Genomic DNA, 54429 nt, shown 5'->3' with positions numbered 1-54429 from the left:
AAAAGTGATATTTTGACTTCCTCCTTTCCAATTTGTATCCCCTTGATCTCCTTTTGTTGTCGAATTGCTCTGGCTAATACTTCAAGTACTATGTTGAAAAGGTAGGGAGAAAGTGGGCAGCCTTGTCTAGTCCCTGATTTTAGTGGGATTGCTTCCAGCTTCTCTCCATTTACTTTGATGTTGGCTACTGGTTTGCTGTAGATTGCTTTTATCATGTTTAGGTATGGGCCTTGAATTCCTGATCTTTCCAGAACTTTTATCATGAATGGGTGTTGGATCTTGTCAAATGCTTTTTCTGCATCCAACGAGATGATCATGTGGTTTTTGTCTTTGAGTTTGTTTATATAGTGGATTACATTGATGGATTTTCGTATATTAAACCATCCCTGCATCCCTGGAATAAAACCTACTTGGTCAGGATGGATGATTGCTTTAATGTGTTCTTGGATTCGGTTAGCGAGAATTTTATTGAGGATTTTTGCATCGATATTCATAAGAGAAATTGGTCTGAAGTTCTCTATCTTTGTTGGATCTTTCTGTGGTTTAGGTATCAGAGTAATAGTGGCTTCATAAAATGAGTTGGGTAGAGTACTTTCTACTTCTATCTTGTGAAAAAGTTTGTGCAGAACTGGAATTAGATCTTCTTTGAAGGTCTGATAGAACTCTGCACTAAACCCGTCTGGTCCTGGGCTTTTTTTGGCTGGGAGACTATTTATAACTGCTTCTATTTCTTTAGGGGATATGGGACTGTTTAGAAGGTCAACTTGATCCTGATTCAACTTTGGTACCTGGTATCTGTCCAGAAATTTGTCCATTTCGTCCAGGTTTTCCAGTTTTGTTGAGTATAGCCTTTTGTAGAAGGATCTGATGGTGTTTTGGATTTCTTCAGGATCTGTTGTTATGTCTCCCTTTTCAGTTCTGATTTTGTTAATTAGGATTTTGTCTCTGTGCCCTCTAGTGAGTCTAGCTAAGGGTTTATCTATCTTGTTGATTTTCTCAAAGAACCAACTCCTCGTTTGGTTAATTCTTTGAATAGTTCTTCTTGTTTCCACTTGGTTGATTTCACCCCTGAGTTTGATTATTTCCTGCCGTCTACTCCTCTTGGGTGAATTTGCTTCCTTTTTTTCTAGAGCTTTTAGATGTGTTGTCAAGCTGCTAGTATGTGCTCTCTCCCGTTTCTTCATGGAGGCACTCAGAGCTATGAGTTTCCCTCTTAGAAATGCTTTCATTGTGTCCCAAAGGTTTGGGTACGTTGTGGCTTCATTTTCATTAAACTCTAAAAAGTCTTTAATTTCTTTCTTTATTCCTTCCTTGACCAAGGTATCATTGAGAAGAGTGTTGTTCAGTTTCCACGTGAGTGTTGGCTTTCTGTTATTTTTTTTGTTATTGAAGATCAGCCTTAGTGCATGGTGATCTGATAGGATACATGGGACAATTTCAATATTTTTGAATCTGTTGAGGCCTGTTTTGTGACCTATTATGTGGTCAATTTTGGAGAAGGTACCATGAGGTGCTGAGAAGAAGGTATATCCTTTTGTTTTAGGATAAAATGTTCTGTAGATATCTGTCAGATCCATTTGTTTCATCACTTCTGTTAGTTTCAGTGTGTCCCTGTTTAGTTTCTGTTTCCATGATCTGTCCATTGGTGAAAGTGGTGTGTTGAAGTCTCCCACTATTATTGTGTGAGGTGCAATGTGTGCTTTGAGCTTTATTAAAGTTTCTTTAATGAATGTGGCTGCCCTTGTATTTGGCGCATAGATATTCAGAATTGAGAGTTCCTCTTGGAGGATTTTACCTTTGATGAGAACAAAGTGCCCCTCCTTGTCTTTTTTGATGACTTTGGGTTGGAAGTCAATCTTATCAGATATTAGGATGGCTACTCCAGCTTGTTTCTTCAGTCCATTTGCTTGGAAAATTGTTTTCCAGCCTTTTATTCTGAGGTAGTGTCTATCTTTTTCTCTGAGATGTGTCTCCTGTAAACAGCAAAATGTTGGGTCTTGTTTGTGTAGCCAGTTTGTTAGTCTATGTCTTTTTATTGGGGAGTTGAGACCATTGATGTTAAGAGATATTAAGGAAAAGTAATTGTTGCTTCCTGTTATTTTTGTTGTTAAAGTTGGCATTCTGTTCTTGTGGCTGTCTTCTTTTAGGTTTGTTGAGGGATTACCTTCTTGTTTTTTCTAGGGCATTGTTCCCGTTCTTGTATTGGTTTTTTTCTGTTATTACCCTTTGAAGGGCTGGATTCGTGGAGAGATAATGTGAGAATTTGGTTTTGTCGTGGAATACTTTGGTTTCTCCATCTATGGTAATTGAGAGTTTGGCTGGGTATAGTAGCCTGGGCTGGAATTTGTGTTCTTTTAGTGTCTGTATAACATCTGTCCAGGCTCTTCTGGCTTTCATAGTCTCTGGTGAAAAATCTGGTGTAATTCTGATAGGCTTGCCTTTGTATGTTACTTGACCTTTTTCCCTTACCGCTTTTAGTATTCTATCTTTATTTAGTGCATTTGTTGTTCTGATTATTATGTGTCGGGAGGATTTTCTTTTCTGGTCCAGTCTATTTGGAGTTCTGTAGGCTTCTTGTATGTTCATAGGTATCTCTTTCTTTATATTTGGGAAGTTTTCTTCAATAATTTTGTTGAAGATGTTTGCTGGTCCTTTGAGTTGAAAATCTTCATTCTCATCCACTCCTATTATCCGTAGGTTTGGTCTTCTCATTGTGTCCTGGATTTCCTGGATATTTTGAGTTAGGATCTTTTTGCATTTTCCATTTTCTTTGATTGTTGTGCCGATGTTCTCTATGGAATCTTCTGCACCTGAGATTCTCTCTTCCATCTCTTGTATTCTGTTGCTGATGCTCAAATCTATGGTTCCAGATTTCTTTCCTAGGGTTTCTATCTCCAGTGTTGCCTCACTTTGAGTTTTCTTTATTGTTTCTACTTCCCTTTTTAGGTCTAGTATGGTTTTGTTCATTTCCATCACCTGTTTGTATGTTTTTTCCTCTTTTTCTGTAAGGACTTCTACCTGTTTGATTGTGTTTTCCTGTTTTTCTTTAAGGACTTGTAACTCTTTGGCAGTGTTCTCCTGTATTTCTTTAAGTGATTTATTAAAGTCCTTCTTGATGTCCTCTACCATCATCATGAGATATGCTTTTAAATCTAGGTCTAGGTTTTCGGGTGTGTTGGGGTGCCCTGGACTGGGCGAAGTGGGAGTACTGGGTTCTGATGATGGTGAGTGGTCTTGGTTCCTGTTAGTAGGATTCCTACGTTTACCTTTCGCCATCTGGTAATCTCTGGAGTTAGTAGTTATAGTTGACTCTGTTTAGAGATTGTTCTTCTGGTGATTCTGTTACCGTCTCTCAGCAGACCTGGGAGACAGATTCTCTCCTCTGAGTTTCAGTGCTCAGAGCACTCTCTGCTGGCAAGCTCTCTTACAGGGAAGGTGCGCAGATATCTTGTTTTTGGACCTCCTCCTGGTCGAAGAAAAAGGCCCAAAACAGGGCCTCTCTCAGAAGCTGTGTTGCTTTGGCAGTTCCCAGAAGCTGTCAGCTTCTGTGGTGCAGACTCTCACCTGTGCAGACTAAAATCCTAAGTTCCAGGGAGTCCTGGAACCAAGATGGTGACCGCTGCTCCTGAGGCCAAGGCCGTCTCCCGAGCCAGGCGGACACCTGTCCTCTGGTCCGGATGGTGGCCGGTTATCTGCGGCCCGCCCAGGCTGCTGCCTCAGCGGCTCTGTGCTTCTGCCCGTCCCAGAAGCTGTCCGGTTCTCTGGCGCACCCTCTAACCTGTTCAGACTAATTTCCTAGGTCCCGCGGAGTCCCGGAACCCAGATGGCGACCGCTGCTGCTGAGGCTGAGGTCGCCTCCCAAGCCAGGCGGACACCTGTCCTCTGGTCCGGATGGTGGCCGGTTATCTGCGGCCCGCCCAGGCTGCTGCCTCAGCGGCTCTGTGCTTCCGCCCGTCCCAGAAGCTGTCCGGTTCTCTGGCGCACCCTCTCACCTGTTCAGACTAATTTCCTAAGTTCTGCTGAGTCCCCACTCCCCCTTTTTGGCCCTGGCGTTCCCCTGTACTGGGGCATATAAAGTTTGCGTGTCCAATGGGCCTCTCTTTCCAGTGATGGCCGACTAGGCCATCTTTTGATACATATGCAGCTAGAGACAAGAGCTCCGGGGTACTGGTTAGTTCATATTGTTGTTCCACCTATAGGGTTGCAGATCCCTTTAGCTCCTTGGGTACTTTCTCTAGCTCCTCCATTGGGAGCCCTGTGATCCATCCATTAGCTGACTGTGAGCATCCACTTCTGTGTTTGCTAGGCCCCGGCATAGTCTCACAAGAGACAGCTACATCTGGGTCCTTTCGATAAAATCTTGCTAGTGTATGCAATGGTGTCAGCGTTTGGATGCTGATTATGGGGTGGATCCCTGGATATGGCAGTCTCTACATGGTCCATCCTTTCATCTCAGCTCCAAACTTTGTCTCTGTAACTCCTTCCATGGGTGTTTTGTTCCCACTTCTAAGGAGGGGCATAGTGTCCACACTTCAGTCTTCATTTTTCTTGAGTTTCATGTGTTTAGCAAATTGTATCTTATATCTTGGGTATCCTAGGTTTTGGGCTAATATCCACTTACTAGTGAGTACATATTGTGTGAGTTCCTTTGTGAATGTGTTACCTCACTCAGGATGATGCCCTCCAGGTCCATCCATTTGGCTAGGAATTTCATAAATTCATTCTTTTTAATAGCTGAGTAGTACTCCATTGTGTAGATGTACCACATTTTCTGTATCCATTCCTCTGTTGAGGGGCATCTGGGTTCTTTCCAGCTTCTGGCTATTATAAATAAGGCTGCTATGAACATAGTGGAACATGTGTCCTTCTTACCAGTTGGGGCATCTTCTAGATATATGCCCAGGAGAGGTATTGCTGGATCCTCCGGTAGTACTATGCCCAGTTTTCTGAGGAACCGCCAGACTGATTTCCAGAGTGGTTGTACAAGCCTGCAATCCCACTAACAATGGAGGAGTGTTCCTCTTTCTCCACATCCTTGCCAGCATCTGCTGTCACTTGAATTTTTGATCTTAGCCATTCTGACTGGTGTGAGGTGGAATCTCAGGGTTGTTTTGATTTGCATTTCCCTGATGATTAAGGATGTTGAACATTTTTTCAGTTGCTTCTCTGCCATTCGATATTCCTCAGGTGAGAATTCTTTGTTCAGTTCTGAGCCCCATTTTTTAATGGGGTTATTTGATTTTCTGAAGTCCACCTTCTTGAGTTCTTTATATATGTTGGATATTAGTCCCCTATCTGATTTAGGATAGGTAAAGATCCTTTCCCACTCTGTTGGTGGTCTTTTTGTCTTATTGACGGTGTCTTTTGCCTTGCAGAAGCTTTGGAATTTCATTAGGTCCCATTTGTCAATTCTCGATCTTACAGCACAAGCCATTGCTGTTCTGTTCAGGAATTTTTCCCCTGTGCCCATATCTTCAAGGCTTTTCCCCACTTTCTCCTCTATAAGTTTCAGTGTCTCTGGTTTTATGTGAAGTTCCTTGATCCACTTAGATTTGACCTCAGTACAAGGAGATAAGTATGGATCGATTCACATTCTTCTACATGATAACAACCAGTTGTGCCAGCACCAATTGTTCAAAATGCTGTCTTTCTTCCACTGGATGGTTTTAGCTCCCTTGTCGAAGATCAAGTGACCATAGGTGTGTGGGTTCATTTCTGGGTCTTCAATTCTATTCCATTGGTATACAAGTGTCTGTCTCTATACCAGTACCATGCAGTTTTGATCACAATTGCTCTGTAGTAAAGCTTTAGGTCAGGCATGGTGATTCCACCAGAGGTTCTTTTATCCTTGAGAAGAGTTTTTGCTATCCTAGGTTTTTTGTTATTCCAGATGAATGTGCAAATTGCTCCTTCTAATTCGTTGAAGAATTGAGTTGGAATTTTGATAGGGATTGCATTGAATCTGTAGATTGCTTTTGGCCAGATAGCCATTTTTACAATGTTGATCCTGCCAATCCATGAGCATGGGAGATCTTTCCATCTTCTTAGATCTTCTTTAATTTCTTTCTTCAGAGACTTGAAGTTTTTATCATACAGATCTTTCACTTCCTTAGTTAGAGTCACGCCGAGATATTTTATATTATTTGTGACTATTGAGAAGGGTGTTGTTTCCCTAATTTCATTCTCAGCCTGTTTATTCTTTGTGTAGAGAAAGGCCATTGACTTGTTTGAGTTTATTTTATATCCAGCTACTTCAACCAAGCTGTTTATCAGGTTTAGGAGTTCTCTGGTGGAATTTTTAGGGTCACTTATATATACTATCATATCATCTGCAAAAAGTGATATTTTGACTTCCTCTTTTCCAATTTGTATCCCCTTGATCTTCTTTTGTTGTCGAATTGCTCTGGATAATACTTCAAGTACTATGTTGAAAAGGTAGGGAGAAAGTGGGCAGCCTTGTCTAGTCCCTGATTTTAGAGGGATTGCTTCCAGCTTCTCTCCATTTACTTTGATGTTGGCTACTGGTTTGCTGTAGATTGCTTTTATCATGTTTAGGTATGGGCCTTGAATTCCTGATCTTTCCAAGACTTTTATCATGAATGGGTGTTGGATCTTGTCAAATGCTTTTTCTGCATCCAACGAGATGATCATGTGGTTTTTGTCTTTGAGTTTGTTTATATAATGAATTACATTGATGGATTTTCGTATATTAAACCATCCCTGCATCCCTGGAATAAAACCTACTTGGTCAGGATGGATGATTGCTTTAATGTGTTCTTGGATTCAGTTAGCGAGAATTTTATTGAGGATTTTTGCATCGATATTCATAAGAGAATTTGGTCTGAAGTTCTCTATCTTTGTTGGATCTTTCTGTGGTTTAGGTATCAGAGTAATAGTGGCTTCATAAAATGAGTTGGGTAGAGTACCTTCTACTTCTATTTTGTGAAATAGTTTGTGCAGAACTGGAATTAGATCTTCTTTGAAGGTGTGATAGAACTTTCCACTAAACCCGTCTGGTCCTGGGCTTTTTTTGGCTGGGAGACTATTAATAACTGCTTCTATTTCTTTAGGGGATATGGGACTGTTTAGATGGTCAACTTGATCCTGATTCAACTTTGGTACCTGGTATCTGTCCAGAAATTTGTCCATTTCGTCCAGGTTTTCCAGTTTTGTTGAGTATAGCCTTTTGTAGAAGGATCTGATGGTGTTTTGGATTTCTTCAGGATCTGTTGTTATGTCTCCCTTTTCATTTCTGATTTTGTTAATTAGGATTTTTGTCTTTGTGCCCTCTAGTGAGTCTAGCTAAGGGTTTATCTATCTTGTTGACTTTCTCAAAGAACCAACTCCTCGTTTGGTTAATTCTTTGGATAGTTCTTCTTGTTTCCACTTGGTTGATTTCACCACTGAGTTTGATTATTTCCTGCCATCTACTCCTCTTGGGTGAATTTGCTTCCTTTTTTTCTAGAGCTTTTAGATATGTTGTCAAGCTGCTAGTATGTGCTCTCTCCCGTTTCTTCTTGGAGGCACTCAGAGCTATGAGTTTCCCTCTTAGAAATGCTTTCATTGTGTCCCATAGGTTTGGGTACGTTGTGGCTTCATTTTCATTAAACTCTAAAAGGTCTTTAATTTCTTTCTTTATTCCTTCCATGACCAAGGTATCATTGAGAAGAGTGTTGTTCAGTTTTCACGTGAATGTTGGCTTTCCAGTATTTATGTTCTTATTGAAGATCAGTCTTAGGCCATGGTGGTCTGATAGGATACATGGGACAATTTCAATATTTTTGTATCTGTTGAGGCCTGTTTTGTGACCAATTATATGGCCAATTTTGGAGAAGGTCCCGTGAGGTGCTGAGAAGAAGGTATATCCTTTTGTTTTAGGATAAAATGTTCTGTAGATATCTGTCAGGTCCATTTGTTTCATAACTTCTGTTAGTTTCACTGTGTCCCTGTTTAGTTTCTGTTTCCAAGATCTGTCCATTGATGAAAGTGGTGTGTTGAAGTCTCTCACTATTATTGTGTGAGGTGCAATGTGTGCTTTGAGCTTTACTAAAGTGTCTTTAATGAATGTGGCTGCCCTTGCATTTGGAGCGTAGATATTCAGAATTGAGAGTTCCTCTTGGAGGATTTTACCTTTGATGAGTATGAAGTGTCCCTCCTTGTCTTTTTTGATAACTTTGGGTTGGAAGTCGATTTTATCCGATATTAGAATGGCTACTCCAGCTTGTTTCTTCAGACCATTTGCTTGGAAAATTGTTTTCCAGCCTTTCACTTTGAGGTAGTGTCTGTCTTTTTCCCTGAGATGGGTTTCCTGTAAGCAGCAGAATGTTGGGTCCTGTTTGTGTAGCCAGTCTGTTAGTCTATGTCTTTTTATTGGGGAATTGAGTCCATTGATATTAAGCAATATTAAGGAAAAGTAATTGTTTCTTCCTTTTATTTTTGTTTTTAGAGTTGGCATTCTGTTCTTGTGGCTGTCTTCTTTTTGGTTTGTTGAGGGATTACTTTCTTGCTTGTTCTAGGGCGTGATTTCCGTCCTTGTATTGCTTCTTTTCTGTTATTATCCTTTGAAGGGCTGGATTCGTGGAAAGATAATGTGTGAATTTGGTTTTGTCGTGGAATACTTTGGTTTCTCCATCTATGGTAATTGAGAGTTTGGCTGGGTATAGTAGCCTGGGCTGGCATTTGTGTTCTCTTAGTGTCTGTATAACATCTGTCCAGGCTCTTCTGGCTTTCATAGTCTCTGGTGAAAAGTCTGGTGTAATTCTGATAGGTCTTCCTTTATATGTTACTTGACCTTTCTCCCTTACTGCTTTTAATATCCTATCTTTATTTAGTGCCTTTGTTGTTCTGATTATTATGTGTCGGGAGGAATTTCTTTTCTGGTCCAGTCTATTTGGAGTTCTGTAGGCTTCTTGTATGATCATGGGCATCTCTTTCTTTATGTTTGGGAAGTTTTCTTCTATTATTTTGTTGAAGATATTTGCTGGTCCTTTAAGTTGAAAATCTTCATTCTCATCAACTCCTATTATCCGTAGGTTTGGTCTTCTCATTGTGTCCTGGATTTCCTGGATGTTTTGAGTTAGGATCCTTTTGCATTTTGTATTTTCTTTGACTGTTGTGTCGATGTTCTCTATGGAATCTTCTGCACCTGAGATTCTCTCTTCCACTTCTTGTATTCTGTTGCTGATGCTCGCATCTATGGTTCCAGATCTCTTTCCTAGGGTTTCTATCTCCAGCGTTGCCTTGCTTTGGGTTTTCTTTATTGTGTCTACTTCCCTTTTTAGTTCTAGTATGGTTTTGTTCATTTCCATCACCTGTTTGGTTGTGTTTTCCTGTTTTTCTTTAAGGACTTCTATCTGTTTGGTTGTGTTTTCCTGCTTTTCTTTAAGGGCCTGTAACTCTTTAGCAGTGTTCTCCTGTAATTCTTTAAGTGACTTATGAAAGTCCTTCTTGATGTCCTCTATCATCATCATGAGAAATGTTTTTAAATCTGGGTCTAGGTTTTCGGTTGTGTTGGGGTGCCCAGGACTAGGTGGGGTGGGAGTGCTGCGTTCTGATGATGGTGAGTGGTCTTGATTTCTGTTAGTAGGATTCTTATGTTTGCCTTTTGTCATCTGGTAATCTCTGAAGCTAGCTGTTATAGTTGTCTCTGGTAAGAACTTGTTCTTCAGGTGACTCTGTTAGCCTCTATAAGCAGACCTGGGAGGCTAGCTCTCTCCTTAGTTTCAGTGGGCAGAGTATTCTCTGCAGGCAAGCTCTCTTCTTGCAGGGAAGGTACCCAGATATCTGGTGTTCGAACCGGACTCCTGGCAGAAGTTGTGTTCCACTCACCAGAGGTCTTAGGATCCCGTGGTGAATCCTGTGTGGGCCCTTGCGGGTGTCAGGCGACTCCGCTGGTAAGGCACCTCAGTGCTTGAGTGGAGTGGAAGGAACTTGTGCCCCAGGTCAGGCCCAGGTAGTCTGCTTCCCTATTTACCGCAGTCTCAGGTTCTGCGCGATTGGATTGGGGCAGACGCTGTGTTCCACTCACCAGAGGTCTTCGGATCCCGTGGGAATCCTGTGTGGGCCCTTGCGGGTGTCAGGTGACTCCACTGGCACGGCACCCCGGTGCTCGAGTCCTATTATTTTTTAAATTTATGTTTGCCTGTACATGTACATACAGAATCCAGAAGAGGACATTGGGGCTCCTGAAATGAGTTAAAAACAGCTGTGAGCCTTCATGTAGTAGGAGAAGCCAAACCCAGGTCCTCTGCAAGAGCAGTAAGTGCTCTTAATCACTGAACCTCCTCTCCAACCCCCAAATTTCTGTTCTTAATATTATTTTCTGCCTATGCTTACTTCAATTAATTTTTAACATAGCACTCCTAATAAATATAAAGTTTGTTTTCCATTTTTTCCCTGGCTTCTTGGGCCTGGGAACGTGGATTACTGACCTGGGACCTTTTCTTTTCTAATGTAGGTTTGCAGTGCTGCAAGAGTTCTCTTAGAACTGCTTTTAGCTATGACTCCACACATTGTTCTGTGCTGTTCTCAGTCTTTGCATGTATACACAGGGATGGATAGCTGGGTCACATAGTTGATTACTTTCAGATGATGTGCATAGTGTATACCAGTTTATAATCTCACCAGCAAGAAACAGGAATGCATTCTCCATTCCTCCATATCCTCACCAGTGCGTGCTGGTGTTTATTTTTCTGAGTGTCACCACTCTGACTGGGGTGAGGTGATCTCAAAATAGTTTTAAGTTGGTCATTTGTATTTCTCCGTTTGAGAACTGGCCATTCAGTTAATTAGCACATTTATTGATTGGATGCTTTGGTTCTTCAGTGTTTACTTCTTGCAGGTTCATTTATTTTTTAAGACAGGGTTTTTCTGTGTAGTCCTGGCTGTCCTGGAACTCACTTCTGTAGACCAGACTGGTCTCGAACTTAGAGATCTGTGTGCCTCTGCCTTCCAAGGTGTGCGCCCCTACCCTGCACCCCTTCCCCCCGTACCCCTCCCCCCTGCCAAATGCAGGGGTTTTTTTTTGTTTGTTTTTGTTTTTTCTTTTTGAGACATGTTCTCATGTAACCCAGGCTAGTCTTGATCTTCAAACTCATATTGTAACCAAGTATACTGGGTCATACAGTAATTTGATGTTTTGAGGAACTGGTATGCTGATTGCAGAGCAGTCATGCCAGTTGGGATTGTCAATTACAAAGCATAGTCTCTAACACTCTGGCCAGAACTTGTTATTTTCTGTTCTTTTAATCTTAACTTAAATTTTTAATGGTAACTCTCCTAATGAGTACACAGTGGTATCTCCCTGTAGTTTTGATTTGCATTTGCCTGATAATGATCATGAACTTGTACATGTTGCTTTTAATGGTGCAAGAATTTTAATCAGATTTTCCTTAGTGTTGTCCTTTTTCTTTGCGATTACCTCGAGGTATTGGCCCTCCAGGGTTACTGCATAATTAGTTGGGGACTGAGTTTATGACTGAGTCTGAATACTTTATATATTCAGTTTCAGGATATTAAAATTTTCCCTTGATGAACTATTTAGTTCATTCTCAGCCTCTATTTATTTCATCTGAAAAATGGATATGATAATAGTGCCTTTGATCATTGGATTATTTTGAATATCAAATGATACAATTTGTGCTAAAAACTCAAAATAGTGACAGGGATATGGTAAACAGTTCTCACATCTGAATGTTAGTATCTTATTTTGTTGCTAGGATGTCCAGTACTGCTCTTATGTTGTGTCTTTTTTATTTCCTGGTGTTACTAATCATCCATAGAGTTACTGTTCCTGGAGGCACCAGTGAAAAGGCTTTCCTTTCCCCTGAGGTTTGCTGGACTCATGCTCTGTGATCCCAAAGGTGGCACTGATAGCTGCCTCTAGGAGAAGAGTGCCCATGGCCTCTCAGTATCTAGCTATAAAGGTCTTGCACAGACTTGGAGCAGTGATACCCACATAAACCAACGTGATCAGCATGCAGACTTTTTTCTTATTGTTTCTCTCTTCTCAGAATGAGTGGTTCTTTCACTTTTTTCAGTCCCTCAGCTGATACTGTGATGTAATAGGTGAGTGTAAGAATGCTGGCAGCAGAAGGAGGAACAGGAGGAGATGTGTGTGTCTACAAAGGGCAAAGACTGAGGTGGAGAGGATGTGCATGTGGGAGAAAGTAAGGGAATTAAGTAGACAAAGTGTGTGAGAGAGGGACCACACCACATCAGAATAGACGGGGAGACATCACTGGAACTTACATCGGACAATGCGGGAAGTAGAAATGAGAGTCCAAAGAGGGGATGGAAAGTCCCAGGAGGCTGTGGTGGAGAGTCAGCTCTTGGTAAAGATTTGAAGGCAGCTGAGATCAGACTATAGGAGGAAAGGAGTGTCAGAGGACTCCTCATAGAAATAACTTACATTTTGACCATTGTCTCCTTTTGGTGGAATAAAATACTAGATAAATATTAATATACCAGTTTCATAGGTTATTTATTCAAATATTTCCTAAGTGCCAGCATGACAGACTCTTTCTTAGTGCCACGAACTCCTAAAGTGAGAATTCCTTAATTGTTTGTTTTATTTATCTTTGTTATTTTTATGTGTGTGTAACGTATGTGTCATGGATGCTGCATGTGTGGAGATCAGAGGAGGACTTTTGGCAGATAGTTCTCTCTTGTGGGTTCTGCAGATCTAAATCAGGTCCTGAGGCTTGTGTGCCAGGGCTTTTACCCACTGAGCCATGGCATTAGCTCAGGTGAGAACTGTTCAGGACATTTATTCCTTGGTAATTTGGGAGTCTGATTTACTCAGCTTCTAAACTCATTCTGTCCACTCTCTTGCATTTTGGAGAGCATCAATAGAACATGTAAATTTTTGTTAGGCAGAGAAAATAAATTCAAGGGATCTATTTTTCACCATAGTGGCTGTGGTTAATAAGAGCATATTATCTATTTAAAATTGCTTTGAAAGTAGATTTTAAATGTCTGATGTGAAATAATATGCATAATACTTCACTTTATTAGATATGTTATAGTAATTTATATGTATATAAATATATAATATGTGTGTATGTATAATGTTGTATACTCTACATGAACTTTTATTTGTTAAAAATGACTTACCAATTCTCTAAAGATGTGGTAGTGAGTCAGGGACTCTTGGTGCCTCTGCAGTCTAGCTAATGCTGACTTTAGATTGTGACCCTGGGGCATGCTGTCTGAGTGCCTGTGGGCAGGAGTGAGGACTAAATCTGAATTTGTATCAATACATTGAAAGGTAAACATTTTACAAATTGCAAACTTCGCCCCATTAATGTGTACAATTAATGCATGTTAGTGAGGACAGTTAAAGAAAAATGAAGTTCTGTGATACAACTCACAGTAAACCTGCTATAACGTACGCTGTTATGTCTGACAGATGCACGACTTCAGTGTGCAGGTAGAGAGTCTGAATGGTGGAAAACTCTTGAAATACGAAAGGCATTTACAAGGAAGATGGCAAAGTGAAATTAATACATGTATTAATAAGTATCCAGGTGATTCAGCTAGGCAAAAAGCAGCTCATGTAGTCACCTAGCAGTTCCATAGGATGGGATGTATGAGTTCATCCTGTCATATTATTATGATATAAAGTCTTCCAAATTCAGGCTGTAGAGATACAAAAGGTCTTTGTGTAACTCCAGATGGAAGGAAGGGACAATAACAGAGTCTGTAGAAAGGTAGGACTCCACATGGAGAAGGGAAAGAACAGCCTTGGACAGGAGCCACGGTACGACTTGGTTCCAAGCTTGGATGGTTTCCCTGTGGCTCCCAGTCCAGCTTCCTTGACACTGTAGCCACCCTTGTCATCCCACCATGTCCTAGGAACTTCTGTGAATTACAGGGACAATGTCTCTTTGTTGCTGCTGAGACATATGGTTATTTTTCAAAGCACTTGTTCGAAGTCTGCTGAGTTGTTTGGAGCCAGGCTGAGCCTGTGGAAACCCTGAGTCTGGGTCTAGGCTTGGGTTCTGAGACATCAGGGCCACCTGAGAGACCTGCTTGCCAGTGACTCTCTTCTCTCTGGAGCTTCTTCTGTTCAGTTTCCTCCCCTTTTCTCCTGGGAAAGGTGATTCATTCTGTCCTCTCTGGGTGAAGAATAGGGCCTCAGCGCGGTGTTCACTCGAGCATGGTGCTCAGGTGTTTTGCTTCCAGGATAAGTGCAGGAGGGTGATGTCCAAACAAACAACAATGATACCAGCAACAGCCCCAACATCTCAGCAAGCTGTCCATGGAACTCCCTAACCATCACAGTTACCCCTCATAGCTGATTACTGTTCTCTCATTGCTGAGGAGAAAATAGAGGCATGGAGGAGGAGGGTGACCCTGTAAGTAATGTTCCCACCCAGCACTGTTTCCGTCATTCTCACGGCTCCTGGTTGCTTCTCTACCATTATGGCTCTCCTCTTTTGTAAAATTGCTCTAATTTTCCTCTAGAGCCTTGGGGAGTGCTTTCTGTGAGACCACACGTGCCTCTTCATGACTCTCACTCCCATGTTCAACAGTGTGAGCCTAGAGCCTGTCAGCGTGGTTTGGCAGAGAAACAGCAAGGCTGAGGTCCCTTCTCCTCACACAGTGAAGGACAGTCCTTTCCAGTCAGTAGCGGGCTTTCAGGAACTCCATCAACAGCTTCCCAGGCCTTTGGCATCTCAGTCTTGTGGTTATACCATATAGTTGCAAGAGGAGAGCAGGGGGTAATTAGGGGCTTGTATCTAGCACATACTGCTTTATTTTTAAAAAGGAATAAATTAGTAAGTGGCAGAGTTGGAAGAAGTTGTAAAGATTTAAATACCAGTGTCTTTTCTTCAGAGAAAAGTGGGTTAGTTTTCTAGTGTGGCTTTTATTTCTATAGACTTGAGGGAGATCCTTCAGACCAGAGGCAGTACTGTTCCAGCACACCTGCCCCTCAGTGCTTATCCCAGCAGAGCTCAGTGTCTCCTTTGAGTGCATACTGAGCACTCGTTTAAGGGATCTGGCTTGAGAGGTATTACATGACCAGTCTGCCTGTTACCTGTCAGGATCTGGTTCTGCTCTCTCCCTGGTATTCACTTGTAGTTCCATTGTTCCTTCCTCAAAGCCGGTTGTGGTTCGACCCAGTACATTTCCACAGGTGGGAGGATGGACTCTTGAACTGAGAATTTTATTCCTTTGCATGGCTTCTTCCATAGGGCTCCTGGAACATGTTTATCAGGATGTCTGTGTAGTTTTTATGTCTTGATTCTTTATTGTTTTGATTATTTTCTTATGGCATTTTGTTTGCTTGCTTATTTATTTATTTATTTATTTATTTATTTATTTGAGATAAGAACCTATTCCCTAGCTCTGGTCTGCCTGGAGCTCACTGTGTAGCCCAAGTTAGCCTCAGGTTTGTGCCCATCCTCCTGCCCCAGCTTCTGGAGTGCTGGGATGACAGGCAAATGGCATCATGCCTAACCCATGGAGTCTTCATCAAGGTCCTGTCTGTATTATCAATAGTGACCCTTTCTGTAGTCCAAATAACAGACAGATAATTAGCTTCAGAGACTAGCATTCTATGAGAGTTAGATAGATGAGGATTTAGAACACCTTTTAGTAACAGGGAGATTTGGTTACTTTTGGAGTGAAGGAACAAGTAGGGAGAAAGCTATGTTGGAGCTAGTAGAGGGCAGGGAGACAGGATTGATGACTCTCTCTTGTTAAGACAGTTTGTCCAGAAGAGGGCTCCATGAGCTTCAGGGTTATGTGGATAAGGAGATGTAGAACTGATCTGAGGTGTTTGTGTGGAACGTTCTGAAGCACAGGTTCATGAGGAGAGTGATGAAAATCGCTCCTTCAGTTTCATTGGCTGACCCCTATTTACTGCCTTCAGGGAGGCTGTGAATCTGGGCCAGGGTGGACAGATCCATTCTTTAGTTGCCTTCCAGTGTCCACCTGCCTCCCCATGTCCATCACAGGGAGTCATGAGGACAACTGTTCTGAGAAATGCTCAAGGTAATAAGCGGATAAACAATACAATTACATATAATTGAGTTTCAAGACATTTAGTTAATATGTCTTCAGGAAGGAGATATATTAAGAATACATTACAGAGTGATGTGTTTTGAGGAGCTATTTTAAGGCTAAGATTGAGGCAAACAAGAGGAAGGGGAGAGAAATTTAGGTAAACACAGAACAAAATGTTGTGGATGGAACAAGTACAAGCTAGGTGGCAGACATTTGTGCTTCTGTGAAAATGGTAGAATTAATGTTAAAAGATGGGGGTGGGTCAGATCACTGGGGACAGGATAAACAGAGGCAGATATAACTTTTATTGGTTCTTAAAGCACATTGCCACAGAAACTGTACAAATGAAACACTCAGGGCCAGAAACTATTCCAACACCCTAGCCACTAGCCTCTAGGTGAACTTTCTCTTGGGAGCTCAGCAGTTCACAAGTTCACATCTATCTTTGTGCCTCTGCATTGCACTCAAGAGTTTTTTTCTGTTCCTTCAGCAATATAGTGAGCATCATGATTCATAGCAACATCACCCCCATCCACCCTGCATTTTTTGTGCTAGTTGGCATCCCTGGGTTGGAGGCTTATCATACCTGGTTGTCTATACCCCTGTGCCTCATGTATGTCACTGCAGTCCTTGGAAACAGCATCCTGATAATGGTGATCATCACAGAACGGAACCTTCATGAACCCATGTATTTTTTCCTCTCCATGTTGGCCATCACGGACATCTTACTGTCCACCACAACTGTGCCCAAGGCCCTCACCATCTTTTGGCTCCATGCCCACAACATTGCCTTTGATGCCTGTGTCACCCAAGTCTTCTTTGTCCACACAATGTTCGTGGGGGAGTCGGCCATCTTGTTAGCCATGGCCTTTGACCGCTTTATAGCCATCTGTGCCCCACTGAGATATGCAACAGTGCTAACATGGTCCACAGTTGGGAGGATTGCTCTAGCCATTGTCATCAGAAGCATCTGTATTATCTTTCCTGTGATTTTCTTGCTGAAGCGGCTGCCGTTCTGCCGAACCAACATCGTCCCCCATTCCTACTGTGAGCACATTGGGGTGGCCCGCTTAGCTTGTGCAGATATAACTGTTAACATCTGGTACGGCTTCTCCGTGCCCATCGTCATGGTCATTGTGGATGTGATTCTCATTGCTGTGTCGTACTCGCTCATTCTCCGAGCAGTGTTTCGCTTGCCCTCCCAGGATGCTCGGCACAAAGCTCTCAGCACCTGTGGCTCGCACCTCTGTGTCATCCTCATGTTTTACGTTCCATCCTTCTTTACTTTACTGACCCATCGCTTTGGGAGAAACATTCCCCGACACGTGCATATCCTGCTGGCCAATCTTTATGTGGTGGTACCACCAATGCTGAACCCCATTGTCTACGGAGTGAAGACTAAACAGATCCGGGAGGGTGTGGTCCACTGGTTCTTGGACATCAAGACTCTGTGTTGTTCTTCACCTTTGGGATGACTGGTCCCTGTCAATCTTTATATTCAGCTTCACCAAGGAGCACAGATCTCCTGGACAGAGAAGATTGTCTTTTGCTTCCTTCTCCCTGGCTCTGCACATCTCCATTTTCTAATTTTCCTCCTTTCTCTTTCTCATGTTTAATGTTTGTTACCCACCTCATACATTTATCCTTAAAAACAAGAGATGGTTAACTGTACATTTCTCTGATATGAGCATTTCACTTTCTCAGTAACTGATATATCACAGGAAGTAAGGCTATAAATAAATGAATATAATAAACATTTAATATATGAAGAGAATCTGCTATTTTAAAATTCTTTAAGATTTTTTTGGGGGGGGTTTAGAATCAAGTAAGCATGACTTGGTGGCTCATGGCTATAATACCAGCACTGAGGAAGCTAAGGCAGCAGGGTTGTTCTTGGTTTGAGAATAGCTTGGCTTACTTGTCAGTACAAGAATTATCTGGGTTATAAGCAAAAGTGTGTCACAAACACCAAAAAAAAAAAAAAAAAAAAAAAACAATACAAGTTTTTTACTAACTTTCATGGTATTTTTGAAAAAAAAAAAAGGGCACATATGTCTTTCTCCCTTCTGGGAAATTGTCTCATTCTTTAAATTTCAACCTGAGAACTACTTTGTCAGCAGAGTGGTGGTAGCGCACACCTTTAGTCTCAGCACTTGGGAGGCAGAGATAGGCAGGGGCAGGAGTTGGGTATTGGGGTCTGAGGAAACTACCTTCTCTGTCAAGTCTTTCCTATTTTCTCCAGGCAAGCCACAGCTCCTACTTTTGCCTGCCTAGTTCATCTCATAAGAATCTCTACATGTGCAGAATTAGTAGTAGTAAGTTGCTCATTTCTTTGTAACCAGAAATGACTGTGTGGTGGTTTGAATATGCTTGGCCCAGAGAGTGGCACTATTAGGTGTGTTGTTGTTGGAGTAGAAGTGGCCTTGTTGGAGAAAGTGTATCACTGTGGGGGTGGGCTTTGAGAGACCTTCCTCCTGACTGCCTGGAAGCCAGTCTTTTTCCTAGTGGCCTTTAGATGCATGACTCTCAACTATTCCTGCGCCATGCCTGCCTGGATACTGCTTGCTCCCAACTTGATGATGATGGACTGAACCTACGAACCTGTAAACCAGCCCCAATTAAATGTTTTCCTTTATAAGAGTTGCCCTGGTCATGGTGTCTCTTAACAGCAATGGAAACCATAACTAAGACAGACTGTAAACGTTTTGAAACCAGAAGAGTATGTGTCTTTCATATTTATTCCATTACATGTTAAAAATATCTAGCACTTGACAAATGGGAAGTAAGTGAAAGTACAATGACTTCCTGAACTCAGAACACAAATCTCTAGGATGCCCTGAAGTGGCCAACAGCATCAGTCCACAAAAACAGTGACACTTTAGCATCACCAAGGTAAGTCAGTTGCTGCATGCAGCTGTTACTTCTCATACCTTGGCTCTAACTCAGCACTGGGCAGGGAGACATATGGCATGCTTGGCTCTTATGCTTGGATCCCAACAGCCCCTCTGTTGTGTTATATGGAATGTTTTTTTTTTTTTAAATAATTTGCTCAGATTAGCAGAATCGTAGTACTCCTTAGGACTCATGTTTTTTGTTCCCCTGCTCTTTCATACTTATCAAGAAACCTCATCTCCATTTCTTCAGCTCCCACCTACACTGTCACTCTCTTCAGACATACCAGAAGACGGCATTGAATCCCATCAGATGGTTTTGAGCCACCATGTAATTGTTGGGAACTGAACACAGGACTTCTGGAACAGTGGTCAGTGCTCTTAACCACTGAGCCATCTCTCCAGCCCAAGAACTCTTGTTTTTAATTAGATGAGTTCATGTTTCTTCAATTTAAAAAAAAAGACTCATTATGTGTATTGCTGTTTTGCCTGCAGGCATGTATGTGTATCATATGCATGCCTGGTGTTAACAGAGGCCAGCATCCATCGTCAGATCTATAGGAACTGGAGTTATAGATAGTTGTGGGCTACCATGTGGTTGCTGGGAGTCAAACCCATGCCCTCTGCTAGAGCAATCCAGTCTCTTAACTACTGAGACAGCCATCTCTCCGGGTCCCTTAGTGAGAGTTTTGAGATGTGATTGAATTACAATGGCTCTGATTTTATCAGTGAATTCATCCACTGATGGATTTATAATTTGATGGAATTATTGGGAGGTGGCAGAGACCATGTCTTATTTATCACTATAGGTTCAGCATATTAGTATAAAGCTAAATTTCTCTCTCTCTTACTCTTTCACGTATATGCTCTTGCATACATGTTCTTAGTTCTTTCTGATCTATTGTTTCCTCTTTATTCTACAAATATCTATGCATATTGAAGCTTTGTGGGTATAGGTGGTATTTTAGTAATCTCCACATTGAGCAGGAGCATCTCAAACTCACTGATGCCTGTGTGCTGGTGATCTGGAGTCATGAGCAGGTGCAAGTGCAGAAACGGTAGGAAAGATTCCACTGGTTTCTGAGCTGGTGATCTCTGGAGACTGGCTCTGCTGGGGTTTACTTCTGTCTAACCAAACCAGATACTCTCTACAGAACACTGGGGGAGAAGCTGTCTCTTGACCCAAAGGACTCTGAGATGAGATACAAATATCACCCTACTCCACTTCAGAGCCCATACCACATGTGGAGGAAGAACTTTCTCTTCAGCTTGGGTAAATTTCTGGGCTGTTTGGTTTTGGAGTTTTTAGCTTTTCCCTGCATGATGTTGACTTCAATAGGATCTTTTATGCCATCTGGGGAGTGAGCTATATTAAATGTATTCATTTTGACATCTTTCTGTGTTGTGCAGGAATGGGAAGAGATTTATTTCCCCTCGAATATTAAAGTAGCTTAAATTGTTGAAATATTGAAAGCAAGCAATTAAAGATTACAACTTTGGTTGCTTAAAACATTTTCACTGCTACAGAATTAGGATTCATTATAATTCTACTGGCTTTAATGGAAGAAACTCACCAAAATAATTGAAAAATAAAGAATTAGAACCAATTTAGTCATTATACTTCATAAATGTATGAATATGGGTTTCTCTTTTCTTCTCTTCTCATGCTTCAGATACGGCTCTGTATTGTGTTGTCACACACTTATCTGTACTTCAAATTTTGATTCTTTTTTTCCTGTGGAGCTTTACTTAAGTTTTTGCTAAAATATCATTTCTCTTGTTTGATGGATTATTTTTTTTAACAGAAGATAAGTTCCTTACTCACTTTATCTTAGGCAACTTTGCACCTGGAAGCCCAACCTGTAAAATGACCCTTATGATGTCTTGAATCCTTATGCAAACTTGAGACAGAAACATGTGTGTGTGTGTGTGTGTGTGTGTGTGTGTGATGTGTACATGTGTGAGCATGTCCTTGTACATGTGCAGAGATCAGTGGACATTCCATACCCTGTCCTGTCACTGTCTGCCTTATTCCCTTGAGGCTGTCTTTCCCTGAACCTAGAAGCTAGGCTAGTGGCAAGCAAGCTCCAGTTATGCTCTTGTATCCAACCTCTGTAGTGCTGGGATTGTAGACTTAGAAGGACCATGCCTGGCTTTTTAAATGCATAACAAGCAATTTTGCAACTGAGCTATCTCCCCAGTCCTTAGATTTCTATTTAGAAACAGAATTAAAGACAGTTCTTGTGTGCTCAAGCCAAAGTGGATTTGGGTTTTCTGTTGCTTATAATGAAGTATAGTGTGCCTCACAGACAGAAATCAGGTTTTGCATCTGGATCTACAACTAGTTTTTGTTTAATTAATTATATGCTCTGATGGACACTTCTTTGTGTATATGTGTGTGTGTGTGTGTGTGTGTGTGTGTGTGTATTTTCACATCTGTAGAGGTACACATGTGTGCATGTGTGTACATTAATGTAGAGATCCGATGTCAACTTCAGTTGTTTTTCTTCAGGAGTCATTTATCTTTTCTGGTGAGACAGAGACTTTTACTGAGACCTGGGGCTGCTGAGTAGTGTGACTGGCCTCCAGCAAACCCTAGTGATTCTCCTGTCTTCACCTTTAAGCAACAGTATTGAAGTCCATGTCAGAACACACAGCTTCTTATGTGGGTGCTGGAGCTCAATTCAGAACCTCAAGTGCTTTACAGACAGTTCTCTCTCCAGGTAGTAGACATAACAAACAAACAAACAAACAAACAAACAAACAAAAGTTTAGAAACAAAATATTTCATTGCAATATACTGCCCTAGGGTGGTTATGAAGTTATACAGCCAAGAATGTAGATGTCTGTAGATTCTCTTGCTGTTGCTGTGATTTCAGAAAGGAGATGGCAGAAGTTACTGAACAGAAACATTTGCAGAATTAAAACTTTTAAAAGTGCTGGACCATAGTAGAGCATGTCTTTAATCCCAGCACTATGGATGCAGAGACAGATAAACCTCTGAGTTTGAGGCCAGCTTGGTCTACAGAGTGAGTTGTTCCAGGACAGCCAGGGACTGAAAGTCTGTCTCAAAAAATCAAATCAAATCAAAGCAAAGCAAAGCAAAGCAAAGCAAAGCAAAGCAAAGCAAAGCAAAGCAAAGCAAAGCAAAGCAAAGCAAAGCAAAGCAAAGCAAAGCAAAGAAGCAAAGCAAAGCAAAGCAAAGCAAAGCAAAGCAAAGCAAAAAGCACCATCACCAACCTCCCCATACCTAAAAAAACAAAACAAAACAACAACAAAAAAAACTAAACCAAGAACCCCAAATAAACAAAACAAACAAAAAACCAAGACAACAAAACCCAAAACCAAAACAAAAGCAAGCAAGCAAGCAAACAACAACAAAATAAAATATTAAGTGTTTAAAAGCTGTTGTCAAGTTACTGTCCAAAGTGGCCACAGAAAGTTACCTATCTCCACAGGGAGCTGTTTTCCTTACATTTTTAAGAGGACAGATTTCATTTCTTTAAATTTTATGTGAATTTTCATTTCTTTAAATATTATGTGATTGAACATCTGTTCATATGTATGGTCTGATTTTATATAGTATATATTGTCCATTTTGATTCTTTGCATGTTTAAAAATACTTCTTTATTTTCACCAACCTTTATTATTTCAGGACGCTAATCTACTTTTCTATTGCAAGCCTTGTGTATATCTTTCTTCTAGAATTACTTTTTTTATAACCTCCATTCTGTTTTTACAAAACTGTCAGTCACTTGTTACTTTCTATGAAATTTGGTTCTCTTATTTTATTCAGATGTTTCTAATGCCAAAAATGTTTTATCTTAAAACACTCATTTTAATTTTACATATCCTTGTAGTTTTGCTGTTTAGACATCTGGAATTTCTATTTGTTTACCTAACAAATTGGGAACTAATCTTATTCTTTCACAAAAATAACCTAGTCAAATATCCCAGTGTCATTAATTGAATAGATTGTTTTTCTCCATTGGATTGAAATTGTAAGTTCCAAATATATTTCTATTAGTTGCTTAGATTTCTGTTAAGTTGTACTGATTCCTTCACTAACAGTTATTAGTATTGATTTTGTGTTTCTCTGCTAGGCACTATGTTTGGCAGTCTATATAGCATATTTGATTTAATTCTGACGAGAAAAGTATGAATAATTCAACAGTAATCATTCCAAATTTTTAAGATGTAAAAAACTCGTCTTAAAAGAAAATCAGTAACAAATTGTGAGAGTCCTAGGATGTGAGCTGAAGAGGGCTTCCATGTATAGGCTATAAGCTAGGACATTTTCAAAGTAGAAAGATTTGTTGTAGGTGAGGAAAGTGTTTGCCAAAAGTGATGAAAACTGGAAAATTCAGGTTCTGAGAGGAGAGCAGGTAACACGTAAATTAGCCTTAACAATGTGTCTAAAGCTGGGAAAAAAAAAAGAGAGTAATGTAGGATTGTGGAGGGTTTTCTATGTTTAAAAAGCTTTGGCTTTATCCTATACATTGATAGGGTTCTTAAAAAAAACCATAGGGACTAGAGAGATGGCTCAGTGGGCAGGAGTGGCTGTGAAAGCAGGCAGACCTGGCTTCAGATTTCCAGGACTCATGCAAATAATTGGGCATTTCTGTAAGCACCTGTAACTCCAACATTGGAAGGTAGAACAGGAGGCTCCTGAGAGTTTGGTGTCACATACAACACACACACACACACACACACACACACACACACACACACACACACACACACACACGCACACAAATAGCACCCACCCCCATACCTCACATACACCAAAACAAAACAAATCACAGTAAGCATTTTGTCACCAAGGCTATATCAGATCTGCTGCATGGAAAGGGGTGAGAATGTGAAGCCTTGCCTACCATAGGAGGAACAGGTGAGTTATCAAAGCCAGGGAAAGACCTATGTGGAACATGCATGTGTGTATGGGTCCCAGACACTGGAAAGGTGTGGTCAGGGACACTTGTTTGTATCTGCAGTGCTAACGTGGGAAATGGAGGAGTGACATCATTCACTTGTAAGTCACTGTGATGTTTGCTTGCCTTTGACCAGACCTCACAGCTGGCTCTTCCTACTGTCTCTCCATTAGTTTTAGTCGTCACGGGAAGAATTCAAAAGCAAGCATGCTTGGAACTAACTTCACTATCATCCATCCAACTGTGTTCATCCTGCTTGGAATCCCAGGGCTGGAGCAGTACCACACCTGGCTTTCTATTCCTTTTTGTCTTATGTACATTGCTGCAGTCTTGGGGAACGGAGCCCTCATCCTTGTTGTCCTGAGTGAACGCACCCTCCATGAGCCCATGTATGTCTTTCTGTCCATGCTGGCTGGCACTGATATTCTCCTGTCAACCACCACTGTGCCTAAGACCTTGGCTATCTTTTGGTTCCATGCTGGGGAGATCCCCTTTGATGCCTGCATTGCTCAGATGTTTTTCATCCACGTTGCTTTTGTGGCTGAGTCGGGAATCCTTCTGGCCATGGCATTTGACCGATATGTGGCTATTTGTACTCCTCTGAGATACTCAGCCGTCTTAACACCTATGGCAATTGGAAAAATGACCCTGGCCATCTGGGGACGGAGCATTGGGACAATTTTCCCTATCATATTTCTGCTGAAGAGGCTGTCATACTGCAGGACCAATGTCATCCCACACTCATATTGTGAGCATATTGGTGTAGCCAGATTGGCTTGTGCTGACATCACTGTCAATATCTGGTATGGCTTCTCGGTGCCAATGGCTTCAGTTTTGGTAGATGTTGCACTCATTGGTATTTCTTATACGTTGATCCTCCAGGCTGTGTTTAGACTTCCTTCCCAGGATGCTAGGCACAAGGCCCTCAATACCTGTGGTTCTCACATTGGGGTCATTCTCCTCTTTTTCATACCATCATTTTTTACTTTCCTTACTCATCGCTTTGGCAAGAACATCCCCCACCATGTGCACATTCTTCTGGCAAATCTCTATGTGTTGGTTCCCCCCATGCTTAACCCTATCATCTATGGTGCTAAGACCAAGCAAATTAGGGACAGCATGACTCGCATGTTGTCTGTTGTGTGGAAGTCTTGAGAGCAGTCACAGTTCACAAAGCTGTCTTAGTTTCTCTTACAAACAGGAGAGAGAGAGAGAGAGAGAGAGAGAGAGAGAGAGAGAGAGAGAGAGAGAGAGAGAGAGAGAACTTGCCAGTGAGTTCCTTTGTTCAAGAACCATGTTGTCTGTTGCAGAAAGCAAATGAGTACTAGAATGAAATATACATGGATTCAAATCCTGGGTCTATTACATTTTGATTGTGAGCCATGGGGAGTTCATATCTTTTAGAAATTTAATCTTAACCTATAAAATAAAATCTCTTTACCTATGTTCTAAGCTTATTGTGAGGATTAATTTGAGCATATGAACCACTGGGTACAATAGGTTCTCCATAGCTGTAATTCTAACTTGAAACATGCTGAATGAAAAAGATATTTTTGATTTTATTTATGTGAGATTTCTAGCATGTCCAGAGGCCTCTCTTCTCTCTCATGCCTGCCTGTTCAGACTACACCATGACCATCATCTTATCCAGCATCATGGCTGCCGTCACCACATAGCTCCAGCAAATATGAAAATAGGTGAATATGTTGGAGTGCCTTGAAATACACCAAAGTGTTTAAATGTTAAGGAAAGGGTTTAATTGTATTTTTATGTAAGGGAATTTGATCATTTTTACATATAAAATATCCACTTCTTCATCTAGCAAGTGGGTCAGTATCTGAGCTGAATGCATGAACAGAGAATAAGTACAATTGGATCATACTGGTAATATAAAGATAAATGCTATCTAACTAAACATTCTGATTCTAAGTCCTTTAGAGTTTCCCCCTCCTCATCAATTGTCCGGCTTTAAATCTGACAAACTCAGTTATCTAGCTCTAAATCCCATTAACTATGATGATTTCCAAACTAATAATTCTAGCTTAGCCTTTTCCTTTGATATCCACATTCACATATTCAGCAACTTCTTTTTCATAACTAAATCCCATCCTTGGCAATTTCATGTATTATATATAATACATTTGATTACTTTCACCCCCATTTTTGTTTTAAGTTTAAAAATTAAAAATAAACCACATGTATGGGTGTTTTTTGCCTACATGTGTGTCTGTGCACCATGTACATGCCTCGTGCCCACAGAGGTCAAAAGAGGGTGTCAGATCCCCTAGAATTGGAGTTACAGATTGTGTGGGCTGGGAACTGAACTCAAGGCTTCTGTAAGAGTGGCTAGTATTCTTAACTGCTGAGCCATCTCTTCAGCATCTCACCCCTGATTATATCCTGCCACTTCTCACATTCCAGTCCTTTCCCCATACCCAGGGCTACTTGTGTTCATCAGTTCAGAACTACCATGGAGTATGGTGGGCTCAGAAGTGTAGATGGCTGAGATTCTAGGGAGAGGGCCATCACTGTCTTCAGTTAGAGTAAACCTTCTCTTAGCATTTCCCTTTTTGTGTCTTGCAGGCATTTCAGAATAAACATGTCTATATTAGAAAGGCTAGCTTAGGTTACACTATGTAGCAAACCATAAAATTTCAGAAGAATCAGCAAAAGAAATGCCACTGCTATTTCATTTAAAATGTTGCTTGTGGCAATAGGAGCTTTCTTTGTGTAGTGGCTGCTGTAGTTAAAATATTTCACCTTTAGTCGCATATTCTCACCTATAGTTTCATGTTCTTGAACATGCAGCCTTCTTCCTGGTGCTAATATGATAGACTAAGAGTTATAGCAGTTCTTTTTCCCCCATTTTGAGTCAGTGTCTTGCTATGTAACCCAAGTACTTGAACTCACCATGGAGGCTGGGCTGGCCTCAAATCTGCAACCTTAAGTGTTGGGATTACAGCTACTATGCCTAACTTTATGTTAACTTTAATTTAAAAAAAATTTTTTTTTCTGTGACCAAGATCCCTTAATAGTGACACTCCACTGTCCATTCGGTGCTTAGGCCTCGCACTGTACCCAAGAGGATGCTGAGCTGTAGGAAAGGCACAGTAAGAAAGGCACCTGGACCCATCGGTCTCCAAGCCACCAACAGCAGTTCACAAGCCTGGGATAGCAGGGCCCTCAGGGAAGCAGGCCCACTCGAACCTGGAAAACCAGGCCAGCCCCTCGGGTGGCTTGCTTGTTGATCTGTGACATTCTTTGGTTACAATTTCCTCTAAAACCTCACCATCTCCGTTGATGAGCCTAGTGTGTCCTGTCTTTGGGTCAGTCACGTTCGAATTACACTCTGACGAGCATCCACCACAGCCTTCTCCTTGCCTCTTCAGCTTCTTCCGTTTATTTTTCTTTTTCCTCCTCTTCTTATCTTTGTGCTTCCCTCGCTTCTTCTTGCCATCACTGGAGGATGAGGGTGAGGCGGAGCTAGAAGAACTGGAAGGAGAGGAGGAGGAGGAGGGAGAGCTGGATCTCCATGTCTTCCTAGGCCTTGTGCTTGCTTCTCTCCTCAACACTGGAGGTGCTGCTGGCCTTGTGACTTTGAGATTTGGAGGCTGAACAATTTCTCGAGGCGTTCTTACTACTCTTTTTACTTTGCTTTTCTGATCCACGCTGACCTCTGACCGACTGCGACTTCTCAAGTGCTTGGGAGAGCCAACGCGAGCCAAAGTGAGGCAGGCTAGAAACCGAAAGAAAAGCACTTAACCTGCAACTCTTCTTGAGCAGGTCCACAGAGGCGAATCCAAACTCAGCGCCGAGGAAGCCTGATTCTTAGGGCATCTAGTATCCATTCATTTGCATGAGGGAACGGAGGCAGCGAGTCTGGTTCTTCTGGTCTATGTTAACTTTTAATAGTTCAAATGTTTTCTTAGTTGAGCAGATTGTTTCATTGGCAAGATATGTTTATCAGGAAACCTCTCATGGCTTGATTCTATTGTATGCCAATCAGCACCCTGCCAATGTCTTCTATAGACATAATTCTTAACTTTTCTCTATTCTCCCCTTGATAGCCTCGGTGTTTACCTCTGTAACTTACTGGGAGATAATTTAGAGTAATAATGACTTATTGAGACCTTTGCCTCATATGAAGTATTTATTGGGCACCACACTCTTAACACAAACTTCTCCCTAAGGTATTTATTTAACTAAGACGTTTGGTTGGGATAGTTTTGCTTGAAGCTTCAGGAAAAAATAAACCAATTAATTGTGAATGGGAAAGGTACAACTGGCCTTTGCCATTGGAGATGAATCAGTACGACAAGCCAAGATCTGTGTGAAGAGTCAGATTCTCCTAGGGCTTGTGGAGTTATTTCCAGAAAGACACACAGCCTTGTCCATGCCCCTGTTTTAGCTTCAAGAAATGTGTTTCAGATTTCTGACCTGCAGAGCTGGAAGAACGTAAAGACATATTGTTCCAAGCCACTGTCTTGAATCCACCTTGTTTCCTTTTGAGAAAGTGACCAATTCTTTTTATATGTTTTCTGCCCAGTTCTTCTTATTTAGCTACTTCAGAAATGTAGCCAACACACATTGTCAACCTTTTCTTTCCCAACATATCTTCTGCTAGTTCTGTGAGTCCAGGAGACAGGTGGTCTGATCTCAAAGGACACCCCTGAACCAACTGTCTCCCTACTGCCATTAAGCTCTCTTCAGTTTCTGTCATAACTTGGCAACTATTAAAATTTCACACCCATCGATTGATTATTCATTCACTTACTTCTAGCCATGAACAGGGTGAGAAATTACATTGCACACAATCCTGATAACCTCCAGCCATGTAGGATAAAAGTTCCTGAGAAGTTATAAGAGACTTTGTAATCTAGCCTCTAGATGGGGCCACATGACTGGCTATCATCAAGAAGTACAGGTGGAGGAAATTAATATGTGTCTCTTTCACCTTTATGGGGTATCCTGCAGATTCTCTGTGATATCTGGAGGAAGACAGGAGTACTTAACGTGAAAGGGTTTTAGAACTCCATTAGAGGCTCTCAAACTCATCTATTCTTGTATAAGGGCTGACTACTTATGGCTGTGTTATAGTTTTTTGGAGTGCCAAGAAGTGTTATTTCACTAACAGGAATTTCCAAGGACAGGGTAGCTGTATTGTGAGCACCTTAACACTGCCCACAGACATAACTGTTATTGTGTGCTTCACCAAGTGCACTGCTGGGCTAGTCAGAATGGTTTCAGTATTCATCTTTTACTCCCTAGCACTTATGTTTTAGAGGCTGAAATTGCAGATCATGGATGTTGCACCTATCTCACTGGGAGAGAATGCAGCTTTACCCTATGGATACCTGAACATGGCTCTCAAATTCACCCATCCTCATTTACAGTCCAGTTTCCTGTGGCTGTGCTCCAGTTTTAATTTCCTTGTGTCATTTTGTACTAAACCATGTAGTTCTGATTTCCTCATTCTTCGTATCATTTTTCCACATCCAGAGCCTGTTTTACAGGCAGCTTATTGTTAAGCCTGGATTCACCTATGCATGTCTTTGAAGGATGCTCTTGTTCACAGAGGTGTGTGTGTGTGTGTGTGTGTGTGTGTGTGTGTGTGTGTGTATGTTCAGATAAGTTTCTATATAGTTCAGGCTATCCTCAAACATATGATTTTCCTTCCTCTGCATCCCAGGTGTTGGGATTTCAAGTCTGTGCCAGTCCAGTCACTTACATTATTTTTTACCTACTGGGAAATACACCACCTTTAATTTCTTTGGCTACTTTGAACCATCCATAGTGAATTTGTTGGGCAGATTCAGGAATAGGCACTCTATGCAAGACACCCTGTTTAGTTTGTAGTTTCATTAGAGCTAAAAATATTCAAAAATTATTTCTTTTTTTATTAGATATTTTCTTTATTTACATTTCAAATGCTATCCCGAAAGTTCCCTATACCCTCCCCCCACCCTGCTCCCCCACTCTCCCACTCCCACTTCTTGGCCCTGGCATTCCCCTGTACTGGGGCATATAAAGTTTGCAATTCCAAGGGGCCTCTCTTCTCAGTGATGGCTGACTAGGCCATCTTCTGCTACATATGCAGCTAGAGACCCAAGCTCTGGGGGTACTGGTTAGTTCATATTGTTGTTCCACCTATAGGGTTGCAGACCCCTTCAGCTCCTTGGGTCCTTTCTCTAGCTTCTCCATTGCGGGCCCTGTGTTCTATCTTATAGATGACTGTGAGCATCCACTTCTGTATTTGCCAGGCACTGGCATAGCCTCATATGAGACAGCTATACCAGGGTCCCTTCAGTAAAATCTTGCTGGCATATGCAATAGTGTCTGGGTTTGTTGGCTGATTATGGGATGGATCCCTGGGTGGGGTAGTCTCTGGATAGTCCATCCTTTCATCTTAGCTCCAAACTTTGTCTCTGTAAATCCTTCCATGGGTATTTTGTTCCCTATTCTAAGGAGGGATGAAGTATCCACACATTGGTGTTCCCTCTTCTTGATTTTCTTGTGTTTTGCAAATTGTATCTTGGATATTCTAAGTTTCTGGGCTAATATCCACTTATCAGTGAGTGCATATCTAATGACTTCTTTTGTGATTGGGTTACCTCACTAAGGAAGATATCCTCCAGATACATCCATTTGTCTAAGAATTTCATAAATTCATTGTTTCAAAAATTATTTCAGTGCTATAAAAGGGCATATGGAATGATTTTTAGCATGCTTTGAATTTTATTGCAAATAAATTACTATTCTATGGAATTCATATTTAGACATAGCCTTTTCTATTTCCTCTTTCTCCCTCCTCATCTCCATCCCTACCCTTAATTCTCATTTTGCTCTGGTGTTAAGGATCCTATCTAGGGCTCCAGGCATACTAGGCACACTTAACACCGAGCTAACCCTCATCTGTCTCTTGGTTTTCTGAACATTGTAGTCACATAGAGAAATATCAACTCTGTCCTTGTGCAGATGAGGAAAGAAATTTGAGAGGTTGGTAAATTGAAAATAACATAATTCCTTCTTGGCCTTGGGATTTTTGTTGTCAAGTAGAACAAGTTCTTCAAGCAGAATTAGAATTTATTTGTTTATAGGACAGAAAGGCTTAGAAACTAGATATTTGGCATGCATGAAGGATATCAAGTCTTCATTCTGATTCAGATAATCATATAACATTTCCATGTTGTTTTAGCAGAAGGGGAACATGACCAATATATGTTGTGTGACTTAGAAAGTCTTCTTCTATTCAGATGGCATGTATGTGCAGATTTCTTTCTAGGGTGTGGAAATATAGATGTATCCTGATAGGATGGAATATGTAAGTGATGAATCCTTTCTTCTATCCTCTCTCACTCCTTACTGTTTTATATTATATTAAATTATATTATGTTACTTATATTACATATGATATATTCTTACAAATAAACTCTGCTTCATATGAAAAATGGTATCCTGATTTTGTGCATCCAGTTGATTGACAGCATCACTTCTTACCATTAAGGGAACTCCTCACCTAAGTTGTAAATTGGGGTGCATCATATACAACATCAAACACTTAGGGTGTATGGAGAGCTCTTAGTGTTGCTTCAAGGATATCAGCAAGAATATTTGACATTGGTCTAGGACAAGAAAGTAGGCTCAAGATAAATACAGCTGAGGAATGTGTTCCTTGTATCTTGATCATCTTGATAAGGCCATGGATACAGTGATCACAGGACTTTTGTTTATGCCTTGTTTGTTCTTGACCAAGAACTGACCCTATTTGTTGCATATACTTAGAATGGTATTTAAACAGCTGGGGAAAAAATAAACTTACTTCAGCACTCGCTGGAGTCATATTACAGTATTGTCTAATTGCCTTTTCTTTCTTTAATCCTCACTCCCCACCTCTACCTCCCTTGAGTCCCTGTTGACTGACTGAGTGAGCTTGGTCAAGGGAGTAAAGTATAAGAAATAGGACACCTAGGGCATTGCCATTGCCATTTGGTAAGGCTCAGGAGCAAGGGAGTAAAAAAGACAAGTGCAAATGGAAGATGCTTTCCTATTCCCCTCTCTGCTCCCCCCAGCTTCTTCACAGCAGAGTCAACTTCATGAACTGTCTCAACTTTTGGTTAGATCTAAACAGTTTTCCACATGCCCTGGGAAATATCCCATTTTTGGGGTAAATGAAATATTTGTCAGTATTAAGGTAAATATTTTCTGCTGTTTTCTAGTTGCAATCAGTATCTGGTTATGAATGTTAGAATGGGTTAGAATAGAAAAGGCTTATATGTGGTCTGGAACAACATATAACTTTGTAGGCTCCCTGGGATCATACAAACAATCACAAGGAATGATGTGACAGTTTACTAAACATATATCCCCTCTGAAAGGCAAAGTCACAGTTCTGCAGCTTGCTGGGGCTGGAACATTCCCCCTTTGTTTTATTACATCCTTCACTCCCTAAGCTTGGCTGTCTGAAATTTGCTCTATAGACCAGGCTGACCCTGAACTTAGAGATCTGCTTACCTCTGTCTCCTAGGATTAAATGCACATACCACCATGCCTGAGTCTAAGCTTTTCATAGCCATCATGCCTCAAGATCTGGATCACAAGTCTGTGTCCTCCATTTCTGGATTGTAGTTCATTCCAGATTAAAAGTCCAAATGAAAAAAATTACCAAGTAATAATAACATATAACATGATATAATTATTCCTTGTTTAATGGCAAATTCATAAACAATAAGATTAGCTGGGTGGGATCTTGCCCCAAAGTCAGCACTACTTTAAGCTGTTTATTTCTTGAACACAGGATTTAGGTCCATTACATTTCCTGGTAACCTTTTATTACTTGAAGTATACATTTTCTATTTTTTCTTTCAAAGCTTGTTATGTTTGGTCAAAACACTCTTCATTGGAATAAACCAGAGGACAGTGTCTGTGCCGGGCATTTCTGAGACTTGCTTTGTCAATACAATTAATTGAAATACCTCACCTTAGCCTTAAGTAGGTTCCTCAGACAAGGGCATAAAGCAGCAATATTTTTCACCAAAACATCAGAAGAACAGTCTCCAGAGTTCAAATCACCCTCAGCATCACTGTGTTCCATATTCTGAAGTGGAAATTTATGGTTTCATTAGAGACTCAGTTGTGTTATGTGATTTTTTTGGAAGCTGTCTGGTGAAAGAGCAAGGGATGTTTTCCTGGAGTGGACACTTGAGAAAACACATGATGATTGGAAAGAGTATAAGTATAACCCAAAAGACAGTAGACAATGAGATTGCGTTGGTTCACCTTGCAATTCTTCCCTGGTCATTGGTCTTTGAGGATAATGGTCCTTGCTGATGATTCCCTGGCACTGGTTTGCCTTGCCCTGCAGCACTGATCTTTGGTTGTTTTGAGTTCATTGACAGAAATGTACCAGTGAACTTACCTTGCTGCTTTCATGGACTTGTGCTGATTCACCAATCCATTGAGCCTCTCTGTTTTTTTTTTTTTTTTTCTGGATTTAGCCACTGCTAAATTTGGGGACTGGACTGACATTGTGATTCGTGTTTTATGACACTGTTGACTGTCTGCTGATATTCTGACAACAAAGATTAGAATCACCCCAAAGAACTACTTCTAAACAGGTCCATGTCCCCATTGTCTTATGATCCGTTTTTCCTAGCTTTAGTTGGTGGTCTATAAGGGAGGTTAAGTATTTAAGAGCCCTTATTAAAGTCGTTTTTGAAAAACCTAAGCCTATAATATTCCTACAGGATGGTCCATTAAGTTCCACTTAAAGAATTCCATGGCTTTCCAAATCCAAAGTCCTCAAATCATATTCCTCCAAACAAAAACAAGGTCAGGCCTATCACAAAAATATCCAAATCCCTGGTACCAACTTCTGTCCTAGTAAGGTTTTCCATTGCTGTGAAGAGACACCATGACCAAGGCAACTCTTATAAAGGACATCATTTAATTGGGGTGAGCTTGCAGTTTTAGAGGTTCAGTCCATTAACATCATGGCAGGAAGCATGGCAGTGTCCAGGCAGACACCATAGAAGGAACTGGAAGTTTTGCATCTTGATCTGATTGCAGCCTGGAAAGACTGTCTCCCAGTAAGTTAAGAGGGGGGTCTTACAGCCCACCCCACAGTGACACACTTCCTCCAACAAGGCCACACCTATTCCAAAAGGACCACTCCCTTGGCCAAGCATATTCAAACCACTACACAAGGTCAGTAAAGATTTGTGTTGGAATTTTAATAGGAATTGTATTGAATCTGTAGATTAATTTGATAGGATGATTAATTTTAATATGTTAACTCTACTAATCAATGTGTATGGGAGATTGGTCCATCTTCTGATAACTTTTTGCATTTCTTTCTTTAAAGACTTGAGGATTTTGTTACATAAGTCCTTTACTTGCTTGGTTAGGGTTACTCCAAACTATTTTATTATTTGTGACTACTATGAAGGATGTTGTTTTCCTGATTTCTTTCTTAGCCGTTTGTATATAGAGGGCTTCTGATTTTTTTTTTTTTGAGTTAATCTTGTATGCAGCCACAGTGCTGAAGATGTTTATCAGCAATAGGAGTCCCATAGTAGAATTTTGGGGTCAGTTATGTATACTATCACATGAAAATCAATATGGCAGTTACTCAGAAAATTGGGAATCAGTGTACCTCAAGGACCAGCTATACCACTCATAGGCATATATGCAAAGGATGCTCCATCTTACCACAATGACATTTACTCAACCATGTTTACTGTGGCTTTATTCATAAGATCCAGAAACTGAAAGCAGCAGAGATAGACATTCTTTAACAGAAGAATGGATAAAGAAAATGTGGTACATTTGCACAATGTATTATTACTCAGCTGTTAAAAAAATGACATAGGAAATGTGTAACCAGATCATCCTCAATGAGGTAACCCAGACCCAGAGAGACAAACATGATGTGTACTCACTTATAAGTGGATATTAGCTGTTAAGTACAGGATAATCACACTCCACTCCATAGACCCAAAGAGGCTAAGTAACAAGGAGGGCTCCAGGGAGGGACATATGGATCTCCCTGGGAAGGGAAATCATATTGATCTTGTGGGTAGACGGGGGTCAGTGGGTATGAGAATAAGAAGGATCAGGTAGGGGATGGAGGGGTGGGGGGTGAGAATACTGCAAAAGATGAATAGAAATAGGGGGCATTTAGGGGATAGTATATAAACCTAGTACAGTGGAGCCTTCCTGTAACCTATAAGGGTGACTGTAAGGAGGACTCCTAGTAAGGGAGGATACAGAGACTGAACCAGCCATCTTCTGTAACCAGGCAAGGCTTCCAGTGGTGGGACTGGGACACCAACCCAGATACAAAATTTTTGGCTTACCACCTGCCCTGATTGGGTTGGGAGGTGCTGGGATAATGATGTATCAGAGCGTGTAGGAATGGCTAACCAATAAATGGTCTAAATTGCAGACCAAGCCAGGAGATGAAGCCCAGGCTGAAAACTGCTTGGATGACTAGAAACCGCAAGGTAGATGGCCCAGAGACCTAGGATAGAATCAAATATGAAAAAATTGAAGTGATTGCTAATGCTATTCTGCTATACTCATAGATCAGTGTCTAGACCAATCATCATCAGAGGCACTTTCTTCTGCAGCTTGGAGCTCTATAAGCTTGGAGCAGATTTAGAGATGCTCAGTCAAACATTAGGCAGAGTCCAGGTAACTCTGTGGAGGAAGAATTTTCAGATTCAGAGAGGTCAAGGACAATGTGAGAACATGGCTCACAGAATCAACTAAACAGGGCTCTTTGGGACTCGCAGGGAAAGAAGCAGCACTCCTGGAGCCTACATGGGTCTGCACTAGGTCCTCTCAGTACATGTTGTGGTTGTTTAGCTTTGGATTCTTATGGTGCTCCTAACAGTGGGAATTGGGGTTATCTTTGGCTCTTTTAGCCATTTTTAGCACTCTTTTTTTCTCTTACTGGGTTGCCATACCCAGCCCTGTTATGAGGGTTTATGCCTCATCTTATTACACCTTGTTATATATTTGGCTGATACCCCTAGGGAACTGCCATTTTCTGAAGGGAAACATTAGAGCAATGAATTGGGGCAGGGGGCAGAGGAAGTATGTGCCAGAGACTTAGTCATTGGCTGTGTGGTTGTTTTCCTTGTTAGTAGACAATCCTGGGATGTCACTGTATACCTTCGACATTTGAGTTAATGGCTTGATTTATGATGCAGCTTTTTCTTCAGACATCATAGGGAATGATGGTTTATAGTTTTCTAAGTTGCTTCCCTGTCTTCCTACTCAATTTCCAATATTTTAGAACCACTTTTACTCTCTATTGATCTAAGAGTTATGAATGGTATCACAGAACTGCCTTGAATTTTCTTTATGTGCTATTTCATTAATTAATAGGCTAAGAGTCTCACTGCTCCTCTTAGCATTAGACCATCAGTTTTGGTTTGTAGACCTGCAGAATCCAAGAATTGGGAAGTCATGGAGGCATCTACCCAAAGATAGACCTGAGAGGATAAGCAGTGTAACAGTTAGAATCTCTATAGGCAGACCTTTAGATGACAGTGCATATAACCATGAAAGCAAGTAAAAGCTATATTCAAGACACCTACAAGACATAGATGCCAAGAACTTTGAAGATATTCTGAGGAAAGAAAGCTCCCCAGTAAGCAGAACTAACCCAAAAGAGATGCCCTGTGGACTATTCCCAGGAAACCCACGGAATGGGGCTCTCTCAGACCTTTAGATTTTATAACAGAACCATGTGCCCTTGATGATGGACATGGAGTTTCAAGTTCATTCCTCTCTTGCTGGTTTTGATCTTTTTAATGTCCCTCCTTTCTGGAATGAGCATGTTTGTTCTCTACCATTGCATTTTGAAGTGTGTAATTTTCTTTCTGGTTATTTTTAGGTTCATAGGAAGAGTCTGCCTTGAGTCTCAAGGGGGATTTGGAGCTTTGAGAAATGTTGAAATATTGAAACCTTAGGAACTCATGAAAGGCTATGCATTTTGCATTAGGAGATGGATATGTATTGATGGACATGGGTCTTTGTGGGTTAGGCATAAAATGGTATAGTTAAGATATAAAGATTCTTCTCGAAAGGCTCATGTATTGAAGGCATGGTCCCTAGCTCATGGCAATATTGAGAGGCAATTGGATTATAAAAGTATGAACATCATCAACAAATTAATCTATTGATAGGTTTATAGGTGCATCAGCTCTTACGAAATGGTGCCTAGTTAAAGCACATAAGTTACTTGGAGCATGGACTCAAAGGGTTTTGTCCATAAACCTTCCCTAGTCTCTCTACTTTCTGAAGACCATGAAATGACCAACTTTCTTATACATGTCTTTTTGCTCTGATACTTCTGCTTTGTCACAGACCTGAAAGCAATGGAGCCAGCTGAGCATCACCTGAAAATATAAGACCAAAGTTTTTCTTCTTGAAGTTGTTCTTTTCAAACACTTTGTAACAATGAAGGAACGTTGACTAACATAGTCTTAGTATGATTGAAGAACTTTAGAGAAATGCACACTGTAAAATTCTGTCTTATCCACAGAGGATGACCACGCCATCTAACTTACTTTCCTGTAGGAAGGATGATTCAACTGCTTAACTGTCAGTGGTCTAAACTTCTCACATTTGGGTTTCCAAATTATTGGCACGGTTGTTCTTTTCCCAGAATCTATCATAATGCCATGGTATTGTGTCAGGAAATCTATGCCTTGTCCTGATCCAATATTTCATCTTTGTTACTCCACTCTTGGATATTTAAATAGGTAACAAAAAGAAATTTAGTCTATTTGTTCTCTGTTCTAGTCAAGCATCACTTTCCTATAGAACTTCTATTGTGCTTTATGTGCCAGCGAATATTGACCTCCACAGAACTTTTATATTTCACTAGAGAAGTTTAAATCAAGTTGAGTGCTTTACTTTTTATTAATACATTGCTTTATTCTTTGTAGAGCTCCAGGGCAAATTAATTCAAGAGTTTGTGAACTGAAGAAAGAAACCTTGTTCAACTTTTACTAGATAGTTATACGGAGTGTGTCCTTTAGAGGACTTGGAAGTACTATAGTTTACAGTGATGGAGAATTGCTTCTGGTTTCTTTGTTTTCCTCAAGAACTGACGAACCCTTATCTGGAACCAGAGACCATGGCTATGCCCAGATTTTCATCATCTAAAAGTTGCTCTTTAAATTTTTGTTCTGTAATGTTACATTTCAGAACAAAAAGGCAATGTAGAATCAAATATTTCATCTTCTCCAAAGAAAGAGAAAAATCAGTTTTTCACAGGAATATTTTTCTATTCTATACATGAACTTCATACAAACTTCTGTTTTTTGGTCTTTTTTGAAGGGGAATGTGGGGCTAGTGGATATGGGGTAGATAGGAGGTAGGAAGGGCTGGAAGAAGTGGAGGGAGGGGAGGATGTGGTCAGGATATATTATTGTATAAGAGAAGAAAAATAAAAGGATAAAAAGGGATAAAACCCCCTTCTGGTTTCTCTTCATTGTAGACATGTATTGGCAATATGTTATTACTTAGTCTTATTTTAGTGTGTGGCAGGGTTTCAGAGTCCAAGTGTTTGTCATGTGGTTAAACACAATTCTTGCACACTGTTCAAATGCTTTTCAGAAAGTATCTACCAGGGCCTGATTGTATCTCAGTCATATCATCTGAATATTCACACTCCTGATAGACTTTCTGTCTCATAGTCAAGTTGTAATCATGAACATCCTCCTTTTGTTTTTAAACATTTTTTGTTTAGATTATTTCATTTTATATTATGTATATGAGTATCTTGCCTGTATGTACTTTTAGGTACCAAGTGCATACTCAAATATCAGATCCCCTGTGACTGTAATTAAGCACAACTGTGCACCACTATGTGGGTGTTGGGAATCAAACTCTGGTCCTCTACAAGGGCAACAAGTACTTTTTACCATTAAGTCTCGGTGGCTCCCATCTTCCTCCTTTTGATGGATGCAGAATTGATTATTCCATTGTTGCCATTCACCTCTACTTCCATGCTCTATATGGCATTTTACTAAAATATGAGAGTATATAATCTTACCTTGTTTTATTATCTTAACTTTTGAAAACTAATAATGAGGTGCATGGAGAGAAAAGGTTAAGAGGAGAGACTGTGGTGATGATTTGGGTTCAAATCTCATGTTTTAACCTCCTCATCAACCTCGTGAAAGTTTCCCAATCCATTTTCCATCTCTGCAGAACTTAAAAAGAATAGTAGCTACATCATACACTATCGTGGGCTGTAAGAAGGAACATTTATGAAAAACTTCCAGCAGCACTTTACACATACAGTGTAAACTTGAGTAGATGCCCCTGGAAGTTGTGGTGGAATTTTAATAAGGTATTTTAGGGTCCAAGTCTATACTTCCTTTTTCCTGCATTCAGTGTTATTTCACTGGTTTACTTCCTGGACACATAATGACTCAAGTCAAAAACCTTCCGGAAGCCCACCTTCAGCTCCTGTGTCCTAAGGGCATATACCATGGGGTTAAGGGATGGAGGGATAACAATATGCATCACATTGAGGAGAACAGGGATGAGGGGAACCCTTCTTCCTGCTAGGTGAGTAACAGATAGAATAACAATAGCTGTGTAGTAAAACATAATGAGGATGAGGTGGGAACTGCAGGTACTGAGGGCCTTAGATACTGCCTCAGTGGAGTTCAGCCTCAGCACTGAGCGAATAATCAAAGCATAGGAAACACAGACCAGAATCATGTCAATTCCAAGTATCAACCAGGCCAATGTCAACTGGCAGTTCCTGTTAACAGTGATATCATCACAGGCCAGACTAATGACCCCCAAGTTAGAGCAAAGGCAGTGGTCTATTTCATTCCTGGAGCAGTATTGTCTCTGGGCAGCTAGTACAGGCACTGGGATGGTTAACAGGCCACTCCTGAGCATCATGGACAATGTGGCTTTGATTACAAAAGCTTCAGTGACTATGGAAGGATACTGGAGGGGATAACAAATGGCTACATATCTATCTATTGCCATGCATAGAAAGACGCCTGACTCCATGGACATAAAAGTGTGGATAGCATAGATCTGAGCAAAACACTCAGGGAGGCTGATGGTCTTGGCATCAAACCACAAGATGGCCAGTATTTTGGGCATGCTGGTGGTAGCCAAACCAATATCCACTACAGCCAAGATACCAAGAAACTGATACATTGACTGATGCAGGTTAGGCTCAAGGTAGATGGTGATCAAGATAAGGAAATTAGCACCAAGAGCTATGATGTAAAGTAGAGCCATAGGCAAGGACAACCAGATCTGGAATTCATGAATGCCTGGGAATCCCAGTAGAATGAACTCAGAGACTTGGAACTCTGAGCTGTTGGTTGCATGCTTAGTACCCATTTCATGGATGTCTTGTTCTCAGCATCTACCTGTAAATCGAGGAAAAATAAAAAATGTTCATTTTTATCTAGCCTTAAGGTAGTGATATAGGTCTCACCCATAATCTTGTGGTCTTTTGAACATACTGAATTCTCAATAAGATTTTTAATTTGGGGGGAGGGGGCTGACTTGGAAGGGACAATTAGTGGGATGTAAAGTGAATAAGTAAAAAAAGAAAAGAAGACCTTTAGAAAATCCCAGGTAGGAACAAAAGAACCTGAACATTGATTGTTTTTATTATTTTTCTCCATTTCCTGTTTGGCTATTTTCACATTGCTGTGAAATATCCACTTAGTCCCCTACTTTAATAAAATGTAAAATATTTATATTCCATTATTTAAAGAAATACTAGTTACATTTAATTATTCTTTCTTCAAAAATTCTTACCAATATTAATTTCTAAATGGCTATTAATTCTTAATGGTTGACTTTTTGGTTTATAGCATAACTAGATTACATGGAGTTGATTTTTGTATTAATGAGAGGTATGTAAACAAATTTATTTTGAATAATTAAGCATAGGTTCTATATCTCCCATCAAATGATTAGGATGCCTCTTTAGTCATATAATGAAGACACATGTAGACATACATGTGTGTATGGACACACACATAGCACAATTCTGTCTTGAGAATCCACTGTTTCTACTTTTGATTACTTATGTATAAAGATCAGTAAGAGTAATAGATATGAAATGTAATTCCTTTCACTGTCCTCTTCAATTTTAATTCTCATTCATGTACTAATTATCAGATTAACTTCAGAATTTTTGTATTGGGTTATAAAATAGCACCAGTAATTTGGGCTTGCATATGGATGACTGTTTGGAAAAAAGAGTCACTTTAGTATCATGTTTTTCATTCATAAACATAGATTATTCCTTCCTTTGTTTACCTTTTTAAAAATTCTCGTTAAAAATTTGAATGGGGTTGGGGATGCTAGAGTGGTGAGGCAGGAGTGGGTGGGTAGGTGGAGGAGCACCCTCATAGAGGTAAAGGGGTGGGGAGATGGGATGATGGGTTTGTGGAGGGGAGACTGGGAAGGGGACAACATTTGAAATGAAAATAAATAAAATAACCAATAATAAATTTGAATTGGGTAGCTCTGTGAGCAAGCATGCTTGCTGCTCTTCAGGACTGGAGTTGAGTTCTCAGCTTCACTCACATCAGGCGCTCTCAAAGACCTGTAATTCCATTTTTCAGGAGACATGACACCTTTTTCTGGACTCTGAGAGCAGCCCCCAGACATTTGCAATCACACACACACACACACACACACACACACACACACACACGTAATAAAAAATAAAGTTTCAGGATGTTGGTCTGTGATGTTCTTATAATTATTAATATTTTGAGATCTTTTTAAAGCAGTATGGTTATTTCTCTATATAATGTATAAACATATACTTTTCTGACATGTGATCATCTGTTGAGTTGATCTGTATATTCTTATTTTTATTATTTCTTTTTGTAAACTGGTCACAATCCAGTTTCTTACTGACCTGGGCCAGTAAAGGCTCTAGTTCATAGACATGTCTTCTTGATTTTTTCATGAAGATCTCACATGATTTAATAAATTCATTTACAGCTCTTACTTCTTTCAGGAAAAACAAGCAAACAAAAAACAAACACTATTCCTCATCAATATAACTTTTCTTTTGTGACTTTAATAAGCTTGTACGGTTACTATTTTGTATGAGTTTGTTTACTTTTTGAGATTGAGTGTCATATATTCCAAGCTGCCTTCAAACTGACTCTATCTCCAAAGGTGACTTGAAATTCCTGATCCTTCTTTCTCCACATCATAAGTGCTGGGATTACAGCATCATGCCCAAATAAGACTGTGCTCCCTTTAAAAACTCTGATTTTTTTTTTAAAGCTCTGGTTTTTTAAAAATCTTGTAGCAAGTAAGCAATTACTGCTGTCTAAATGTACCTTATATATCTTATTTTACACATTCCAGTTTTGCTTTTATCTTCTATATCATCCCTTTTAGGAAAGTATTGTTAATTTCTACAATTTCTCATTGGTATTGCTTCTAAAGCATTTATGTAATATGTAGAACAAAAATTGCATAGAAGAGTATTTTTCTTCCTTCTAAATATTTATATCCCTTAATTTTTGCTTTCTGTCTCAATAAAATGGTTACAAGTTCATGAATAGAATATCAGTGTAAACCCATGCCAGTATGAGCACATGTAAGTCTTGTTTTAAATTTATGTTAATGAGAATTAAGATAGGATTTACATCAAATACAATATTTTATTATTGTTTTGCATTTGAGATACATCTTATATCAAACGTCTTAAAATAATCTTTGGATTTTTTTGTTACTGCTCTGAGGAAACTGGTTGTAGAGCATTATACGTCTGCTGGCCTGTCACTCACTGCTCAGTCTAGGCTTCATCTCTGTTCCTCTCCTACTTTTCTGACCATAGATCCCAATCTCTATTTAAATGAGGCAATGAGAGATGGGAGGTATTGAAGATGATGAATTTTAAAAAGAAAAGAAAAGAAACAAGTTGTAGAAACCAGAAATGAGATCTGTAGTCAGAGACTAGAATTAAACTACAGAATAGGAACTTTGTTGCCTCACCACTCAGAGATCAGGACTGAATTATAAGGCAGAGACTGTCCTTTCCCCTCTGAACCTGCAGGCTTGCTTACCTCTTCGGGAGGGTGTGAGGAGGCTCCTGTTACAGGGCCCTGCAGCAGCTTCTGCTTCCCATGCTACTGTACCTGTGCTCAGCCTACCATCCCGAACACATCCCTTCTCTTATTCCTCACACCTGGAGTTGGGGGGTTTTAGTATAACTCCCCAAGTTGCCTGCTTCTGAGATGATGATTCTTGGCCCTTCCTTACTCTATTCTCAAGAGTTCAATATTTCACATGTTACCTTGGCAATATGACTCAAGAGCTTTTTGGCAAGTAGCTCTGGTCCCAGGAGCAGCCTAACAGACTATTACTCTAACACTCCAGGTTCTTCAGGCATGAACTCACTCCACTCTCATCAATCATCCCCCTAGTTATAGGAAAGTTTTAACAGTATGATTTTTATCTTTTTCTTTAAACATTTTTTAAAAAATTTATTTATTTATTATATGTAAGTATACTGTAGCTGTCTTGAGACTCTCCATAAGAGGGAGTCAGATCTCATTATGGTTGGTTGTGAGCCACCATGTGGGGTTTGAAATCAGGACCTGCAGAAGAGCAGTCAGTACTCTTAAGTGCTGAGCCATCTCTCCAGCCCTGATTGTTATCTTTAATCAATATCTCTTCTAAAAGGCTACAGTCTATTGATTCCCTCTTATGTGAGCTCTGAAGACTTTTAAATCTTACCACCATTTCTTTTTTTTTTTTTTTAAGCCATGTATTATTGTTGCTTCACAATGCCCAAGGTGATTTCCTCTCTTTTACGACAAATTTTGATGCTAATTTAGAATATAGAGCAATGAGATTACTTTTCTTGACAGAGTTACCAATCAGTTTTGGTAAAGGCTCTTCTTTGTGCTAGTTTTCACTAACCAATATATTTTAGAAAGAAATGAATTTACTCAGTGGTGTTTGATGTTGGGGTGCTAGACAGATGACTCAGTGTTTAAGAGTACTGATTACTCTTCAAGAGGACTTGGGTTCAATTTCTAACACCTATACGGTGACCCACCACCATCTGTAACTCCAGTTCCAGGGGATCTGATGCCTTCCATAGGCATCCGACACATATTTAAGTGGTGCACAGATATACATTCAGGAAGTACATTCATGTACAGCTAAAAATAAAAACATCTTTTAAATGTACTCAATGTCTTTATGGTATTAGTGAATTTATATCACCAGAATGTAATGACATGGAATTATGCAGATGCTTGGGTAAAAGATGATGAATTGGTGATGCTGTATGAAATCAACGTTGAATGACAGAACAACAAAATGAACCCCAGTAGGTCAGACTCTATTACAAAACGTGTATGACCTTGGGGAGGAGAGTCTTATTGATGTTCATCAGAACAAACACCTCTAAGTTCAGAGGTACACTGAACTAAACAAGTTAATGTTCTAGCCTACTTCCTGGAGAAGACTTCTAGGGTTTCTTAGATGAGTAGTCAGGCAGCCCATTCCTGCCAATTCATTCTTGGAGCCTGGAACCAGCTGCAGGGGATGACGTGTAGGATAGGGCTTAGTCTCAGGAATAGATCCGGGGAGCCTCTCAGCAGGTAGCAGTATCTTGAAGAGGAATGGCAACAGTGGCTGAACAATAGAGTCATCTAGGGAGGAAGGCTCCACCCTAGATGATCTTCTTAGTGGCAACAAGGTCAAGTTCTGGCTCAGGGATCATTAGATTAATTTTATAAGGTCAGGAAAAGCATATCAGCTGCAAAAACCAATCCTGAGATGAGATTTCTGAAAGCTTTGCAATTCAGAATCCATCGCAGCTATGCAAAATGATTTTCAAAGTGGCTGTACAAATTTGCATTTCCACCAGAAAGGAAGGAGTGTTGCTCCTCATCCTCACCAGCATGAGCTTTCACTTCTGTTTTTGATCTTAGCCATTCTGATAGATATTAATGAAATCTCTAAGTAGTTTAGATTTACATTTCTCTGTTGCGTAAAGATGTTGAACATTGCATTAAGTTTATGTAGCCAGTCTGTCTATGTCTTTTTATTTGGGAATTGAGTCCATTGATATTAAGAGATATTAAGGAAAGTAAGTGTTGCTTCCTGTTACTTTTGTTGTTAGAGTTGGGATTCTGTTCTTGCGGCTATGTCCTTTTTAGTTTGTTGAAGGATTACTTTCTTGGTTTTTTAGGGCATAATTTCCATCCTTGTGTTGGTGTTTTCCCTTTATTATCCTTTGAAGGGCTGGATTTGTGGAAAGATAATGTGTGAATTTGGTTCTGTCATGGAATACTTTGTTTTCTCCATCTATGGTAATTGAGAGTTTTGCTGGGTATAGTAGCCTGGGCTGGCATTTGTGTTCTCTTAGTGTCTGTATAACATCTGTCCAGGATCTTCTGACTTTCATAGTCTCCGGTGAGAAGTCTGGTGTAATTCTAATAGGTCTGCCTTTATATGTTACTTGACCTTTTTCCCTTACTGCTTTTAATATTCTATCTTTATTTAGTGCATTTGTTGTTCTGATTATTATGTGTCAGGAGGAATTTCTTTTCTGGTCCAGTCTATTTGGAGTTCTGTGGGCTTCTTGTATGTTCATGGGCATCTCTCTCTTTAGGCTAGGGAAGTTTTCTTCTATAATTTTGTTGAATATATTTACTGGCCTTTTATGTTGAAAATCTTCATTTTCATCTATACCTATTACCCTTAGGTTTGGTCTTCTTACTGTGTCCTGGATTTCCTGGATGTTTTCAGTTAGGATCTTTTTGCATTTCCTTTGATTTGTTGTGTCCATGTTCTCTATGGAATCGTCTTCACTTGAGATTCTCTCTTCCATTTCTTGTATTCTGTTGCTGATGCTCACATCTATGGTCCCTGATTTCTTTCCTAGGGTTTCTATCTCCAGAGTTGTCTCCCTTTGGGTTTTCTTTATTGTTTCTACTTCCATTTTTAACTCTTGGATGGTTTGGTTTTGTTCAATTCCATCACATTATTGGTTGTGTTTTCCTGTAATTCTTTAAGGGATTTTGTGTTTCCTCTTTAAGGACTTCTACCTGTTTAGCAGCGTTCTCCTGTATTTCTTTAAGTGAGTTATTAATGCCCTTAATGTTTTTTGATGTCTAGTTTGTTGGTTTCTGCTAGTAAGATTCTTAAGTTTGCCTTTTGCCATCTGGTAATCTATGGTGTTAGATGTTCTAGCTGTCTCTGGCTGGAGCTTGTTCCTCCTGTGATTCTTTAGCCTCTGTCAGTACTCCTGGGACTCCAACTCTTTCCTGAGTTGCAGTGTTCAGAGCACTCTCTGCAGGCAAACTCTCCTCTTGCAGGGAAGGTGCATAAAAGTCTGGAGCTCAGATCTACCTCCTGAGTCCTGGGGTCAGAGCCCTTCCTGGAGGCTGACTCTCCTCTTGTTGGGAAAGTGCCTAGGGGTCTGGGTCTCAGCTCTGCCTCCTGGCTGAGGATGAAGGCTCAAAGGGACCCTGTCCAAGAAGCTCTGTTGTTTCTTCTGCCCACGTGCTCTCCTGTGTAGACTGGTCTCAGTGATCTCAAGATCCTGGTGTGCTAGGGTGCCTGCAGCATGGAGAATCCTCTGGGGACCTTGGGACCCTCCACTGAGTTCATGCCCCAGATGGCACAGGGCTCTGCATTTAAGTGTTCCTCAGACATTTGAGATTCCTCTACTGAGAATTCTCTGTTTAGATCAATACACCATTGTTCAAGTTTGATTCTTTTTGTTTGTTGATGTCTAGTTTTTTGAATTGTTTATATAGTTTTGAAATTAGCATTAGTTCTATATCAGATATACAGATAGAGAAGATCTTTTCCCATTCTGTAGGCTACTGCTTTGTCCTGTTGATGGTATACTTTGTGAAGTCGTGTATTGTTCCTTCAAGGACTGTAAAGAATTATGTTGGAATTTTGATGGGAATTGTGTTGAATGTGTAGATTGGTTTTGGTAGGACGGCTAGTTTTACTTTTTGTTTGTTGGTTTGTTTTTCGAGATAGGGTTTCTCTGTGTAGCCTGTCCTGGAACTCACTCTGTAGACCAGGCTGGCCTCGAACTCAGAAATTCACCTGCCTCTGCCTCCCAAGTGCTGGGATTAAAGGTGTGTGCCACCACGCCTGGCTCTATTTTTACTTTTTTATTTTACTATTCCATGAGCATGGGAGATAGGTACATCTTCTGATAACTTTTTCAATTTTTTTTCTTTAAAGACTTGAAGTTTGTGTCATACAAGTATTTCACTTGCTTGGTTAGGGTTACTCCAAGATATTTTATTATTTGTGACTATTATGAAGGGTATTGTTTTCCTTATTTCTTTCTAAGTGCATTTGCCATTTGTATACGGAGGCTTCTGATTTTTTTGAGTTAATCTAGTATTCAGCCATATTGATGTAGGTGTTTATCATCAATAGGAATTCCATGATAGATATTTGGGGTCAGTTATGTATACTATCATATGAAAATCAATATGGCAGTTCCTCAGAAAATTGGGAATCAGTGTACTTCACGACTCAGCTATACCACTCATAGGTGTATACTCAAAGAATGTTCCATCTTAGCACCATGACATTTCCTCAACCATTTTTACTGTGGCTTTATTCATAAGATCCAGAAACTAAAACAGCAGAGATAGACATCCCTCAACAGAGAATGGATAAAGAAAATGTACATTTACACAATGGAGTATTATCTGGCATCAATGGGAGGAGAGGCCCTTCGTCCTGTGAAGGCTTGATGCCCCAGTGCAGGGGAATGCCAGGGCGTTGAGGTGGGTTAGTGGGTGCGGGAGCATCCTCATAGAAGCAGGGGGAGAGGGGATGGAATAGGGTGTTTGCAGAGGGGAAACCAGGAAAGGGGATAATATTTGAAATGTAAATAAATAAAATATTCAATAAAATATCTAAAAAAAGAAAAAAGAAAAGATGACATAATGAAATGTGTTGGCAAATGAATGGAACTAGAAAATAATCATCCTGAGTGAGGTAACCCAGACCCAGAGAGACAAACATGGTGTGTACTCACTTATAACAGCCTGTTAGCTGTTAAGTAAAGGATAACCACACTCCACTCCACAGACCCAGAGAGGTAAAGTAACAAGGAGAGCTCTGGGTGGGACATATGGATTTCCCTGGGCAGGGAAATCATAGATTGTGTGGGTAGAATGGGAGCCAGTGGTATGAGAACAAGATGGATCAGGTGAGGAATGGATGGGTGGATATATATAGAGTACTGGGAGAGAAGACTGGAATAGGGGGGATACGTAGGGGGAATATATAAACCTAGTGCATTGGAACCTTCATGTAACCTTTGAGGGTGACCCTAGGGAGGGCTCCTGGTAAGGGAGGATATGGAGCCTTAATTTGCTGTCTTCTGTAATCATGTAAGGCTCCCAGGAGTGGAACTGCTACACCAACTCAGCCACCTGTTCTGACTGGGACAATGATGGTGCAGAGCCTGTGGGTAGCCAACCAATGACTGGTCTAATTTGAGGCCCAAGCCAAGGAAGGGCCCTATTCCCAACACTGTCTGGATGACCAGGAACTGGAAGCTGGATGCCCCAGAGACCTACGGTAGAAGCAAACATGACATAAAAAAAAATTAAAAAAGGTAAATGAAATGATTCCTAATGATATTCTGATATTTGTCTTTGATAGGCACTGAGCCTAATCATCATCAGAGAGGATTCTGCCAGAGGCTGATTGGAGCAGGTTCACAGACCTACAGCCAAACATTAGCCAGAACTCAGAGAACCTTGTGGAAGATGAGGATGGATTGTAGGAGTCAGAGGGGTTGAGGACACCATTAGAACAAAGGTCAAGAATCACCTAAGCATGGCTCATAGGGGTTCATAGAAACTGAAGATGCAACCGTGGAGTCTGTGTGGTCTGCCCTAGACCCTCTCAATACATGCTGTAGTTGTTTAGCTTGGGATTTTCATATGACTCTTTTGTCTGCTTTTGGCATACTTTTCTCCTCTTGGGTTTTCTCACCCAGAACTGACATGAGGGTTTGTGCCAAGTCTTATTACATCTTGTTATGCCCTGCTTGGTTGATACCCACAGAAGGCCTTCCCTTTTCTGAAAGGAAATAAAGGAGCATTGGATCTAGGGGAGAGGGAAGTTGTAGTGGGAGGTGGGGAACTGGTAAAAGTGGAGGGAAGGGCTGTGTGGTCAGGATGTATTGTATGAAATAATAATAATAATAATAATAATAATAATAATAATAATAATAATAATAAATATATCTTCTCAGGCCAGGGGTTTGTTACAAAATCAGACAGCAAGTAAAAATAAACAAAAAAATAAATAAGTGGGGTGTGTGTGTGTGTGCATGTGTGTTTTGTATATTTATCTGCATCTTACCTTCACCTTGACAGTTTTCTGCTGTTTAACAAATTAGATATGAAGCTATAGTGGCCCAGGCTCTATCACTGGTCTCTACCAGACCAAAGCAGGATGGAGTTACTTGCACTAAATCTCATACAATTCACCTGAACTTTGTATCACTTTTTTCTTATATAAGAGGTTCTAGGCAGCTTGAGTCACTACAAAAAAGAAGTCCCTTCGATTTTAACCCTTTAGGGAAAGTAACAGAAACAGCCAATCTACTTTTGCTAGTTCCCTTTCCTTCTCCTTCTTTTTCCCACAAGCATATCTGCTCAGTTCAAAGAAATTTTTATTTTATACTATGAAGTGAGTTGGTGCTCAAGTGTAGAGTGATAGGTAATATTCAATCTAACCTGTAAACAAAGTTTGTTGTTATCCTGAGCTAGTATCTTGCCAGCAAGAATTCACTCAGACAACCGGATTCTTCTACGGCAAAGCTTTATTGTTTCATCTGAAGGAAGACCCTGGACAAGGAAAATGGTGCTGCTTATATACCCCTCCGTGTGACGTGTCAACTCCTGATTAGCTGCTCACTCATCACCCCACTACTATGCCCTGGGATGGGCAGTGACTTGGCACAAATTTACTCTTGCACCTGCGCACATTACTTGGTTACCAGTTAGGCACAGCGGAGGCTCATGATTGCGATTGCTCACGGCTCTCCACCTGTTGTAATTTTGCCTTTTAATACTGCGCCCAGTAAGTATTTCTAATGGGTACAGTTGCTCTTATGGAAATATAAAATTTAGTTAGGTTCAAATAGTTTTAAAAAATATCAGAGATTTTGGAATATATTTATGTTTTAAATAAGAAGTTATTGTATTCGTTATTTCCTGTCTGAAAAGTTTTTTCCTTTCTTCTAATCTTTCTTTCCAATCTGCTCTGTATATAGCCATTGATACTCCAGATATCAAAGTCAGAGCAGCTTCAGTAGATAAAACAGAAAACTCAGGAAAAACCAGAAAACAAATATTTTGATAAAGAATAATAAGTTAGTTATTTGAGGTTAATACTAAAAGTATTTATAATGATATTAAAATTGAAGATTTGGTAGACACAGGAGCAGATGTAACAATAATTTTGACAACATATTAGCTTCCAGATTGGCCTCTTCAGAAGGTAGATATTCAGTTTCTAGGGTTTAGAACTTTATCTTAGGTAAAACAAAGTGTGAGACAATATTAAGTATATAGAACCAAAAGGTCACATGGGAAAACTAATGTCATATATGGCTAATATAGCTATAAATTTAGAGGGATGTGATTTGTAGCAGCAATGGAAGGCACTGATTCATATTTTTTCAGTTGCAGAGATAAATCATAAAGTAAAAAAAAAATACTCCTGAGAAAAGTATTGAAAGGTCTTATAAAGAACAGTCACAGACTGTCCAGGTTGTCCCTAAGCAGGACAGGACAAGTGACACCAATGAATAATCCCCCACATAGAGACAGCTGGGAGGTTGACTGAGGAAAGAGAGGCCACACTTCATCATACCGAGAGGCCTTTAAAAGCTACAAACTTGTTTCTAGCTCTGATATCAGAGATAACAGTAAAAATAATGATCCTCTATCAAAAAATAGAGACAGAAGTTGAAAGTTAACAGTCAAGGCCACAGACAAGGACTCTTGCTGTCTTGAGAAGTACAGACCAGGTTATATTATTAACTGTATAGCTACTTAAATAGAATGGACTAATTTTTGTGTGTGGTATTATTGAAACACAGGTTTTTTTAAAGAAAGGTTTTAATTAAATTCAGAGTATCTAGGTTCAAATATGTTGTTTTCTAAATTAAAGAGTTATAGTGATTTGGAATTTAGGTAATATATTTGATTGAACAGTGTGGTGGTAACACAGGCCTTTAATCCCGGGACTCAGGAGGAAGGAGAGACAGAAAAATCTCTGCGAAATCTAGACCAGCTTGGTCTACATAATGAAGTCAGTGTGGGACCCCCTGCTGAGAAGAAAAAGCTGCTTGCAAACAAATATTTGAAATTTAAAATGGTTATTCCTTTTCATTAAAGGTAGTCTGTAGGCTTTTTGCTTAATAATAAATAGTATTATCCTTAATGACTTAATAGATAAATACATATCAATCTTAAATTCATATAAAGAGAAAGGGGAATAGTATTGTTACAATCTTTATTAATTATTAGCTCTATTCATTCTTAATGTGACCTGTCTCACCCCCCCTCCCAGTAATGGAGACTAAATCCTATTGAATTATTTAATGAGCTTAGCATAGTTACTGGATGATTATCTCCAATCTAGTTTTCTATATGCTAGACTGGTTAATCCTCAGCTCTGCTCCCCAAGTTACCTGCTGTTTGAGTGTCACCATGTGGCCTTTTTGTTCAGCATTCTGTCCTCAGGCTGCACCTCTTCTGTCCATGTGCAAATGGTCCATCTTCTCTCCTGGTGGCCTCCTCCTCTTGCCATCATCTTTAGTTCTCTCCCTTCTCCTGCTCTCCTGCTTTTGTCATTCTCTCTCTCATGCTCCCTCCCAGTGACACCCAGGCCAGTAATTGAAACCCCACCTAAATCTATGCTCCCAAATAATTGGCCATAGCAGTTTTTATTTAACCAACAACTTCAAATTGGGGAGCAAAGTATACAAAAAAATGGAGAGAGAAAGAGGTAGAGGGAGAGGGAGATGGAGAGAGAGGGAGGGAGAGGGAGAGGGAGAGGGAGAGGGAGAGGGAGGAGGGGGAGAGGGAGAGAGAGAGAGGGGGGGGGAGAGAGAGAGAGAAGAGGAGAGGAGAGGAGAGGAGAGGAGAGGAGAGGAGAGGAGAGGAGAGAATTCAGTTGTTTGAGGGAAACCAGATTATGGGTTCAGAATTTAGCATTTGTATACATAGCACCACACTAACTCCCAACAGAATATAAGTAGTTTATAGTTTATTTAGTTTCAAAAGTGTATTTAGTTTTAAACTTCAAAAATGTAAAAATAAAAAGTTAAAAGGAATTAATTAGAATTTGAAAGTTATTGCTTTTCAGTTGCCTAGCAGCATTTTGCCATTGGAATAATATATCCTGCTGGTCAATTAAAAGACCAACATTTAGGGTTGGGTGGGGGTTTTGATTTTATATTTTCAGGAGAAGAAAAGCATCCAACTAAGGAATCCTGAGACCACTGGACAAGAGAAACATCTAAGGCCATCCAGCGACTGCCACACCTAAAGATCTATCCCATCTGCAGACTCAGACACTATTGCTGATGCCAAGAAGTGTTTGCTGACAGGAGCCTAGTATAGCTGTCCCTTGAGAGGTTCTTCGAGAGCCTGACTAACACAGATGCAGATAAATGCAGCCCAACATCAAACTGAGCATGGGTTCACCAATGGAGGGAGGAGTTAGGGGAAGGACTGAAGGAGCTGAAGGGGTTTACAACCCCATAGTAAGAACAACGATACCAAACAACCAGAACCCCCAAAGCTTTCAGGGACTAAACCACCAACTAAAGAGTACACATGGAGGGACTCATGGCTCCAGCTGCATATGTAGCAGAGGATTGGCTTATCTGGCATCAGTGGGAAGGGAGCCTCTTGGTCCTGTAGAGGCGTGATTATCCAGTGTAGGGTAATGCTAGGGCACTGAGGCGGGAGTGGGTGGGCAGGTGGGAAAGCACCCTCATAGAGGCAGGGGGAGGGGAGAGGGGATAGGGGATTTGTGGAGAGGAAACTGGGAAGAGGAATAATAGTTGAAATTTAAATAAATAAAATAACCAATAAAAAAGAAAAATGATGGATCATCAAGAAAAGATATTCCCCCAAAAAGGAATAAGCTGCGGTATATAAAAAGTAATGCTGTTAAGCTTATTTACTATACAGCATGTTAATTATCAGCTTGGCAATACAGATCCCAAGTCCCCTTTACCAGAGGAGACAAATCAAATAAACACACATGTCTTAGGGACAATATGATATTGTTTTAAATCGAGGAAAACAATGATTAATGCCAATTCAGGACTAAATGTGATATGCCAATGTAGTATCCAACTGGATACACTGACAATGGTCTAGTTTAAAATGGCATAGATCGGGGATTTGTTATTCATTCAGCTCAAATAATTCTTTCATCTGCTCTGGCATGGACCTGAAAATCAACAACATCTGTTGATTAAAGAAATTGTGCTATGGCACAATAGCCATGACATCATTTGTACAATTTCACAGTTTCATACATGTGCTAATGCTGAAATATATCTGCATGATACTTTAAAGTTTGTATGTTTCCAGAGAAAAACATGTGTTCCAGATGATGGAGAGATCAAGACAAACTTAACAAGACACTCCTGCAAAAGGGCTAAGAAGATAATTACTGAAAAAAGGATATTTGTCGAAAGGCTATGGAGGTGATCACATTGGGTGATGCTTTGTTTGGGTGATTCATAAAGACTTTCAAACTGCTGAGTTCATTTAAGTTTGACATGAACATTTTAGTAAACTTTGAACTTCCATCTCAAGGAGAGGCTCCAAGGCCTAACACTATTACTGATGCTATGATATGTTTATAGACTGGAGCCTAGCATGGCTATCCTGTGAGAGGCCCCAAAAGCAGCTGACTGAGACAAATACAGATACTTACACACAACCATTGGACTGAAGTTGGGGACCCCTGTGGGTTGAATTAGGGAAAGGCTGGAAGAAGATGAGGAAGAGAAACCCTATAGGAAGACCAGCAGTCTCGACTAACCTGGACCCCTGAGATGTTTCAGACACAGAGTCAACAACCACATAGCATCCAGGAGCTGGTCCAAGGTCCTGATACATTTACAGCGCAGGACTGTCCCGTCTGGCCTCAGTGGAAGATGTGCCTAATCCTCCAGAGACTTGAGGCCCCAGGGAGTGGGACGGCCTGGTGCAGGGGCTGGTGCATCCTCTTGATGTCAGGGAGGAGGAGGAATGGGATGGGGAACTGTGAGGGCAGATAGGGAGGGGTGCAATGACTGGACTGTAAAATTAATAATAAAAAATACTTAAAAACTATCTGATTCAAGCATGCTGGGTATTGTTAAAGCTTGATAGAGGATAGATTTCTGTGTATGTGTATATTAGCAATCCTCATGATTGTTTTTATTTTAAAAAGTTTTACTGTATTAGAGATGAAGCCTTTTTTTAAAAAATAGACACAATAAGGAGATGCTACATGGTATTTGATTATT

The 54429-nt window shown here is 40.4% G+C and overlaps 3 protein-coding genes and 1 pseudogene across 3 annotated transcripts; 2 read left to right on the top strand and 2 right to left on the bottom strand.

The window, feature by feature from the left end:
* Positions 1–16517: 16517 nt before the first annotated feature.
* Positions 16518–17486, top strand: Olfr691 (olfactory receptor 691). Its single transcript, NM_147061.1, has one exon. The coding sequence runs from the start codon at positions 16518–16520 to the stop codon at positions 17484–17486; it is 969 nt and encodes a 322-aa protein (NP_667272.1).
* Positions 17487–23953: 6467 nt separating this feature from the next.
* Olfr690 (olfactory receptor 690) lies at positions 23954–25015 on the top strand. The gene has a single exon (NM_020290.2). It carries the CDS (start codon positions 24042–24044, stop codon positions 24987–24989), a length of 948 nt encoding a protein of 315 aa, NP_064686.2. The 5' UTR covers positions 23954–24041; the 3' UTR covers positions 24990–25015.
* A 2002-nt stretch (positions 25016–27017) lies between these two features.
* On the bottom strand, positions 27018–29215 carry Gm45331 (annotated as a pseudogene).
* A 10048-nt stretch (positions 29216–39263) lies between these two features.
* Olfr689 (olfactory receptor 689) lies at positions 39264–40226 on the bottom strand. Its single transcript, NM_146750.1, has one exon. The coding sequence runs from the start codon at positions 40224–40226 to the stop codon at positions 39264–39266; it is 963 nt and encodes a 320-aa protein (NP_666961.1).
* Between the last annotated feature and the right edge of the window lie 14203 nt (positions 40227–54429).

Source organism: Mus musculus, chromosome 7 (assembly GCF_000001635.26).
Source record: "Mus musculus strain C57BL/6J chromosome 7, GRCm38.p6 C57BL/6J".
Classification (NCBI taxonomy): domain Eukaryota; kingdom Metazoa; phylum Chordata; class Mammalia; order Rodentia; family Muridae; genus Mus; species Mus musculus.
This window is presented reverse-complemented; position numbering and strand designations above follow the sequence as displayed.

What these genes read in the sequence shown, in the direction of transcription:
- Olfr690 (NM_020290.2), top strand. Translation starts at nt 24,042, where the DNA reads ATGCTTGGAACTAACTTCACTATCATCCATCCAACTGTGTTCATCCTG.
- Olfr691 (NM_147061.1), top strand. Translation starts at nt 16,518, where the DNA reads ATGATTCATAGCAACATCACCCCCATCCACCCTGCATTTTTTGTGCTA.
- Olfr689 (NM_146750.1), bottom strand. Translation starts at nt 40,226, where the DNA reads ATGGGTACTAAGCATGCAACCAACAGCTCAGAGTTCCAAGTCTCTGAG.